Here is a 72,089-nt window from a genome sequence, read left to right as displayed (position 1 = left end):
CTCAATTTGGAGTAAAACTCAATAAATATATTTACAGTTGTCTAGACAAAGAGGAGCCTATTTCAAGAGGTTGAGTTGGTTGTAGCTTATCCAAAGAGGAAAAGTTGGTTTCAAAGCATCTTCAAATCAAGTTCTATCAGTTTGTGTTCGAGTTGTCCTTTGTGGGCAGATTTTATCACTGTCAAAGAGTCAAATCTCCTTAATAATTGGCTGCATATACATCTGAAGCAGGGTCGAGTATTCTCTAATCTCCTGGAGGTTTTCCTGAAACTGTGCATAGTTGGAAGGCTCTTGAAAGGTCATGGTAAAATGCTATGGTATATATGACCAGCACTGTACAGTTTGCTAAGTATTTGGACATGTAAGGAGGTCTATCACTGTTGTTTCAGCGTGCTAGAGACTCATTCCCATGCCTATGACCTGAGCAAGTGTTGGAGCAGCATTCTGGGTCTGAAAGTCCTTGCTAGAATTTACTCTCATTGCTTCTCTTCATTGCTAGAAAGTGGCAAGATCAGAGAATATTAATTTGTACCCCAGTCAAAGCATATGAGTATTCAAGTCCTGCCCATGACATGGTCTTATAATTATTGAAGTTTTGATAGTCATCATTTCTGATTTGAAAGTGAAGGAGTACTTGAAGGATCCAAGCAAGTTTGTAGTTGCTGTTGCCCCAGTTGTGGTATTAAAACTCATTATAGTCTCTGTCTACATATATATGCATTGATTCCTTGATTCATTTGCTGCACATTTACAAAGGATTTTTCTGTGTCTTTCTACTATGAGTGGGTGTTACTTTTACTCATTGGGTCATAGTTGTGATCAGTTTTTTTTAAAAAGGTGTAATTTTGACAATGGAAAATATGGCTCGAATTACTGAAATATTAGAGTTCTTAAAAACTCTAATACATTCCTCTAATCATGATACATTAAAAGTCAGCAAAGTTTCTCTCATAGACATTCAGGTCTGTCTACAAAATGCACAAGAGAATATTGAGTTTTTGCAGCTTGAGACAAAGCTACAGCAGGAAGAATTACAGCAGTGGAGTCATCATTCTAAACATGTTTCTGTTCAGAAGATTGAAACATACTCCCATAAACAGCGAGACAATAATGTTACAGTTCATTCATATTTAGTACCCCATAAAGCGGCAGTTGTACATACAGATGCAGAAACTCAATCTGCACTTCCCAAGCCCATCATCAGACCTTGGGAACAGCTTGTCCAGAACAAGCACAGAACTGGTCTTGGATATGACAAGGACTTGTCCTTTCATATTCCAGACTACGCCAAGCCCATTCAGTTTCAAAGCGCTGGATTCATTCATGATAGTTCACCTGCTCCTCATGACAGTTCACCTCTAGCTGTTCCAGATTCTTCCCCTCTTCCACAGCAACAACAACAACAACATATTATAAAATTCCAACACTGTGACCGAGTTGGCCATCTGAAAGATCACTGTTTTGATCTTCATCCATGTAAGCACTATCATAAAACCAGCCATTCTTCACACAGATGCTTCAGAAACAAACGTCCTGCAAGAACAAAGATTCATATTGGATGGATTGCTTCTTGGCAATGGGCATCAACAGCCAAGAAGATATTCCAAACACATGTCAGAACTTGTTCCAGAGTATTGAACAGTCTTGCAGTTGAGTTTTCTCCATCATCTCACCTTGTATCTGACAGGGGGGGAAATGATGGTCATCTACAAGCTTCAAAGCCACATCAAGCGAGCCTGAGCCACAACCTGCCACACCAGTTTCAGAGTTGTAGCCAGAGACAAAGATGCCCCTGAACATGCCTTCAGTTGGCAATCTGGGACACTTCCTCTAGCAGAAGACTTCAGCTTCTTGCCAGTTTTGGAAGAATTCCAGGAACAAAATTGAGAACACTTCCTCTAGCAGAAGACTCCAGCTTCTTTCCAGTTTTGGAAGAGTTCCAGGAATTGCATTAAGCATTCCAGAGTTGTTGGTCATCCTTAAACCATCACAGGTTGAGACTTCCCTTTTCAGGTTGAAGTTCTCCCTTTTATGCGGGGTGAGACCTCCCTTTCATGGTTGAAGGTTTCCCTCTTTAAAACAATAGGAGCACTTCCTCTAGTAGAAGACTTCAATTTCTTGCCAGTTTTGGAAGAGTTCTAGGAACTGCACTAAGCATTCCAGTGTTGGTGGTCATCCTTAAACCACCACCCTTTATACCAACATTTCAGAGAGCACATTCAGCCTAGTGCTGCCATGCATTTTTGTACATTTTGTGTTACAGCTCTCTTCTTGGACTCATACATAACCCTTCGAATTAAGGGGGGGAATGTTGGACACCTAATCCTCAATGGGTTAGTGTGGAAGCCGAATGGACAAAAGGAGTCCAAGAGACCTTGGGATGTGAACCCAACAGTCACAACAATGTACTATAAATGTATATCAATTGTTAATAAAAATTGGATTGTCATGATTTATCTTTCATATTTCTCTTGCTGTCCATGTGTGTTTAATAGATTTCTTATGTCATCTATTTAGTGTTTGAATTTTTTATTATGTCATATATTTGGTGTTTGAGTTTTTGGTGTCTATTGATTCGTCTAGTTGATTTATTTAACATGGTATGTTTGCAAGTTGGTTGGATGTTTGATGAATTAAATAATATGAATATGTGTTTATAAGGTTTCTTGCCGAAATGATCTTGTTTTAAGATGATTGTACTAACACATATGTGTTGAGACAGTTGATATGTACTTGAATGTAGTTGACAGTTGTAGCATTATGTCTAATGACTATGAATTGATTGTGGACTAGGACAAGACTATTAGTCTTGGTAAAGGTTGATTTCAAAATTAATATACATATGGTCTTGATATTTGGAGCATTTGGTTGACATGTGTGAGAAGTTATAGGAAACATGCTTCGTATTAGCATGAGAAGGTAATAATTAATGTGTTTATATAACTAACAATTGGGTGATGTGACAGTACATAGTAAGTCTCGATTGCAACAAGGTAAAAAGGGTAAAAGAAAGGAATTAGACAAAAATTCCTTTGGCTATGCTTCGAAACCCTAATTCCAAACGAATGAGTGCCTTGCATACAAGGAGTCTTCTTAACCTCGATTTTGTCTGACATTATGTGAATATGTGTTATATTCATGGACATGTATAATGGAAAAATTTAGGGGCTAATATTTGCAGGTGGGCTAATTTTCCATGATTTTTCCAAAAAAAATATTAGTCAATTTCCATTTTTTATAAAAATTATTCGCCCAAATTTTACAATATAAAATTATTTTACCTTAAAAATCGCCAACATTATATGGAGAGTATATATAAAATCATTATAAATATGAATAATTTTACAAATACATCAATAAACATTTTATAGTTTGCATATTAGGGACTAATGAGATTCGCTAACGTTTTTAAAGTTAAAGATTATTTTCCATCCTTCAAATCTTCCCTACTAATGTATTTGACAGGTATATTAGCCAGTTTCTAGTTACAGGTAGATTTGTCAAGGTAATTGAAGTCCCTTGAGACATGACGCAGATGTGTTCAACTACAAGGCAGCATGATTGGCATAACAAGATAAGGTAATTAGTGTATTGTTATGTTATACACTAATAGTTATGTGTTTATGGAAGTATGATGCAGGGGATTTCATGGAAAAAGAAACTTCCACGAAATTTTGAAGAAGGCTAGAGTTGAGCTTTCCTTGGGAACCATGGGGATTGAGTCATGGCATCTATTGCCAATCTTGTGATTTGGTCTTTTGTGATTTGTGGTTTTGTTTATGTTTGGTGCAAGGCCTTGCCACTTTGCTGTAGTGTCATATTGTTATTGACTTTCAGGGTTTTCTTATTATTTGTTTCGTGTCTTGCCTTTTATGTTTTGAGTCTTAGGAATTGTTTGGGAAAGAGGAAATTTGATGTGGCTCGGGATAGTTGTGTGGTACCTGAAAGGTAATGTAAGATTCATATGAAGCTTTGTGTATGAGTAAGCGTAGTGAAAGGTAAGACTATGACAGTCGGTTGGACTGGTTGGGTCCATTGTGGTAAACAAATGGTGGTAGTATGGACATGAGAAAGGTAACTAGAAAAGGTAAAGTAAATGGACCTAAGATGTTGAATGGCTTGACTAAGTTGGGAATGGTGGTTCTCAATGTTGTGCATGAATAAAGGAAGTTCTCTTAACCTTGACCTTGATATATAGTATTTATGTTGTGATCATGATTGCTTTATGCTAATTATTATATGCATATATGTATGTATGTATGTTGTTATCTGACAGGGTCATCATGGATCATGATTGTTTTATGATAATGTTTATGTATATGTATGTATGTGTCTATGTATCTATGTCATTGTCTGACAGGGTCATCAGGAATCATTCTAGTGGAGGAATGATTGATTACGCAAGCAAATGACATGAAGAGGCTCCTAGTCTTACGAGGAATCAATTGGGAAGAGTATTCATGACAAATATATCAGTTCAGTATCAGGTGGTTATGAGTTGATATTATGTGATTATATTATTTCTATGTTATGGATAGGCTATACCAAGGGATATAGCGAAATGAAAGTAGTGTGGTCTGCGACATGTTGGGAAAAGCATGGATAAGACACTTCAAGCAAGGTTTCTTAGTAGAGACAGTATGCTTTTGGATGTGAGATACTATTGTTGTGCATATGTTGTATATGTTGTACATGTTGCATCTGTGATGTTGTGTGCATGTTGTGTTGTATGTATATAGTGTGTGTACATGTTTTTTATGCAATATTATGTACAGGGTATTAATACAGATAGTGTTATACGAATGTTGCATACTCAGTGCTGGGTATAGATGGTGCAATGTACATGTTGGATATACAGTGTTGTGTATATATTGTATTGTGTGCATGATAGATATGCAGTGTTGTATGCATATGATGCTCTGCGCATGTTGGATATGCAGTTCTGTGTACAGATGATGCTATGTACATGTTTCATATGCATTGCTATGTACATGTGGTGTTGTGTGCGTGTTGTACATGTGGTGCTATGTACATATGGTGTGGTGTGCATGATTGTACAAGTGGTGTTGTGTGCATGTGATGTTTTGTACATGTTGTACAAGTGGAATTATGTGTAGGTGGTGCTATATACATGTCGTGCATGTGGTGTTGTGTACATTTGGTGTTGTGTACATGTCGTGCATGTGGTATTGTGTACACATTGTACAAGTGGTACGATGTACATGTGGCATTGTGTACACATTGTACAAGTGGTATGATGTACATGTGGCGTTGTATACACATTGTTCATGTGGTGTCGTGTACATGTGATGTTGAGTACACATTGTGCAGGTGGTGCTTTGTACAGGTGGTATTATGTACGTGTTATACATATCATATTGGTGTACATGTGGTATTGTGTGCCTGTCGTACATGTTGTGTTTTGTACATGTGGTACTATGTATGTGTATTGTGTAGTTGAGGTATCGTGACATGCGTTTTCGTTGTGTTCTACTTTGTGTAGTACATGTATTTTATTGTGTTGTACACCTGTTGTAGATACATGTATTGTGCGGCATTGCACATCAGGTATGGTTGTATGAGTTGTATTGTATATCATACATATGTGTATGCATTTTGTGGTGTCACGCGTTATGTGCAGATGTATGTCTTGCGATGTAAATTGTGTACATATATGCATTGTGTAGTGTCATACACTAGACGTAGGAGTATGTATTGTGTTGTGTTGAACACTGGGTGTAGGTGTATGTGTTGTATGTCAAGTGTAGATGGATGTATTGCATGGTGTGGTATGTCGTGTATGGTTGTATGTGCGGGTGCACATGGTTGAGGAGAAGGAACTGGGTGTTTGTCGAGTACGGAAACTGATCCGACGTGTGTACGAAATAAGAACAAAGGCAAAAGTAAGGATCAATTAAAGGATAAGTATCAGTATATTCTTTCAGTTTTATTATGCATGTGATTTATGATTTTGATATATGATGATTACATGTGAATTATGATTTTGGTTTATGATGGTTACATGTGATTTATGATTTTGATCTATGATGGTTATGTTTTGAGTTAGCCTGATGAGATATCTGTATACATGTTTATTTGGTCAAATATGCTACTTTGACTTGTTGTGACAAGAAGTGAATAGGATTGCAAGTGTAACTTATTGATGAGCTACCAATGAGGTATGATGTGAATTTATTTCAATTTGTTTTAAATCTAATGGAAGATATGTGCTTGGTACAGGAATGCATGAAATGCCCGGTTGGGTTATTGAAATCAACTGCAAGAATTTGCAACAACAAAAGAAATTGGGAAATGCAGCAGTATGCCAGTAAAGCATTCAAGAACAGAGCCATTGTGGGACACTGGTGTTAGTGTCGGTATCTTCATCCCTCCATCAATGATCAAAATTCTCTTGTTGCAATGCATTCTTAGGTGTCTCATCCGATCAGTTACTTTCCATTAGGGTCATGGATCATCTGATGGCAGTGGCATATTATCAATTTTCCCTCATGATCTTTACCAGCTAGCCTATTTTCACAAATTCAGGTCATTTACAGTCATTTTTTGTCTTTACAATTGCAAAAGCCATTTTTAGGGTTTTAGGTCTCATTAGGTCTAGGGTTTCTCATCAAAGTCTTGTAAAAGCTCAATAATGGTCAGCAGGCACATGAGGAGGTCTAATAAGGTCTCAGAATCAAAAAATTTCAATAATGACATGCTCAGTGATTGATTTTTCCTCAAAACCCTGTTTTGAGGAAAAATAGAGTTTTTATGTTTTATGTATGTAATTTCATGTAATTTTATTCTTCCCATATGCAATAAGTCTAGAAATGCAGCCCTGGTCACCTTGCTAAACCCCTACACTCCAACTCTTGCAAAAGAGACAAGAAATTCAAAGCATTATTCCATCAAAAGTCAAAAAGCAAGTCAAACTACCAAAACAGAGTTTTTGAAAAACAAAGTGAAGAGAAAACATTAGAAAAGTGGGTTTCTTTTAAATAAAAATTAAAGTCAATGGGTATATAAAGTGTATTTGTATTGAAGACTTCATTTTTGTGCCAAAGAGTGAGAAAACAAGAGCAAATCATGATTTGAGGAGAAGGAAGGCAATTTGCAGCAAAATTTTCAAAGTCTACCTGGAACGGTGCACCTGGGTTGAGGGGCGGCGCACCTGGGTTGAGGGGTGGTGCACCTAGTCAGCGCAGCGCACAGAGCAAAGGAAATACATTGGAACCTGAATGGGTGCGGTGCACCAGACTGGTGCAGCGCACTTGTGTCTTGGCGCGGCGCACCTGCCCTCCAAGCCCAAATTTCGTCAAATCACCTCCTCGAGCTCTAAGTTCTTGCAAGCTTCATTCCTCAAGTAAGTGGAACCTCACACTTTTCCATTACAAGATATCTGATCAGCTTTAATGGTGTTCTAATAGGTGAAAGATAAAACCCTAGTTTGTTGCACAGTCATATTGAAAAAACTGTCTAGGGTTTCAAAAGTTGTCATTCTTGTTGTTTGCCCCCCTGCATCATTTTCATTTTCCCCTCCACCATAATTTCACTCATTTCATTTCCCTTTTTCCCCTCCCTCATTTCCACTCATCCTACCCCTTACCCCTAAAACCCTAAAAACCCTAATACCTAATTCCCACTATTCCCAAACCCTAATCTGTATACCCAAACCCTATCACTTCCCAAAAACCCTACAACTAGCAACAAAATCCCTCATTCACAGTCCCACTCATCAATCCCATTCATTAAACAACAAACACCTATTTTTGATTTAAAATCTCTTCATACTCATCATTTCACACCAAACAGTGGCCAATATGGAAACAGATTCAGCCTATGAAAGGGATGAGGAAACAGTGAGTGATTCCTCCCAAGAAATTCATGCACCAAGAAAACCACACAAGGGAGGAAAACACATTTGGGAGGAGCCCACTACACTTACAGAGCTATTGGCTTGTCCTCTTGCAGTAGCATGTTTCAAACATCAGTCTTGCTACCAGTTTTGTGAGATGGTGGAAAGAGTCAAATACCACCATGAGCTTGCTAGACTATTTGTCCTTCATCTTCACAATGGTCAGGTCAATTTAGCAGGTGTTACTTTCACTTTGACACCTGAAACTATAGCTGAAGCAACAGGTATTCTGAATGTGGGTGAACAGTGGAACAAAGGACAGCTGGTGGACAAAGAGCATTATGAGCCTTATATCAAGGCTAGCTATTAGAAGCAAATCAGTAGGGTCTTTCCTTTCAGATACCTACAGGACACATATGCTTCACTCATAAAGCTCATTATCAAATACTTCAGTTGTGAAGGCAAATTTTCTCGCTTATACACTTATCATGTTAGATTATTGATGCATTTCACTAGAGTGAAGATGATGGACCTCCCTTATTTCATTTGCAGAAATATTGAGAAAATGACCACATTGGTGCAAAGAAAACCTCCTCATCAACAGTACAACAACATTTATCACTTTGCATTGATCAAGATTGTGGTTTTGCATCAGCTGAGTTTGTTGAATGTTTCATGGGATGATTTCATTTCACATGAGGTTTTCACAAGTCCTCAAGTGACCCCATCAGTTTTTCATGAGGCAAGAGGGCCTTCAAGTCAGAAAGAAGTGCATGAGACTCAAACCACCAGTGTGCCAGTATTTGTCACTTATCAAAAGGGCATAAGGAGGTTATTTGTAGCTGCCAAACGAGTACTATCTCCACCTAGGGTGGAAGGGGTCTCGTTTCCTTCATCAAATCATAGGCAAATGTTATCTTCGCCCGGGGTGAAAGGGGCTTTGCCTTCTTCTTCAGCAAATCAGGATAAAGGGAAAAAACCAGTGCATGATGAGGGGCCTTCTGAAGGTCAAGAGAGAGATTTCATTTTGATTCAGGATGAGGACACTGATTTGGGCTCCCAAAGCTCAAAACTCAAGGAGATCATCAAAGAACAAGAAGCTAACATTCATGACTTAGCTCTTAACCTTGAAAGAGCTAAGTGGATCATAAACTACCTTGAGCAAAGGAACAAGCAGTTGGAAGACCAGCAGACAATCATGGAGCTGCAAAACATAAGAGAAAATAAGCAAGTAGCGAAGAGGAGGAAAGTCAAGTTGACACTGCTAGAGCAAGAGATTGAAGCTGATCAGGAATCTTGGCTAGAGAGGGAAAATATGCACTTGGAGAAGCTGCTGGAGAAATCCAACAAGGAGAAAAATATGTTGAGGCACATGGCTTTTCATTATTTGGCAAGAAACAAGATTTGCAAAGCGAGAATAAGGAGCTTAAAGGCCAAGTTGAGGAAAACTTTGAGGAGCAAGAAAGAGAAAGATAAGCTCAAGATCTTGGCTGAAGCTTCCTTGGCCCAACATAGTACTTGATGCAGGTCACTCATCCCAAATTTCAAGAAATTTGGCACACTTTTTGACAATTTTGAAATTTTGAAGGAAAAAACAGGTTTTTCTGCCTGGTGCGTAGCGCCACTCGGCGCTCGCTTTTGCTAGGGACCTCCTCTGGAGGAAAACTCTAAATTTTTGGATTCCTCATGAAAAATTATGAATACCCAGAAATTACTAGAAATTTTTTTCAAGTTTTGGGCCTCCAAAAGGGTCAAAAACACCTCAAAAATGCCCTCTCTGCCCCTTTTTGGCCACACAGGAAGCAGTGTTGGGAGAACTGACTTTTGGAGGGGCAAATGGACACCAAATTCAGAAATTCCACCTTTTCTAGAAAGTAGACAGATATACCTTTCCAACAAGCCCACTTGGAGAAAATTTGGTGCATGGGAAGGCTTCCAAAATCAGCTGCAAAAAGGCGCTATGCACAGGGAAAGTGGCACAGTGCACAGGATGGAAAATTGCCATTTTTGCCAAAAAACTCTGTTTTTCGCCTAGTTTTTTCTCAGTTTGACTTTTTTCTCTCTCATGGTCAAAATCATGATGTAAATTGATGTAACTTGATGGAATTTTATGTAAAAATGATGAAAATTCACTCATGGAGGTAGATACATCATGTTTAGGTGGTTTTGAACTGAATGAATCAGTTTCCTAGGTTTTAGAGGCAAGTTGTTCCACTGCCTACTTTTTAGTTCTTAGTTTAGATCTTGTTGAAACAGCTCCTAAACTCATGAATTCGACCCCTAAAGCCTAGCATGAGTTGTTTTTTGCCTATATCTAGTACTTTTTCAGTCATTTGTAAAGGTTGGACTCTTGTGAATGCTTTGAGCATTATTGTACATTCATCTCTGCAGTTTGGCAAGGAAATAGACCAGGGTTTGCAGCATTTTGTGGGATTCTTGTGGCAAGGTGATTTAGTATTGTTTTTCCTTCTGTGATTCAAGTTCACATGTGTTTATGTATGCCATCATCTCTCTCTTTTCAGCGTAACTAAATGAATCAAGGATAAGGTAGAAATCATTGACGTTGCAGTGCAGTGCTCTACCTAGGGTTTGTTTAGTTATTCATGTTTTCAACTATTTGAAGAGGATTCTTGAGACTTTCATGCCCTCTCCAACTCCTCACCAGTCTTAAGACTCTCCATCTCATTCAATTTAAAGTACTAAATCATTTTCCTACCTCACCCCACAGAAACCTCTGCAAGACTGAGTCCATTCCCCAGACCCAAATCTGCCTTTCACATTTGAGCCAGCAAACTAACATAAAACTTAATCAAACCCCTCTGATCATATACCTAGCCTAAAATTAGTCTTTACATCAGTCATCTCAAGCCTCATTTTCTATATTTTCCTGAGATTGACAAGGAGAGAGCCCTCTCCCAACCTGGTAAGGCTAGCTACTAGGATAAGCGTGGTTTGATGTTACCCTAGATCTTGCCTTTCTCAACTTGAGGTAGATTTAGGCCGTAACTACTGGTACCCAATAGTGTCCATTGATTTCCATGAGCATGTTATGACTGGCATGATGGTTTTAAGGTAGGTATATGCCTTGGTTTTTGTATCTTCTAATGAGAGGAAGCCTTGCTAAGGGATGGACTGTCAGAGATGGGAGTGCCAACAGAATTTGGAAGGTGAGTGACTGCATAGAAGAGGCCACTAGATTGCCTGAGGGACTGTGTAATAGAGAAGGAAAGTTAGAGATGGATTCATTTTGGTCATTAGCATTACCAGATGGAATCAGATGCACATTGGGAGTGAGTCCTGGAATAATGAGTCGGTAACTGTTCACTAAGAGGACAAGTGGCATTGGATTGTAGCACTAGACATTAGATGTAAATTTGACTTTGCAGAGGATTATGGACTTCTTGGGAAGGAGGTGAATCTTGGTATTATTTTGAGGGTGGAGGTGCAAGCCTCAAGATTCCCTTCTTGTGGATGCAGACATCGTATCCTTTTATTTGTTAGGTGAGAAAATGTGTATATGCATATATTATTGTAAATATTGTATCAAGTTGGATTTACACAGCTCCATAGCCAGTACGGTTATTTGTTGGTTGAAGCAAATGTGTATCTGTATATGTGGTTATTGTAAATAATAATGAGCTATGTTATAAAGCTCCAATAAATAGTATGTTTGGTAATATTTTAGCAAGTGTTCATTGTAAATACTACAATGAGCTATGTTATAAAACTCCATAGGTAGTATTTTTCGTTTTTAGTTGTCTTGTTGATTATAGGTGTCATTGAACACCGAGAACGATTTTCCCCCAAGGGGGAGGGTTTTGTAACAGCCCTAGTTAAAAATTCATGTAAAAATATATAAGGCCACGGTGATGGGATACGTATTCCAAGATGAATGGTGGGGGAAACGTCCTAATGGGTGTTAATTCAGTTTATTATGGCTAAGGAAATTGGCAAAGGCAATATCTAAGGCTTTGGAAAGGCAAAATGGAATCTTGGCACAATTATTTATGAAAATAATGGAAATTAGGAGAATAAGGAGGTGAAAGGTCACAGGTTGCATGTGAGGAGGAAAATGAAGGAAAATAATGGAAAATGAATAAAATAGAGACTTCATTCATAAAAAGGCTTCTGAGGATCAGTTGGCAAGCTTGGTCAGTGAAGGAATTGATCAGTTCAATTTTGGAGCTCTCTCATTATTCCCTCTCTCTCACATACTCTTGGATACTTAGATTTTTCTTGGAGCACTCTTAGAGGTTTGGCATACTTGGATTTTTGGAGCAAGAAGGCAAAGGAAGGGCAAGAAAGCGCAAGAGGGCATCAATAGCTACATCTACAGCAGATTTTTCTTGCAGGTATCAAGTTACATGTATGTTTTCCTCACTAGTTTTGGTATGCATGGCACATGCATGTATTTTATTGGTTGTGATCTATCATTGGAATGGAGGATTGCCTGGATTGATAGTGGATTGCCTAGACTTTCCATTTCCTAGATAGCCATGGTGATTGTGGGTTTACTTTCATTGTTTTTTTTGGTTGGTTCTCATGTTTCCTTAGCTTGGGTTGAGTTATTAGTGCCTAGAAGCCCTGGTTGGACAAATGCTCTAGAAGCCCTATAATAGATTGAGTAGAGTTATGAGTCCTGGAATCCTTGGTTGGACAAACGCTCTTGAATCCCTTGGTGGTTTGAGTTACTAGTCCTAGAATCCCTAGTTAGACAAACACCCTGGAAGTCCTGTATAAGTTGTGGGTTGAGTTACTAGTCCTGGAAGCCTTAGTTGGAACAAACGCTCTGGAAGCCCTAAAAGGCTTGGATGGAGACCAATATCATAATGGTTTTGGTGATGTACGACTGGGTGGTGGAATAATTGTTTGATGGGTTGAGGTGGATGGCCTCTGGAAGCCGTGGATGTGTTTTGATTGATGTGTTCAATGAGATCCCACATTCACGCTTGGAATATGGCACGGGGGTGAATGGTTGAAGAGAGATATGGATCAGTCATTCTACGGTCGGGTGGAACGTGGAAGTCCCATTTTGGATTTGAATTTTGCATCATTAATGAAAGGTTATTTCTCATGGTATTTCTATGGGTATTATGGTGGATTATATGTGGTGTATATGGTTGTGGTTCCATTGATACTTTTGTCCATGTTATGCTAGTTATTTATATGTTTTATGGTAGCAACTATGTATGGTTCTCATCATGTTTTTACTTATATGTGAATGAAAAATGTATTTATGACCTAATGGATGGAATGAAAGTTAAAGTGATAAGGAAACAATGCTTCATGGTGAATCTCAAATAAATATGAGACCCTTATGCTCAGATCTGTTATTTACACATATACGTTGCATATTTACTGTGTGTTTGGCAAAATGCTTGTCATGGCTAGTAGGGGTCCAGTCAAGGTCTTGAACAACTATTTGCTTTATCATTGTCATTTCCATTTTATTTTACTGATTTGAAGAGATGGTTCAATTATGGGTAGTGACCTGGGCTCTGGGCCTAAAAAAGTGGCTCAAATCCCGAAGTCGATGACATAGCACTGACATATTGGGTTTGTGGTCACTGGCAGGCAAGCTTGTGAGAGAAACTATAGGGTTATAGTCACATGCATGCCTCATCATGGGAGCGACTTTGGGTTTAATTCATCTAAATGTTGGGTTAACTCATGGGTTGGGCATCTGGAGTTGTGGATTAGCTCTTGGGGGTCCTGAAGCGCCTTAGGGAGGTCTCTGTGTTTTATTTCCATCGATTCCATTTCCTTAAAGTTACCTAGGAGATTGAATCATATCATAGTACCCTCTCAACACATGTTTACCCCGGCTGGCTAGTTGCTTAGGTAGATGTGGGATGAGGGTGTTACAGAAGGCTTTTTTGAATTCTTTGGTAGTGACATAGGATTTAAGCAGGGGTTCCGTCTTTCCCCCATGATTTTCGGTTTATATATTTATAAGCTAGAAGATTGGATGAACAATGCCAGTGGAGAGGCTATTCAATTAGCAGTATATGTGGTGAATTTTCTTCTGTATGAAGACAATCTTATTCTATTTGCAAAACCTACTCATGGTTTGAGAAAGCATTTGAAGGAACTATAGGTCTTCTGTCAAGAGGTAGGGATGCTAGTAAACACTAACAAAACTAAATCCATGATCTTATCTTTGAAGCGGAAAAATCAACAAGTTAGCTTTATTTTTTAGGGAAAAGCCTTGGAGTTGGTGGAAGAGTACAAGTACCTAGGAATTGTTTTTCACAATAGGCTCACTTGGGAGACATGTAGAAATGAAAGGATTCAAGGGGGGTGGAGAGATTCTTACCCTTTTTGGATTGTTAGTTACTCTAGTTTTCCTCTATGGGTGTGAAGTTTGGGGGAGCATCATGTCAGGCAACAAATGGAGATAAGTAGAAATAATTAAAAAACACTTAATCACTGGTAACCTTAAACTCAAATCAATTGTCACATATGGTATCTTGCTAGCGGAGGCTGGTTTGTTTCGGATAGAAGCTTTAGAAATCATTTGTTTATTAACGTATTTAAAAAAGGTGGATGGCATGGATGAACACAGGTGACCCAAGTTGATTGTGGAAGAAGATCTAAAGCGTAGGAAGAAAACTTGGAGGAAGTAGAATGACAAGTGAATGGGAAAATGGGGAATCAATTGGAAATATTTTCCTAACTCTAAAGTGGAAATAAAATATTGGGTACTTGAAAAATTCAGGATTGCCATGTGGTAAAAACAGTTTGGCCGTAAAAAAATGATATATGCCAATAATTTCAACCCAACATAGTCGCATAATGAAAAGACCTATTTGAGTGTCACAATCAAGGGAAGGGTTAAGGTTTCAATACCACATCTAAGGATTGGATCCCATCATCTTAGATGTGAAACAGATAGATGGGTAGTTCTCAAGGAAGAGCGGGAAGAAATAACTTGTGTCTTTTGTGAGGGGGGAGTGGTTGAAACAGAATGGAACTTCATCATGGAGTGTCCTGCCTATAAGGGCATTCGTAGTCAGTTTGAAAGCAACCTGAAAGTGGACAGTCTATGTGAGCTATTTGTGGAAGGAAAGCTTCACAAGATGACAAACTTTTTTATCATGATTCATGCCAAGAGGGTTGTTATGGAGAGAAACTTGATTGTGTGATGTTTTATTGGTTGGATATTTGGGTCCCTTAGACCGTTTTGGTCTCATGGACACATTAAAAATACTCAATTCAATTCAAATCACAGGAAGTCAAGGAGTGTATGATGAATAGGTCAAGGTTTACGCTCGTGGATCATGAGGTCAAATTCTATTGTTCCGCATGTGTACAATATATTTGTTCATTATGTGTAAGCCCATAGAAATTACAACTACATTTTCCCTCCCCCTCGCCAAATGACATACCTAGTCAAGTCCAAAAGTGGTATCATGACTAGGGTCACAGGTAATATCATCAATGGTAAGTGTGTTAAAAGAGCAGGAGAAATCCACTAAGGAAATGTGGGAAGAACAACCAAGAATGGTGGTGGAGCCTCAAACTTTATAAACCACAGACAAACATATCTCAAGTCACACGCTACCATAGAGCTTTGGAACTAGAACCTCGATGAATTGATGGAACCAAGACCAGGTTGGAGGAGGTTTGTTAATGCACCCGCAGTTCTAGGCTCGAGAATGATCATAGTCGTTGCATGGATGTGATCATGGCCATTAGATTCTGTCGGGCAAGCAAGATGGCATTGAACCCCTCATAAGATCAGACCTGATGAATTGTTCGAGCTGAATGCCCTTCACTGTCAATCAATTCCAATTTTGAGTCATGGGGTCTACAAGTCTCGGGAACTCATGGTGGGGCCCATGAGAGGGCCCTCCTAACTATATACATACATATATATAGAGAGAGAGAGAGAAATGTTTTGGGCATATGTTTTGGTTTATTTATTTTTTATTTTTTTATTGGTTCTAGTTGCATATATTTTAATATAAATGTATTTAAAGTGTTGAAGAGTAAGTATGGGTGAATTTAATTTAAATTATCACTGTGATTATTTCTTTTATTATTATATTATTTCATATATTAAATAACTATTATTAATAATTAATTAGATTCTATTGTAATTATATTAATTGTATTATATTTGATTTATATATATATATATATATTTATATATGAAATTTTAACATATATACACTTATTTATTTTAATTTTTAATTAAACAATATTTAAACTATATTAAGCTATATATAGTTTAAAAAGGCTAATATATGAAAATGAACACTTGGGGGTTGTTGGACAAAGAGGATGGCAAGTGGGACACGTGTAAGGATGAGCTAGAAAATATGGTTTGCATACAATGAGAAGTTGGAGGAAGCCTAAGGAGAGAAGTTAATCCCAGAGAATCAAAAAAACAAGTAGAGAGAGTTGATATGTTGTAAAAGTATAGTTAGTTACCAAACAGCACAAGTTATTTGGGAGCAAGCACAATTTAAATTTTTAGGCATGAAGGAATTGGGAAAAATCGGTGAATCTTCCAAGGGCCATAGATTTCAGCTTGTAAATCAGATTTGGGCATATGACTAGTCATTGGAAAGCTAATTTTGCGCAGAAAATAACCATGCACCCAGAAATTTTGTTTGCACCCAAAAATTCCAAAAAACATTGAGGAAAAGCTACAGCAATTTTTCAAGGGACAAAACAATTAATAAAACAACAATCTTTCCAAAGGCATAATTTTCAACTCGGGTGTCAAAATAACACAAGTAGATAGTCAATAGAAATTCATTGACAAGGAGAATGACATAGAAAACACTAATTTTTAAATTCAGTAATAATTTAGGGTGAAACTTGCAGGGAAAGCTATAGGTATAATTTCTGGAAAAAATCTTAATGGTAGATAGGAGTCCAGAAGATGCCCAAGGGCCTTACAGTGACGAGGAAGCACTTAGGGATACAAATATAAGCCCGAGTAATAATGAAACTGAATCTAATGGTCATGGTATAGACCCACCAAAAGGGGAAGATTTGGAAGAAATGGTCAAAAGTCTAAAATTAATGAAAGATGAAAGATGAAAAGCTATAAAGATGAAAAAGAAAATTTAATGAAAGAGTAGCAACAAAATAATAATCAAATTTTGCAGAGCCTAAACCAAATTTAGAGAGACTTGGGCTAGCAGACCGAGTTAAAACTAGCATATGAGCACAGTTCTAGAACTAGGGAGAGTGGCACTGGGAGTGCAAGACATTCTAAGAGTGATGCTCATCAACACCACCACACATCAAGGAGGACCAGTAAAATAGCATATTATACATTTAAATCTAGTAGCAATCCTAGTGTGTCTCCAGCTAAGAAATCAAGCAGAAAAATATATAGAGAAAAATTGCAAGGGGAACTAAGAAAAAATAATTCGCCACCTTAAATGGAGAGGAAAAGAAAGGTGAGGAAGCACAAACTTGGTTTTTGGAGATGAGAAAATATCTTCATCTCTTCTCAAATTTAGAGTCTAGAGTGGCCATATATCATCTAAAAGGAAAGGTTAATCTCTGGTGAGAAAAAATCAAGGAAGTCAAACGCTTGGATGAAATTCGAATCACTTGGAAAAAATTTAAGGAATATTTCCAAAGGAAATATTTATCAAAAAGATATTATGAACGAAAATGCAGGAGTTTTTCGAGCTACAACTAGGACACATGACCATGGAAGAGTATGGTCGAAGGTTTGTGGAGTTACTGAGGTATGTCCATTTTATTAAAGATGAAAAGGTTAAAATCCAAAGATACATTAGTGGTCTGCCGTCCTTTTATGTTGATAAGATGAAATATGACGAACCCAAAACTGTGGAGGCAGCCATGAGGAAAGCAGAACAATTGTATGAGCAGAATAAAAATAGGACCATGTTGCACAAGGTTTTGGGAAATAAGAAAAGGAATTTTATGGAGCAAAGAAAGAAGGGTTACAAACCCTTTCCATTTAAGAATAACTTCCAGTTGGGCCAGCAAACAACCCAAGCCTCTAACCAGCCAAAAGGGGGAAATTCTTCAAGTAAAAGGCTTCATCCCCCACCTATTAAATGTTGGGGTTATAAAGGAGATCATCAATTCAGAGATTGTCCTCATAAGGCAGAGAAGGTGAGGACTATGCATAGCATGCAAGAAGAAACTATTGTGGATGATGTGGGCAGAGGCACACCCAAAATTTATGCAGCCTTGGATAATCAACAAGTGGAGCATCAAGCTCATATGATAGAAGTTGAAGGTAAGCTAAACAATCAACCAATTTCTATTTTAATTGATTTTGGAGCCAACCATAGTTACATTAATGTGAATTTGGTTGAAAATATTAATTTGAAGAAAATTAAATATTCCAAATCTTGGTTAGTACAGCTAGCTACAGGTATGAAGAGAAAGGTTACATAATTAATTAGAGACTGCTCAATTGAAATGAATGGGCTGGGAAAAACAACTAACTTGAATGTAATTTCGTTGGGTGCTTATGATTGCTTGATTAGCATGGATTGGTTGGAAAAGAACCATGCAATACTTGATTGCTACAATAATTATTTTAAATGTATTGATGATGAAGGACATCAAAAACAAATCCAAGGAATTCCTAGATCGATATCCATTAGAGAAATATCAGCCATGCAATTGAAAAAGAATTTTAAGAAAGGATGTTAGATCCTTGCAACTCATTTGGAGGAGACAAATATGGACCAACAAATAAATATAGGAAATTACCCAGTGCTTCAGGAATTTGTTGATGTATTTGTAGAAATACCTAGATTACCTCCAAGGAGGGAAATAGATTTCTCTATTGATCTAGTACCGGGAGAAATTTCGGTATCTAAAGAACAATCCATGATTAGTACGTCGGATCTTAAATAATTACAAATGTAGCTAGAGGAATTACTAAATAAGGGATATATACGTCCCAATGTATCACCGTGGGGTGCTCCAGTTCTCTTCATTAAAAAGAAAGATGGCACATTGTGGTTGTGTATTGACTTCCGACAACTAAATAAAGTTACTATTAAAAATAAATACCCATTGTCAAGGATTGATGATATCTTTGATCAACTATGTGGGGAAAATTATTTTACAAAATTGATTTAAGATATGGGTATCACCAGTTGTGGATTAAGGAAGAATATATTAGTAAAAAAATATTTCAACCTCGTTATGGGCATTATGAGTTTGTTGTAGTACATTTTGGTTTATCTAATGCACTAGGAGTTTTTATGTGTTTAATGAATGGAGTATTTAGGGAATACTTAGATAAATTTGTCATTGTATTCTTAGATGACATCCTAATATATTCAAAAAATGAAGAGGAACATCAACAACACTTGAGATTGGTTCTACAAGTACTCTGAGAGCATCGAATTTATGCTAAGCCGCGAAAATGTTCATTTTATCAAAGACAGATCCACTATTTGGTTCAAATTATTTCGGAAGATGGGATAGTTGTGGACCCAAAGAAAATTAAGGCTATCAGAGAATGGCCACCTCTGAAAAATGTTACCTAAAGTAGGTATTTTATGGGTCTCGTTGGGTATTACATGAGATTTATCGAAGGGTTTTCCCGAATTTCATATCCAATCACTTCTTTGAACAAAAAGGGTTTAAACTTTGATTGGACACCTGAATGTGAAACAACTTTTCAACATTTAAAATTTTTAGTAACAAGGGCCCTAGTATTAAAAATTGTTGATCCAAGCGAGAATTTTCTGGTGTACACAAATGCATGCAAAGAAGAATTGGGGGGTGTTCTCATGCAAAATGGCAGGTAATTTGATATGAGTCCATAAAGTTAAAAGATCACAAAAAAAATTATGTTTCTCATCACTTGGAGCTTTAAGTTATCATTCACGTACTAAAAATGTGGAGGAATTACCTCGTGGGAAGAAGATTTGAATTGTAGACTGATCATTATGCATTGGCATTTATTTGAACAACCAAATTTATATGTATGGAAAATCTAGTGGCTGGAATTGATGGCAGAATGTGATTTTGAGGTTAAATATATTAAGTGGAAATAAAATCGAGTGGTTGATGCACTCAGCCGAAGAGTACATGTTATGCATGTTGCATAAATTAGTGGCTACAAAATTGATTTTATGGGAAGAATTCTACAGGCTGGTAATTTATACCCACAACATAGGAATATTAAAAATAATTTATAGAAAAGTACAACACATCAGAGCTTCCAAGATTGCGAATTAGGCCCCAGAGAATATTCTCTTATATAAAAGAAGAATTTATGTGCCAGATGTTCCAGTAGTTAAAGAAATAATTCTACATGAAATGCATAGGTTACCATATGTTGGTCACCCCGAGTATCAGAAAATATTGATTGTAATTAAGAAACAATTTTGTTGGCCAGGTTTACAGAGGGGAGTGCCTAATTATATAGCCGAGTGTATGGAATTACATCGAGTGAAATCTTAGCATAAACACCTAGCTGGTTTTCTACAACCGATAGGAGACGGTATCAATTGATTTTATTACTAGCTTTCCTAGAACAACAAGGGGATATGACTTCATAATGGTTGTAGTTGATAAGCTTACAAAGTTTCCCATTTCATTCTAGTAAGGTCAACGCATAAAGCAGCAAATATTGTAGACATTTATGTGTGGGAAATTTCTAGGCTTCACGGGTTGCCTAAGGAAATAATTTCTGATAAAGATCGAAAATTCACATCCAATTTCTGGAACGGATTATTAAAGGACTGGGTACCAAATCAAACTTCAGTACGTCATATCATCTCGAGTCTGATGGACGGATTGAATGGGTAGATCAAATAATTGAAGACATGTTGCATATGTATGTGATGGATAAACCATCTAAATGGGAGGACTACCTCCATTTGGTGGAATTTGTGTATAATAATGGGTACCAGACATCATTAAAAATGAGCCCATTTTAAGCTCTATATGGCATAAAATGTAATACTCCTATCAATTGGAGTAAGATAGTGGATAGAAATATGGTGGGCCCTGAATAGCTCAAAGATATGGAAGAGAAAATGGTTAAAATCAGGCAAAAATTATGTTGACAAGAATAAGACAAGCAGGGAATTTAAAGTAGGGATCATGTATTTTTGAAAGTAAAAGAGAAAAAGAGCTCATTAAAATTAGGAAATTGTGTCAAGCTAGCAGCTAGATATTGCGGGTCGTTTGAGATCCTAGAGAGGATAGGCCATGTTGCATATAAGCTTGCATTGCCTACATCTCTGCATATTCATGATGTATTTCATGTTTCATTGCTTAAGAAATATGTTTCGGGCACTAATCATGTTGTTGATTGGAAAATGATTCAAGTGGAACCTGAGGGAGATTTCCAAGTTCAACTGATGCAGATTTTAGACACCAAATTCAAGGTGCTCCAGAATCGAGCCATAAGCATGGTAAAGGTACAATGGACCATGCTCGGTCCTGAGGATGCGACCTGGGAATAAGAAGAGGTCATGAGGGCAGAATACCCTCACCTTTTTTACTGATACATTGTATATGTTGTATATTTGTATATATGATGCACTATGGACAATGCATAAAATAAGGGGGGAAGGAATGTAATTCCCCCACCTATTTTGATGATGTAAATACATGTACCTTTTATATTAGGTTGGTGGGTTGGAAGTACTTTATTGGACTGCATGCCCATGTGGTTGCAAAAGATATTGATATGTCGACTTTTGGCCAAGTGGCTAGGGAACCACACTGTAAATATTATAAATATTGTAGATGTACATATCCTTAAATATTAATAAAATAAGGCTAGCTACAGATCCCACTCCATGAAAATATTAAGGGGGACGCAACCCAAAGGAAAAAGGAAATGGTAAGATATTTTGGTGAAAAGTTCCCTTGGGAACCATGAGGGTTCTAGAGGTTGTCACATGGAAAGTTAGGGCTATGCATATATAAGGAAGTGTAGTTTGGGATTATTGGTAGTTAATCCTACAGGGGGTAAGGGAATTAGTTAGTGAGTCCTAGGGTGGAATTTGAAACTAACTGAGGACTAGTGAGTCATAGAGTTGGACTCTAGATTGGTTGAGGCATGGTTATTAAGATAACCTTATTGAATGGATGCATTTGGTTTATGATGTGAGCCCCAATGCTAACTCTGGAAGTTTGGTGCTCTAAGGGTTTGTTGACCTTTTTTATGGATGGGCATCCATGGAGTTCTAGGGGGGCGGGGACTCAATGTTGAACCATCAGGTTTACAATTGGTCAGAATGTGGAGAGCCCACAAGTAGTTGGCTCGTTAATGCAGATAAGTATTATGTTCCCGACCACCTTTCTGTATATTTGTGTCTATATTTATGCATTATCAATTATAAACCCTAATTTGGGTATCTATTATAACATATATTGTGTGTTGGTGATATGCCCTATAAATTGTGCATTATTGGACTAATTAATCTCAGTTCAGGTTTCACATTGTTGACACCTAATCATTGGGATTGGGTGAGTATATGTAAAATAATGTAAATAGAAAATAAGGAGAATTGTAATATTAAGAGACACTAGGAGATGAAGCCTAAGAGTCTCTCCCTCCATGTATATATTTACGATCATCCTTAATGCAAAATCACAATTCATTTGAGGAGTAACCTCCTGGCCTAACATGGTATCAGAGCCAGCTCTATTTTTGGTTTCCTCTCTGCCCTTGTAAGTCCCTTCTACCTATGTTCTACCTATGTTATGCCTATTTTGCAGAACTAGCACCTATGTCATTGCTCCATTCTTTGTGTTAAGCACTAATATGTTGGTGCCTTGTTAAATCATTTATGCAGCAGTGTGATTTGAATGGCTTTGTGTGTTGTGGATTACACCACAAGATAAAGAAATTAGATGTTGATCTACACTAAAATATGTGTTGTAGGAGGTTGTTGGAGGATCGAGTTTGTGTTGCCTAGAAGTGGTGTGGTGCAGTGAGCCTCCTCCATACACGTTGAATCCTCCATGTTGCACGAATGGTGTACTGATATGTGGTATGTCATTTTTTTATCACTATGGCATCGATTATGTTATTCGATGGTGGTATTACATTGTGTTCAAACTATGGCGCTCTCCTCCATGACTGACTATGTTAATGATATGTTGGAGTGTTGAAACATTATTTTGGTTGTTGTGTTGAAACATTATGTTGAAGGTTTTGTTGAAACGTTGTATTAAATGATGTATTGAGACGTTGTGTTGAACAGAGTGTTGAACATTGTGTTCTATATGTTACATTGTATGAACCCTGCCATACCTCCAACTGTTGCATCCTGCATACCACACTCAACTCCTACCATCATTTTTGCAACCACCGTTGTTCTCATACTCTTGGTATACCACCGCTCCACTGGTTGGTTCTCAAACATCGCCATACCTCCCTCCATTGAATGGTATACAACGTTGGTATATAACCCCAACATACCTCCCTCCCTACATTGAATGGTATATACCCTGCCATACTACTTCCCTGGCATTCCAGTCTTTTAAATGATGGTTTCTCATACTCCTAATATACTACCGCTCCCAAACAATGCTCGATCAAATACCACCATACCACTGCTTGGTTAAATAATACCCCCCACTTATAAGTCCACTCCCCCCATACATTACCTCCCTTCATATACTCCCTCCCCCATATACTCCCTCCCTCATATACTCCCTCCCCCAAATAATACCTCTATTGTATATATATATATATCATAATTGTAATTTTTTACAAAATTACCACCATAAGTGAATTTTTTTCTAGCAGAAGTACATTTTTTTTACACAGTACATCGATTTTAAAATGCATTCATTGATATATATTGTTGGAGTAGTTCTCTCTAGAAAGGATAATTATCCTAAATGGTCAAGGAAGATAAAACACACTCTCATTTTCAATGAGTTGTGGAAAGGAGTTTGTGTAGGAGAATGATCCAAATGGATCCAAGAACACTCTCTAAGTCTTGAAATCTTCTTAAAATCATTTCAAAGGTAAAACCGATCGCATGAAAACAGCGCTTGGAATGGCGGAAAACACTATCGGGAAGAAAAAAGACTGAGAAAACAGTGGAAATAGGCATATCGGAAGTTTAAAGCAGAGTTGAATCAAAGCCATTAGATCTGGCCGATGAACGGTCTAGATCCGATCGGTGAATCACAATCGGCAAGGACGGACAGAGGATATTGGTGCATGACATATATGTATTGCAATGGCGATCGGTGGAGTCAAAAAGGACCCATGTTGCATCACCATGTCGCATCGGTAAATAACAGTGGAGCACTTACCAAACAGCACGAGGGTATGTGCGATATGCGATTGCGATCAATCGCATCGCAACGTCACATCAGAGAAGCCTAACAAAGTGGGGTTGATACAAGCATAACTCGTAGTAGCTGGACCCGATGGAAAAATAGGTGATAGCGTATATTTTTTTAAGTCTGATATGCGGGATTTTACAGTGTTTTAATGTATTTTCATTATTAAATGAAATACAAAGAGACAAAGCCATTGCAATAAGTGATAGCAACCAATGGGCGGACCCGATAGGAGAATAGGGCGCAGTTATGAAAGTTTGAATTCCATCAGAACAATGTTTTGGCGGATTTTCATAATTTTGAAAGGCATTTCTCTATGTTGACAGTTAGCAACTATTACAGGGATGTTAACAACCAGAGTCACTCATCCGTTAAGAAACAGGTGGCCACCTCCCCGAAAGATGTTATGCCATGCTTTCTAATGCTTAGCAGGGGGGTTTGAGCGGACAGAGAGGCCGGGAGACCAAAGGCTGAGCAGGCGAAGGTGAACAAGAAGCCTCGAATGGCTTTCAAGCCATGGGATGACAGGGATAGAGATAGAGAGGGAGTGCTAAGGTAGAACAATGATAGAAACTGAGAGTGAGAGAGTTTGTGTACTCAGGAGGCTTGAGGGGTTCAAGCTAAAGCTCTTGTTGTTCTTATTTACATGTTGAGACTCAAGTTGAGCTCACACAGTTGTAAACTCTGCGTTGGAAGACATAACAGAACGGCCACCACTGAGGCAAGACCGGGAGACGTAGCCCAAGAGTTGGGTGAGCTCCATATTAATTTCACTGAGTTATGTGTATTGTCTATTATGTTTTTTTTCCCTCACTGCTTAACTACTTATATTTACTTGCAATCTGATCGATCCATTGAATAAGTAATATAGACAAATCCATGAACATGAGTATGTAAAACTTATTAATTGTCTTAGATCTCATTATCAGATCAAGTGGTATCAGAGCTTTAGGTTTACTAAGGTTAGACAAGCTTGTGCTGGATTGGTGAATGATAACTAGGTCAAAGCTCAAATTAGGAGAAGGATAACTGGTTGAAACTAACCCAGAAATTGGTAGAGTCTATCCTAGGAGGGAAATGGAAGAAGAAAATCCCTTGGAATCTCTCAGTTCATGGACAGTTTCATGACCATGAGAGCCATGGTAGAAGAAATGTATAGAGAATTTAAGAAAGGTCGAAGTGAAGACTCTTCAACCTCCAAACAAGACAAAGGAATAGAAGAATCTCTTATATATGGCCATTCTAAAGGAAAAGGGAAAGGAAAAGAGGTTCATCTGTCCACACCTCCTGACAAACCTGAAAATAAAAGGAAGAAAACATCTCTGATTAAATTAGATGTTAAATTTGATTTGCCAATATATGATGGAGAATTAAATGCAGAGAAGCTAGATAATTGTATTAGACAGATTAATGTGTATTGCAGGGTGCAGAGCATTGATTTAGATAGGAGTAAAATTTAGCTGGCCAGACTATGCCTTGGAGGAATTGCCTTGGTATAGTGGGAAGGCAGGACACAAACTGACTTGAAGAAGCATGGTAAAATTCTTTCTGTCTAGAGTGAATTTGTTTCTGCAATTAAAAAACAATTATATCCACTAGCTTATATGCAGCAAGCTATGATGAGTTGGCAAACTCTTCGCCAATTCAAAGGGAAAAGTGTACAAAGCTACACCCAAGAATTTAGAAAAAGATCTTTGATTCTAGGCATTTCCTTAGACTCACCTGAAACTTTGCTGAAGTATATAGGTGGTCTACACAGTTATTTGAGACACACCATTATCATGTTTAACCCTACTAGTATAGATGAGGTATTTGTTTAGGCTACCCATCTAGAGGCTAGGGGCAAGAATGTGAACCCAGAGATTAGGGGATCATCAAAACCCACTGCAAGCAAGAACAAGGAGAAGAGGAAGCAGAAATGGAAAGAGAGGAAGGAAAATGTTGTACAAAAGGCCAAACCTTCATGCACTCACTGCAACAAGGATGGACATGATGATGAACATTGCTAGTCTTTGCATCCGGAGCTAAAACCCAAGAAGTTCGATGGCAAGAAGAAGAAGTCTATTGCTGCTATACATAAATATTTGGGGTTAGACTCATGTGATGAAACAACCATCGCAGCCATAGGTATAAAAGGTAAAAATTATGAAGCATCTACTAGTAATTCTACCCAAACTATTGATTATGAACAAAATGAGAGAAAAAGACATGAGCTTTTACATATTAGAGTTATTTCCAAGCATCAAAATATTGATACTTTGTTTGATAGTGGCTCACAAGTAAACTTAATTTCTGAAGCAATTGTATAGAAGCTGGGATTACTAACCACACCTGACAAGAAGCCATATCCATTAGGTTGGGTATGTGAAAAAGAAAAGCTACAAGTGACTAGACAACGTAAACTTAGGTTTTCTTTTGGGTCAACATTTGTAGATGAGGTTGAGTTAGATATCATTCCTTTGGATATATGTGGAATTTTTTTAGGAAGTCCTTACTTGTATGATAGAAAAGCCATTTTCTATAGAGCGGAAAATAAGTATCAAGTCATTAAATATGGAATCGAATATACTGTAAGAGCTCATAAACTCATGAATAATTATACTCTCATAAACTTGGGGCAGATGAAAAGAATTGTAAATTCATGCAAGCAATTTTTACTGATGCTTGTAAAGGAAAAGGAACCTGATAAAACCAATGTATTTGAAGGTTGTAATGCTAAACATCAAGCTGATTTAGAAAAATTTGTTTCAGAATATGATATCCTATTTCAAGAACCTAAAGGTCTACCACCCAAAAGGGAAATTGTACATGATATTAATTTGCAGCAAGATGCTCCATTGCCTAACATCGGAATGTACATGGTATCCACTTTAGAGAATGCAGAGATCAAGAAGCAAGTATAGGAGCTGCTCGAGAAAGTGTTCATAAAACCAAGCACAACACCATGCGGATCTCCAATCGTGTTGGTGAGGAAGAAAGATGATTCGTGGAGGATGTGCATTGATTACAAAGCACTGAATAAAATAACAATCAAGAATCATTATCCCCTTCCTCGCATTGATGATCTATTGGATCAGCTGAAAGAAGATGTTTACTTCTCCAAGTTGGACTTGCGTAGTGGTTACCACCAGGTCAGAGTAGCAGAGCAAGATGTATGGAAGACTGCTTTCAAAACAAAGCAAGGGTTGTATGAATGGCTAATTATGCCTTTTGGCTTAACTAATGCTCCTGCCACTTTCATGAGAGTTATGAATGATGGACTCAGGCCTTTTATTGATGATTTTGTAATTGTATATTTTAATGACATTCTTATTTTCAGTAAAACATGGGAAGAACATTTGAAGCATGTAAAGCAAACTATAGATGTTTTGAAGAAAAACAAATCTCTATGTTAAATTATCAAAATGTGAATTTGGTAAAACATCTTTGAATTATTTGGGTCATATTGTAGGGGGTGGTGAATTGAAGATAGATCCCTCTAAGGTTGCAATCATTGTAAACTGGCCTAAACCCAAATCTGCTACAGAAGTTAGAAGCTTCCTAGGAGCACCACAGTATTGGAGAAAGTTTATTGCTAACTTTTCCTTAATTGTAGCTTCCTTTCATGCTTTAACAAGATTGAACAAGGTGTTTCAGTGGGGAGGCAAACAGTAGAAAGCCTTCGACACCTTGAAAGAAAAAATTAGTACAGCACCAGTACTAGCATTGCCAAATCTTCAACAACCATTTGAGATAGAAACCGATGCCAGTAACTATGCCATGGGAGCAGTGTTGATGCAACATGGTAAACCCATATGCTACCATTCTGAGACTTTTAATTATGTAGTAGTTAATTATCCTACATATGATAAAGATTTGTATGCATTAGTCCAGAGTGTGAAAAAGTGGAAACATTACTTAATGGGAAAAGAAACAATTATACATATTGATCATCAACCACTTCAGTATTTGCACTCACAAAATAAATTGCATCAATCAAGACACTATAGGTGGATGGGTTTCCTACAGCAGTTTCATTTAGTCATCAGATATAAAAAGGGCATACACAACAAAGTTGCAGATATGTTGTCCAGACCAATCATAAATGCATCTACTATACTTAAGCATAACTCAATCATGCATGGAATCTACATCGAACAATATGCTCAAGATATAGACTTTAAAGATGTATATGCAGCTTTAAGTAATGGTAAAAAGGTAGAAGGATTGGATTACTATGTTAAAGACCAACTCTTATATCATTTGGGAAAGCTATGCATTCCACAAACTGAAAGAGTCAACATAATTAGGGAAGCACATACTTCTCTGATATCAAGACATTACGGTGTAAGTAAAATAGTTGCACAGCTGCAAAGACACTGCTATTGGCCAAGAATGCATGAAACAGTTTCTAGATATGTAAAATGGTGTACCATGTGTGCTAAAAGTAAGCCCAGCAATAGAAAACTAGGCTTGTACACTCCACTACCAGTTCCTTCCCATCCTTGGGAAAGTGTTTCCATGGAATTTGTTGGGGGATTTCCAAAATATAGAAAGGGACATGACTATTTATATGTTATTGTGGACAGGTTCAGCAAAATGTGTATTTTAATACCTTGTAATAAGCAGATTACAGCTGAACAAACAGCGAAATTGTTTTTTCAACGTGTCTGGGTGCATTTTGGGTTACCCACTTCCATAGTATCTGATCGAGACTCCCAATTTGTTGGAAAGTTTTGGTCAAGTCTATGGGAATTGATGGACACTAGACTAAAGAAGAGCACAGCCTTTCACCCACAAACCAATGGCCAAAAAGAGGTAGTCAATAAGACAGTGATCCAGTTGCTCAGGGGTTTTGCAACAAGCATCTCAAGCTTTGGGATGAACATTTATGTTATGTGCAACATGATTACAACCGTGCTAAACATTCTTCTACACAGAGATCTCCTTTTGAGACCTATTTTGGTTTTATACCAAGGTCTCCCTTGGATTTTGTCTTTGAAAAAGACATAGCAGTTGCTGGACACAGTGATGTGGACAAAGTAACTAGATTCATTGAACAGATCCAAGAAATTCACCAGGCAGTGCAGGAACAGTTGGAAAAGAGCCAAGCCAAATACAAGGCAAGGCATGATAAACATCGAGTGGAGCACAGCTTCCAAGTTGGTGATCAAGTCTAGCTGTATATCAGCAAGGACAGAATGCAAGGTGAAGGAAAGAAGTTGAAGCCAATAAGGTATGGGCCTTTTAAGGTACTTGAGAAAATTGGTGAGAACGCTTTCCGCCTTGATCTTCCAGCATACATGCACATCTATTTAGTCGTAAATGCAAAAAATTTAAGACTTTTTGAACCTTCATTAATTGAAGATCCTAAGGAACAAAGCAATTGCCTTCCATTGATGATCTGTTGCCTGAATATCTCAATGAGTTGCAGGAAGATACAGTTCTAGACAAGAAGGTGAGAACCACGCATAGAGGGGATGTTGAGTACCTAAGAATTGGGCTCAAAGGTTCAAAACCCAGCAGTGCAAAATGGATAGAGATTGGGCAAGTGAGGAAGCTATACCCTCACTTGAGCGATGCTTGAAAACCCAACTTTTGGTGGTCCAAAAGCCTTTTCAGTGGGAAAGCGTGATCCAGATGGATCTAAGAACACTCTCTAAGTCTTGAAATATTCTTAAAATTATTTCAAAGCTCAAACCTATCGCATGAAAATAGCCCTTGGAATGGCAGAAAACACTATCGGGAAGCAAAAAGACTGAGAAAATAGTGGAAACAGGCATATCGGTAGTTTAAAGCAGCGTTGAATTAGAGCCGTCGGATCTGGCTAATCAATGGTCCAGATCCGATCGGCGAATCGCAATCGGCAAGGACGGACAGAGGATATCGGCGCATGACATATATGTATTGCGATGGCGATCGGCGGAGTCAACAAGGACCATCGATCAAGCGCGCAGATCGACGGCCCACGTTGCATCGCCATGTCGCATCGGTAAACAACAGTGGAGCGCTTACCAAACGGCCCGGGGGTATGTGCGATGTGTGATTGCGATCAATCACATCGCAACATTGCATCGGAGCAGCCTAATGAAGCAGGGCCGATACAAGCATAACTCGCGATAGCCAGACCCGATGGAAAAATAGGTGATAGCATATATTTTTTTAAGTCCGATATGTGGGATTTTACAGTGTTTTAATGTATTTTCATTATTAAATGAAATACAAAGAGATAGAGCCATTGCGATAAGCGACAACGACCAATGGGCAGACCCGATAGGAGAATAGGGCGTAGTTATGAAAGTTTGAAGTCCAGCGGAACAATGTTTTGGCGGATTTTCATAATTTTGAAAGGCATTTCTCTGTGTTGACAGTCAGCGGCTATTACAGGGATGTCAACAACCCGAGGCACTCATCCGTTAAGAAACAGGTGGCCACCTCCCCAAAAGGCGTTATGCCATGCTTGCTAACGCTTAGCAGGGGGATTCGAGCAGACAGAGAGACCGAGAGACCAAACGCTGAGAAGGCGAAGGCGAATAGGCAACCCCAAATGGCTTTAAAGCTACGAGATGATAGGGACAGAGATAGAGAGGAAGTGCTGAGGTAGAAAAATGATAGAAACTAAGAGTGAGAGAGTCTGTGTACTCAGGAGGCTTGAGGAGTTCAAGCTGAAGCTCTTGTTGTTCTTATTTGCGTGTTGACACTCAGTTTGAGCTCACATAGTTGTAAACTTTGTGCTAGAATACATAATAGAATGGCCACCACTGAGGCAGGATCGGGAGACGTAGCCCAAGAGTTGGATGAACTTCATATTAATTTCATTGTGTTATGCGTATTGTCTGTTATGTTTTTTTTCCCTCATTTCTTAACTGCTTATATTTACTTGCAATCTGATCGATCCATTGCATAAGTAACATAGACAAATCCATGCACATGAGTCTATAAAACCTTATTAATTGTCTTAGATCTCATTATCAAATCAGAGAAGGAGATAATGAACCTGCAAATCCCACCTCATATAAGCACATTTCCATTTGGGAAAATAACAACAGAAAGGCCCATGCCTTGATTGCACCATTTGTAAGTGAAGAAGTGAGTCACCATATTTCACTATTTTCAAATTATTTTGAAGCCTTACAGAAGGTGAAATAATTGTATGACTCACACTCTGAACTTGAATTTGTCCAATTGATGATTAAATTGTTCATTATTGAATTGAAAAATAATGACCCTCTTGCTTTAGCATTAGAAGTAAGATCCATTATGCATGATATAAAAACCACGGGTGTTCAAATAGGCATTCCTCTCATAGCTTATTTCAAGGCACTATATCCCACTTATTCAAATTATATTAAGTCATTGCAAGCAAGTGGAAAGCTCAAGGAGATTACCTTTGACTCCCTTAAGAAGAAGTTTGCTGAGAGAGAGAAGGCTTTTGGGAAGAAGACGGCTCCTCGGTCTTCTGAAGAAGTTGTGTCTTGCACATAAAGAGAAGAATCCTTCACAAGATTCTTCTAGATGAATAGGTGGCTGAAGAAGAAGAGGAAGAAGAAAATTTAGAGGTAGGGGGGGCAGACAATTCCAAGGAGAAAAGTCTGATCTTCATTGCATATGATGCAATAGAGATGGACATTATGCATCCACATGTAAGTTGCCTTGGGACAAAATTAATCAGGAAAGAAATGAAGCCAAAGGTAAAACCAATGACAAAGGGAAAGTTAAAGCACCTGAATCTTCTCATTATGTTATGGTACATTGAAATATTGGAGTAACTGAAGACTTATTTAATGCTTCACTTGCTTCTTGGAAAAATGATTGGTTGTTTGATTCAGGGGAAACTTTCCACATGACTTTTAGAAGAGATTATTTTGAATAATTTACTGACATTATTGATGGAGCAATATATTTTGCAGACAAGTCAAAACTCAAGCCATCAGATCTTGCAACAATCGGGCTCAAACTGCCTGGTCTTCCAAACTTTTTTCTACATGGTGTTCTATATCTCTTGGAGCTAAGGAGAAACTTGTTGTCTTTGGTCCACATCCGCCAACAAGGGCACTCCATTCTTATGTTTGATGGAAAGGTTGATGTTAGAAAAGAAACATATCACTCACTTTTCATGACAAGGATAGAAGAAGAAAGAATTTTGAAGATGCAAGGTACCTTTGCTCGTGCACAAAAATTCTCATACAGTTCTCATTATGATGAGGGTACATTTCCATCAAGTCTTTTATGGCATGCTAGATTTGGACACTTGAATTATGACAGCCTTCATATGTTCAAGAAAAGTGGTGTTACTGGTTTGCCTACAATTCCTACAAAACTTAAGCAATGTGATGCTTGTATCTTAGGAAAGCACAGAAAACAGTCTTTTCATGATTCACATTCCAAAGCACATAGAAAACTAGAACTTATTCATTCAGACTTATGTGGCACAATGCCTGTTCATTTTGCAAATGGAAATAAATATATGATGACATTTATTGATGACTACACCAAAATGTGTTCGGTTTATTTATTGAAGAAAAAATATAATTATTTTCAAACATTCAAATACTTTCATGCATGAATTGAAAATGATGCACAATCTCATATTGTCTCTATTCACACTAACAATGGAAAAGAATACACTTCAAATGAGTTTGAAAACTATCTTCGCCAGCATGGAATCAAACATCAAACAATTGTGCCTTATAATCCATAATAGAATGGAGTAGCTGAAAGAATGAACAGGACAATCTTAAATATGGTATGTTCAATGATGTTTTTCAAGAATCTTAAATTGAGGTTTTGGGTCGATGCAGTTCTATGTGCTTTGTATGTAAAGAATAGGTTTCCATCTAATGCTATTAGAAACAAGACTCCTTATGAAATGTGGTATGGCCACATTCCTTCAGTAAATCATCTCAGGGTCTTTGGTTCCACATGTTATGCCTTGATACCTAAGGAACAAAGAAACAAACTTGGTGCAAGGAGTTGTAAGTGTATCTTCTTGGGCCATCCAAATACCTCCAAAGTATATTATCTCTATGATGAAGTTAATAAGAATTGTGTAGTATCACGAGACGTGATATTTCTCGAATCTTCCAAGGCTAACAATGTTGTTGAGTGGAAGCTTGATCACTTGGATAGATTCAGACATGCCAAGTCTTTTTGAGAATTTGATAATGAGATTCCACATCTTGAAGGGGGGATTCCTATACTAGATCTATCTGTGGAATCTTCTTTTGAAGCACTCTCTCCCCCACATGAAGCTCCATCCATTGATGACACTTTGAGTGATGTGATTGACAGAATTGGGAGACTCAATCTTGATTCAACCTCAACTATGTCAACTAAGCAGCCTGGGCCATCTTAGAAAGGTCCTCCAAAATGGCTGACAAAGACACTTGAAAATGTTCATCATGATGAGGTTAAAAAGACGGGAACAAGAAATTCAACCAGGAAAAAAGGAGGTGATGTAGATTATTCTGGTTCACCTGTTTATATGCATGTTTCATATGATTGTGAAATGAATTTGTCTTAAAATTTTGAACCAAATTCCTTCAAAGATTTGCTTCTCATGATGAAAGGAAAGAAGCGATGCAAAAAGAGTATAATTCCTTGATAAATAATGGAACTTGGAAGCTGGTTGATCCTCCATTGGGAACAAAACCAATAGGATGCAAGTGGGTCTACAAGAATAAGTATAAATTTGGTGTATCACTTGACAAGCACAAATCTAGGCTCGTGGCAAAAGGTTTTGTGCAAAAGGAAGGTGTTGACTATGAGGAGACTTTTTCCCCCACAGCAAAATGGGCTACCATCTAGACGCTCTTTGCCTTGGCAGCTCAGAACGGTTGGAAATTCCATCAAATGGATGTAAAAATTTCTTTCTTGAATGGAGATCTAAAAGAGAATGTTTTTATGTCCCAGCCAGAAGGATTTGTTGTGAAGGGTTTATGCAAGCTTGTAAAATCATTGTATGGCCTCAAGCAAGCACCACGAGCCAAGTACAGGAAGTTAACTAAGCATCTTCTGAAACTCAACTTCAAACATTATGATCTTGATGATGTAAATTTGTTTGTTAAGAAAGTTGGTAAAACAATTGTATATCTTGTGGTGTATGTAGATGATGTTTTGATGATAAGGAATAATGAGAGCTATATTTCACCCATAAATAAGGAATTGAGGAAAGGTTTTGAAATGACAGACTTTGGGTATGTTCACTACTATCTTGGTATTGAAGTAACTCAACATCCGAAGTGTATATTCCTCTCTCAGAAGAAGTACATTGGAGATATTTTAAACAAGTTTGGCATGGTTGAGTGTAATCCTTTATCTACTCCAATGGAACAGAATTTAAAGCTCACATGCACTGAAGGAAAAGAATTTGAGGATGCAACAAAGTATAGACAACTTGTAGGAGGTCTCAACTACCTGACTACTACTAGACCATATATTTCATTTTTTGTTGGAATCCTCTCTAGGTTTATGCAAAATCCTTGTGAGGGACATTGGTCTGCTATGAAAAGAGTTCTAAAGTACTTGAAGGGAACTCAATACTTTGGGCTTAAGTTTACACAGGTGGGTGACTTCAACTTGATTGGATACTCTGATTCAAACTTCGATGAAGATAAAGAAACTGGAGTATCTACTTCAGTTTATGTTATGAGTCTTGGATCAAGAGTTGTATCCTGGAGGTCCCAAAAACAATCAGTTCTAGTAGATTCCATAATAGAGGCAAAATATCTGGCAGCAGCTGAAGCAATAAAGGAAATTGTGTGGCTCAGGAAAATTCTAGAAGATTTGCAGGTGAAATAAGTGCATTCAACTCCACTCATTATTTATAATTCTTATACAATAAATTTGGCCAAGAACCCAAATTTCCGTGATCGAACGAAGAACATCAATACAAATTACCATCTGATTTGACATCATGTTGAGGCCAAGACAATCCATCTACGCCATTGTTCCATAACTAAGAATATTGTAGACATCTGCACTAAAGTTCTTGGAAGAGAAAATTTCAAAAGATTCAGAATGATGCATGGACTCACCAACATCCCTTCAGATTAGGGGGTGAATGTTGACACCTAATCATCGAAATTGGGTGAATATATGTAAATTATTGTAAATAGAAAATAAGGAGAATTGGAATATGAAGAGACACCGAGAGATGAAGCCCAAGAGTCTCTCCCTCCATGTATATATTTATGATCAACCTTAATGCAAAATCACAATTCATTTGAGGAGTTACCTCCTAGCCTAACACACATAATTTCATGGATTCTTCCTTTGTGGTGCTTAATTGTTGTTATTAGCGATGTAGAAAATATATGGCAGATTGTATTGCATTGCATAATTAATTATAATTGTTTGGTACAAGCTAATTTATGGTAAATAATTCCAAGCTAATATGTGGTATATGTTTTCTTCGTTTTAATTTTATTTATCATTGCACAGTATTGTTGGGAAGTGTCCCAGGTCGAGGACATGAACATTACACCTATTGGTTCTTATAAAGTTTATTTTTGTTTTACATATTTTTTTTAGGCCCATTTTAGACCTCAAAATTTCTCTAATGTTTGTAACCAAGGGGAAATTTCACATCACAGAATATGTCTCTGGAAGGTTTCGTTGAAAGGCCCCTTTTCACATCGTTTAAGAGGGTTGAAATGGCCTATAGAAGCCAACAAGTTAACAGAGAAGGGACCTAGGTCAGGAGGTTGGTCACATTACGTGGAATGGTAGAAAAACTTAAGCGTTGGGAGATTTAGAACAAACTCACACTTGTGGGTTAGCACATGAAGCATTGGTGTTGGCGGCCATTAAAAAAGACTTGAGCCTGGGTGTTTTCATAAAAGGTAAGTTGTCCTCTTTTTGCTTATATATGTATTAGGGCTTCAGTGGATATATTAAAATATCTCATCTGCAATGGTTTTGGTTTAATTGTTGGGGCTTGTAATATGTTTTTATATAAGTTAATGCCTGCACCAATTATCTTCATTGAGAATGATGTTGATCAAAGGAAAACACCTTTGTTAAGAGAGCTATTTGTCCATAATTGACAAGTGCATCCCCCATCTCTAACATTAACTCTTTTTTTTCTTTTCCTTCCTCTCTCTTTTTTTCCTTCGCATACTTTAGAGTATCTTTGAAGATTTATATTTGGATGCCAAGACCTATGGGAGATGAGCTTGCTCCCTTCAAAATCACATTCCTTTTATTTTTTAGCCACATATATGTCTCTCTAAACAACCTTTTTCATTGATCTGGTATATTTCTTATTTCCTTACCTATCCATTCTTAAATGAGGTATGAGAGCGCACTTTCATCCATATCCATGTCCTTCGACTCATCAACATTCCTTGTACCTTATATGTCTTGCATATCAATTTCCTCTATTGGTGTGTTTTTTGTGTATTCCTATGGCACTTTTCTCTTATGAGCATCCACCTTTATTTTCCTATTTCCCTTCTCTTGATGTGTATCTCCCTAATCTAGTGTTTCCTACTCTTCTCTGGTCAATGCCTCATAACAGTCTTTTGACTAAAGGGGGATCCTTTGGTGTTGTTGTATTTTATGCTCAAGGGTTTTTTTGATGAGGTTGGAATTTATAAAACCCTCATAATATAATTTCTATTGATTTTCTTTTATTTCCTCTATGTGATTCAGGGGACAATCCCTAAACATATGGTCATATTCATGGCACCTGCAGCATCTAAAAGGTACATGCTCATAACCCAAAGGCTATTTCCAAACTTCGTCATGGTAGGAGATTTTGATTGATTCCTACAGCGGTCGAGAGATATTCATATACACACATATCCATGCATATGAGGTGTAGTTTCCTTGCTTGGTCACTTTAGGCATTTTCACAAAATATCCCATTTTGTTTCCAATACCTTCTAAAATATCCTCTTCCCAAAATTCTTTTAGGAGAAAAATAGGCAAACCTAAACTCGAGCCGCCAATATTTTTTCCTTTTCTGGGTTGTACCTTTATTGTTAGAATTTCATGAATAACCCTACATTATTAAAAAAATATGAGTTGTTCTCGAAAACTTTGTTTCTATCTTCCAAATTTGCAAAAATGATTGTAAACAAGCCCTTTTCTCCCTACTCAAGATTAATGTGTCCCTTCAGTTGTCGTTTTTGTTGGATCCATTGAACCAATACTCTCTTCATTGGCCAAATGTCAATGAAATTTCATATTAAGGCATCATTCTGATGGTCTCAAGAGTTCATTAAATAAGAAATAAATGTAAAGAAACTAAATGGGAAATTGAAATACACACACAAGTAAACACAAATAGTTTTACGTGGTAAAACCTTGACAATGTGTCAAGGAAACCTCCATGGGGCAAGGGATGGGAAATATTTATTTATAAAGAATGATTCTCCATGATACAACCTCTCAAGCATTCACCAATTTCAAATGGGTCTCCCCTTCGTTACATAACTTCTATTCTTTATGATTTGCAGTAAAAAATAAGATTTTACCCATAATTACATCATTTGTTGTCGCATTTCAACAAACTCCACCTTGACAATAATTTTCCTAATCCCTTGCCCATGCCTAATAATTATCTCTTCTGCAAGACAAGAAAATCCAAACACCATCATAGCTTCTCTACTGGAACTGGCTTCGTGAATATGTCTACACAATTCTCCCGCGTATGGACCTTCTTGAGAGCTACTTTTCCACCATCGATCACATGTCTGAGAAAATGATACCTTACATCAATGTGCTTGGTCTTGTTCTGATAATATGGATTTGTATCCAAATGAATAGTATTTTCACTGTCACAGAATATATTCACTTTCTCCTACATCCTTCCAATTTCATCAAGTAGACCCTTTAACCAGATTGCTTCTTTACTAGCATCTGAAGCAGCTATATACTCTGCTTTGGTAGTGGACAATGCAATTGTTTCTTGAAGTTTTAACATCCAGCTAATTGCTCCACCTGCAAGAGTAAAGACATAACATGTAGTAGATCTCCTTTTGTCCAAATCACCTACATAAGAAGCAACCACATATCCATAGATTGATCGTTCACTACCATTAAAGATGATGCAGTGGTCACTTGTGCCTCTTAAATACTGAAGCACCCATTTGTAGATTTTAACCCCATATATAAATTACCTGCATACGAATTCTGAAACACAGAAAATAAACAATGCGAGAGCATAACACATAAAACACATATACACAAAGATTTTCCCCTGGATCCCAAAACCAGGACTACCAGCTTGATTTTTCATTATGTTCCTTTCAATGTTACAATACATATTTATACATGTCGAAGCATCCAATACCATGGACCAAAAAACCATCACATCCAATACCATGGACCAAAAAACCATCGCATCCAAAACCATGGACTAAAAACGATCGCATCCAAAACCATCTGCGAAAAACATGCACAAAAACATAGGTGGGTCCAAAACCAAAATTTTCCAGGGCACTGCCCCAGACCCCATGGAATGGGGTTACCTGCACCCCTCAAACCCCTTGTGACTCCCCCCGCTACGCAATTGGCGCAAATAAGGGGGGGCTCCGCCCCCTTCTAACCCCTCGGTTAACTACGTGGGCTAGTCGTGGAAAGAATATAACACAACCCAACACCATTTCACTGCTTGCCAATGTTCTTAACCTAGATTTTTCATGAACCTGTTGGCAACTCAACTGCATGTGAAAAATCAGGTCTTGTAGATACCATCACATACATTAAGTTTCCTATAGAATTTGCATATGGTACATGATATATATACTTATTTTCTTCATTAGTTCTAGGACTCAAAACTGAAGAAAGCTTAAAATGAGAAGCTAATGTAACATTAACAGGTTTCACATTGTTCCTATATAACTTTTCAAGTACTCTTTCCATATACTTTTGTTTTGATAACCAAAGCTTACTATTTTTCCTATCTCTGTGTATCTCCATGCCCAAGATATGTTTTGTTTCTCCAAGATCCTTCATATCAAATGTCCTAGAGAGTTGAGCCTTTAACCTGTTGATCTCTTCCATGCTTTTGCTTTCAATAAGCATATCATCAACATACAAAACTAAGATAATGAATATGCCACTGAAACTCTTGAAGTATACACAATGATCATACTCACTTCTAATAAAGTTCTGGCTCACCATGAAGAAGCCAAACTTCTTGTACCATTGCCTGGGAGACTACCTTAGGCCATACAATGATTTCCTGAGCTTGCAAACTAATCTTCTGTTGCAACCTTGTACAAAACATTCTAGTTGTTCCATATATATCTCTTCATCCAAATCACCATGTAGAAAAGTTGTTTTAACATCTAACTGTTCTAACTCAAGGTCAAGTAATTCAGTTAGTGCCAACATAATACGAATAGAAACAAGTTGTACAACTGGTGAAAAAATCTCATGAAAGTCAATACCTTCAACTTGAGAATACCCTTTTGCTACTAGCCTCGCCTTATACATTCCGATACATCAATAAAATTTTCATTTCAATTTGAAGACCCATTTGCATCCAACAACACTTCTCCCTTCAAGAAGTTCTACAAGATTACAGTTATTGTTCTTGGTTAAGGAATCCATTTCTTCTTCCATAGCCTTTTTTCCATTTTTTGCTATCCACATCATTCACTTTTTCCTAATAACAAGAAGGTTCCCCATCTTCAGTAATCAATGCAAAAGATCAAGCAGAATATTCATACCTTTTGGGTGTTTTCGTTCCCTTGTAGACCTTCTTAGAGTGACTAGTTGTTGAACTAGTTCTGAAACTTCAACAGTTTCCTTTGCATTTTCTTCACCTTTTCCTTCAGAAGTCTCTCCTTCCTTTCAACTTTTAGAAAAATATCTAGTCTCCAATTGAATTTGTTGACTTGGCGATACCTATTCATGTTCAATTTTTCCAACATCTGATTTTAAAAGAGAATATTCATCAAATGTTACATCTCTACTAATGACTATCTTCGGTGAAGTAGGATCCCACAACCTACATCCTTTCACCTCATAGTCATGCCCAACAAATACATAACATTTCGATTTTGGATCTCATTTTGAACGTTGATTTTTAGGAATAAGAGCATAGGCATCACAACCAAAAATACTTAAATGAGAATAATCACAAGACTAACCTGACAAAAATTCTTCAGGAATTTTACAATTAATTGCAACTAAAGGTGATCTGTTAACTAAAAAATAAGCAGTGGATACTTCTTCTACCCACAACTCCTTTAGCAGGTTAGCATTGTTGATCATGCTTCTGAATCTTTCCATAAGAATATGATTCATATGTTAAGCAACGCCATTTTGCTGAGGAGTATAAACAACAGTTTTATGTCTAAAAATTCATTCATCCTTATAGTATTGTTCAAATTCTAGAGAAGTAAATTCACCACCATTGTCAGTTCTCAAACATTTATTTGATTTTCCTGATCTCTTTTCCACCATTGCTTTAAATTGTTTAAGAACATTAAATACATCAGCATTATTTGTTAGCATAAAGACCCAAAATTTCGGGGAGAAATCATCAATAAACTGTTGGCATTATGTTTCAGGAATGGCTATATATGTTACAGATGTTGTACTTGATGGCAACTCCCATGGCAAGGCTCTCTTTTTATTGAAAATAAAGAAGGACGCAGGAAATCAGTTCAAAAGATGCGTACCCGCAGGTACACCATGCAGAAGCCGCGTCCAGAGACGCAGGCCAGCCGTTTAGGAGGTGCGTCCACCCAGTGCAAACTTTTTAAGGCAGATAAAAGCACACGTGGGGGTTTCTTGTGTTTTACTCTTGGTATCTAGCCGACGGTATTGTGTTACTATGGTGTCGGCTCGTGGTATTGTTCCATGATTTGAGGAGGAGCTTGCCTATATAAAGCAAAGGAGATCATTTGGTTTGAGTATGTCTTTGGTTGAATATCTTATGAGGTTAGATCTGGTCTAGATCTAAAAAGGCGAATCTTCTGAAAGACTGAGATCTCTTTGGCGCATGATCAGATCTGTAGATCTGACCGTTTGGGTTACTCTTAAAGTCTTAAAATCATTCATACCTAAAGGTACGCAGGTTCAGTGAAAGGCAAGTGCGCCGGGACGCAGTGCAGTAAGAAGAGACCTGCGTGTGGACGCAGGGCAGAGCAAGATTCAGGTGCGTCTGGGACGCAGTACAGTAACAGGCGCACTGCGTGGGGACGCGGAGCATAATAAGGATCAGGTGCGTCTCTGAGTAAAAAGACGCGGTGCGATAGTATTTCTGAGTGCATCCCTGCAGCAAAAGAACGCGGCGTGACAGTGTTTTGGGTGCGTCCCTGCAGCAACAGGACGCAGTGCAGTTGAAGGAACAGTGCGTGGGCACGCAGCACAGCAGAAGGATCTCTGCGTACGGACACAGGGGAGCAGAACGTTAACTGCGTCTGGTCGCAGGACACAGAAGGGAAAACTGCGTCTCTGTCTTAAGATGTTCTGTTGATTGAATTTCTCTGTTGATAAGGTGTTCTGGGTTAGTTTTGTTATTACTGATCTGATAACTGTAGTGGACTGTAACTGTTATGTACTTGATGATCATTTGATGCTTTATGAAAAGAAGTAGGGGGTTGTAGCTCCCTTCTAGGAGAAGACTGGAAAACGAGAGAGAGTTGCAGCTCTCCGCAGGTTGCAGCCTGCGTACTGGTAAAGGACTGCACCAGTACAAAATCATTGTAAAAGGAGTTTTTAATTTGAAAGAAGATAGAGACATATTGCAGCAGGTGGTTTTCACCCACATTGGGTTTCCACCTTACATCTTGTGTTCTTTGGTGTGACTATCTGTTTTCTTTGTTCATGCTCATTATTTTATGGTACTGACATGCAAAAATAATTCAAAGATCAAATAAGGAAGATTTATTAAATTGCTAGATAATACTGATTCACCCCCCTCTCAGTATTATTTCCAACAATTGGTATCAGAGCAGGTCCTTCAGAGAAGCTTGATCGCTTGAAGGTAGATCGTTCATCATGAGCAACTACGAGAGAGAAGCATCAATCAGGCCACCGGTTTTTGATGGGACAAACTTCAATTATTGGAAGGTAAGAGTTACTGCATATCTTCAATCTCTTGGTACATAAGTTTGGGACATTGTAGAAACAGGCTATGCTTTTCCTTCAGCTACTCCTACAGATCCAGCTGAGAAAAAGAAGTATGAAACAAATGCAAAAGCAGTCAGTACTCTGTTAGGATGTATATCCCAAACAGAATTCATGAAGGTAATGCACTACAAATCCGCAAAAGAAATATGGGACAAAATTGTCACAAGCTATGAAGGAGATGAACAGGTAAAGCGTGCTAAACTTCAAACTCTCAGAATTCAGTATGAGACTCTCAAGATGTATAATGATGAAAGTGTGGCTAACTATTTTCTTCGGGTAGATGAGATTGTTAATTGTATGAAAAATTTGGGTGAAGAAATAAGAGAGGCTATAGTGGTTGAAAAGGTTCTAAGATCTTTGTCTCCCAAGTTTGAATCTAAAGTATCTGCTATAGAAGAAAAGGAAAATCTACGAATTCTTACTATGTCTCAGCTACATGGAATTCTAACTGCTTATGAAATGAGAAAGGGAGGTCCTTCAGACATAAGAGAAGCTGCTTTCAAGGCATCAGGCAAAGGAGATTATTATGAAGCAAGCCACGTACCAGAAGAAGAGGAAGAAGAATCAAATTTTGTCAGAAATCTTCAAAGGGGTTCTAGAAGGTTCAGAGGTAAGTTACCTTTTAAATGCTTTGCTTGTGGAAGATTAGGTCATTATGCTGCAAAATGCCCTTATAAGGATAAAGGAAAGGAACCTGCTAGATGGAACAAGAAACAGAACGCAAATAAGAAAAGCTACTACACTCATGAAGATAGTGATGGTCTATCAAACAGTGATGAAGATGAACAAGGTAATGAATATAAGTTGTTAATGGCATTTGAAGATGATGATTATATGGATGTTGTAGATGTGGATAACCTTTATGATGAAATTAATAGACTCAAGAGATGTATAGAAGAAAAGAACATGATCATTGATACTCTACAATTTCAAATTGATGAAAAGGAAAAACATCTTGAAAAATTAGAAGGTGAAATTGTTGGTCTTAGAAAAGAGATTGAGAAAACAAAAGCTATTAATCTCAAGTTTGTCAAAGGATCTGAAACTTTGGATGAGATTATCAATGTGCAACGATCTCCTCTAAACAAGACAGGTCTGGGCTATAATGGAGAAACTTCTCAAGCATCCACCTCAAAAAGTTATCTTGATGCAGCAAGAAGAAATGAGCAAAAGCAAAATGAAGATCATCAGGTAAAGCAGGGACGAATTACAAACAGAAACTATCAGGGGCAATCCATCTTAAGGGTGAACAAAAGCTACAACCAGCCACAGGTAAAATCTTCTCAATTTGGTTCAAGAATGGATGACAATAGAAATTACAATCATTTGGCCGGTAGATTTGATAACCGCAGAAGTTTCTTCAATGGACAATGTTTTTCTTGCCATAACTTTGGTCACAAAGCAGCTCAATGTGTTGCATATAAAACAATCATGACTAGGGAAGCTCAAAAACAAAGAAGTATGACAGGGATTACAAAAAGGACCTATAACAACTTTTCGGTTCTTGAAAATGAAGTTGAATGTTCTATTTGCAATAACTTTGGTCATGAAGACTCTGAATGCAGGAGCAGGTTCCAGCAGAAAAAGGAACAAGCCTCAAGCACCAAAACATGGAGAATAAAGGAACCTCAAACAGAAAGATGTGGGATAGCATTTTATGCAGAGGGACAGGAAAATCTATGGTACATTGACAGTGGATGTTCGAAGCATATGACAGGTGATAAAGAAAAACTTGAATCTTACTCTGCTCTAGAAAAGGGAAAGAAAGTCTCTTTTGGAAATGATACTCCTGCGACTATAAAAGGAAAAGGCATTGCTCAGTTAAAAGAAAAGGTCAAGGCTGGAAATGTTTTGTATGTTGATGGATTGAAGCATAATCTTCTAAGTGTCAGTCAGATGTGTGATCAAAGAACCGAGGTTATATTCAGATCGAATGGATGTCTTGTTCGTGATCTTGATATAGGAAAAACAGTGCTCAAAGGCAAAAGAACTCCAAATAATCTGTACATATTTGAAGAAGGACAACAACAATGCTATCTAAGCAAGGATGAAGAACACTGGTTATGGCATCGAAGGTTGGGACATCTAAGCTTCTCACAAATAAGGAAAGCATGCAAATATCAGGCAGTTCGCGATCTTCCAGATATTAAAATTCCTGACAACACCATATGCAAATCATGTCAGTTTGGAAAACAAATCAGAACTAACTTTCCAGAGAAAGAAGGATCAGCTAGCATGCCTCTTGAGCTAGTACATACAGATACATGCGGTCCCTTCAGAAAAAGGACACCTCGAGGAGAAGAATACTTGATATTATTCATTGACGATTTCTCCAGGTTTGTCTGGTTAGGACTTATGAAGCACAAAGATGAAGCATTCGAAAAATTCAAATCCTTCAAAGCCTTGGTTGAAAATGAATCAGGTCACAAAATTAAGTGCCTCAGATCCGACAGAGGTGGGGAATTTACTTCAAATGAATTTTTCGATTTCTGTGATGAACATGGAATAAGGAGAGAATTCTCTACAGCTAGAACTCCTCAGCAAAATGGAGTTGTGGAAAGAATGAACAGAACAATCCAACAAATGGCTCGTGCTATGCTTGATGAATCAGGAACTCCCGCAACTTTCTGGGGTGAAGCTGCACATGCTGCGGTTGTTATTCTCAACAAAACAAATGTCCGGGTGAACAGCACTCAAACTCCTCATGAGCTTTGGAGTGGTAGGACTCCTTCGGTAAAGCACTTCAAAATCTTTGGGAGCAAATGCTATATCAAGAATACTGATGAGCAGCTTGGCAAACATGAACCTAGGGCAGATGAAGGCATTCTTCTTGGTTACTCTCCATATAGCAAAGCATACAAGTGCTACAATAAAAGACTTGGCAGAATTGTTGACAGTATTGATGTAGTGGTTGATGAGAAGGGATACATTCCTAGGCAAGTACATCATGAAGACATAGAAGAAGATGAAGGCTACCCTCAAAGATAGAATGATGAAGAAGAAGAACCTCAAGCAGAACCTCAAGAAGAACCAGAGGAGTAGACAAGAATAGAAGAGAAAACCCCATCCAGATATGTTCAGAAGAATCATCCAGAATCTCAGATTGTAGGGCAGAAAGAAGCAGGTGTACAAACAAGAAGAACAGTTGCAGAAGCCTCAAGCTATTTGGCATTACTCTCCTCTACTGAACCACAAAATGTGAAAGAAGCATGCAAAGATGAATGTTGGGTGAAAGCAATGGATGAAGAACTTGAGCAAATCGAAAAGAACAACACTTGGGAGCTGGTTCCTAGACCAAAGGATAAGAATGTTATCGGAACAAAATGGGTCTTCAAAAATAAATTGAATGAAAATGGAGAAGTAATTAGAAACAAAGCCAGACTTGTTTGTAAAGGGTATGCGCAGCAAGAAGGAATAGACTTTGAAGAAACCTTTGCTCCTGTTGCAAGACTTGAGGCCATCCGAATGTTCCTTGCTCTCTCAAGTTTTCAAAACTTCAAAGTATTTCAAATGGACGTGAAATCAGCCTTTCTGAATGGAGACTTGGAAGAAGAAGTGTACATTGAACAACCAGATGGGTTCATTCTTGGAAATGATCCAAATCTTGTATGCAGATTGAAAAAGGCTCTCTATGGTCTCAAACAAGCTCCAAGGGCTTGGTACTACCGTTTGGACAAATATCTTCATCAACAAGGTTTTTCAAAAGGATCAGCAGATAGCAATCTTTATATAAAAGTTGAAAATGACAAATTGCTAATACTTGTTGTGTATGTAGATGACATTATTTTTGGGACCAATGAAGAAGCTATGAGTCAAAGCTTTGCCTCGGTCATGCAGAAAGAATTTGAAATGTCTTTACTAGGAGAACTGACATATTTTCTTGGTTTGCAAATCCAACAAAAAGAAGGAGGAATCTTTTTATCTCAAACCAAGTATCTCAAACAGATTTTGAAGAAATATGGTATGGAAGATGCAAAACCAGTATGTACACCCATGGTCACAGGATGTAGCCTCAGTGTAAATGATGAATCTGCAGCAGTACATCAACCAACCTACAGATCTATGATTGGAAGTTTACTTTATTTGACAGGTACCCGACCGGATATCATGCATGCAGTTGGAATAGTTGGAAGATTTCAGGCAAATCCGAAGGAGACTCATCTACAGGCAGTGAAGAGAATTTTCAAATATCTTCAAGGGACTCAAAATTATGGCTTATGGTATCCTAGAGATACAGATCTTACACTTCATGCTTATACAGATGCAGATTGGGCCGGAAGCGTGGATGACAGGAAAAGCACAAGTGGTGGTGCATTCTTTATGGGTTCCAGACTGGTATCTTGGTTCAGCAAGAAACAAAGTTCGATTGCCTTGTCTACAGCTGAAGCGGAATATGTTGCTGCTGCATCTTGTTGCACCCAACTCCTTTGGATGATGCAAACTTTGCAGGATTTTCAAATCACTTGTACACCACCTATCCCCATCTTATGTGATAACACAAGTGCAATCAGCATCTCAAAGAATCCGGTTATGCATTCAAAAACCAAGCACATACCAATCAAGTATCATTTTCTCTGGGAACAAGTGCTTGAACAGAAGGTCAAGTTGGAGTATGTTCCTTCTAAGGAACAAGTTGCTGATATTCTCACCAAACCATTGCCCAGGGACACTTTTGAATACCTCAGGCAAAAGCTGGGGGTTGTTGATGCATCATCTTATTGTTGAACCTTTTCTGATTGATGGTACAGGTTCAGGGGGAGCACATAATGCATTGTTGGCATTATGGAGGATGGTCAGAAGGAGATCTTGGAAATAGTTGCAATATGTCTCTATCTCTTTCATTGAGGATTATGGTTCTTTGTTGCAGATCTGGTTCAGGGGGAACATGATCTTAGGGGGAGCATACCCTTTTCCCTTGATGTCAAAGGGGGAGAATGAAGCAAAGTTTGTGAGGTTGCCATCAAGTCCAAAGTGGGAGATTGTTGGCATTATGTTTCAGGAATGGCTATATATGTTACAGATGTTGTACTTGATGGCAACTCCCATGGCAAGGCTCTCTTTTTATTGAAAATAAAGAAGGACGCAGGAAATCAGTTCAAAAGATGCGTACCCGCAGGTACACCATGTAGAAGCCGCGTCCAGAGACGCAGGCCAGCCGTTCAGGAGGTGCGTCCACCCAGTGCACACTTTTTAAGGCAGATAAAAGCACACGTGGGGGTTTCTTGTGTTTTACTCTTGGTATCTAGCCGACGGTATTGTGTTACTATGGTGTCGGCTCATGGTATTGTTCCATGATTTGAGGAGGAGCTTGCCTATATAAAGCAAAGGAGATCATTTGGTTTGAGTATGTCTTTGGTTGAATATCTTATGAGGCTAGATCTGGTCTAGATCTAAAAAGGCGAATCTTCTGAAAGACTGAGATCTCTTTGGCGCATGATCAGATCTGTAGATCTGACCGTTTGGGTTACTCTTAAAGTCTTAAAATCATTCATACCCGAAGGTACGCAGGTTCAGTGAAAGGCAAGTGCGCCGGGACGCAGTGCAGTAAGAAGAGACCTGCGTGTGGACGCAGGGCAGAGCAAGATTCAGGTGCGTCTGGGACGCAGTACAGTAACAGGCGCACTGCGTGGGGACGCGGAGCATAATAAGGATCAGGTGCGTCTCTGAGCAAAAAGACGCGGCGCGATAGTATTTCTGAGTGCGTCCCTGCAGCAAAAGAACGCGGCGTGACAGTGTTTTTGGGTGCGTCCCTGCAGCAACAGGACGCAGTGCAGTTGAAGGAACAGTGCGTGGGCACGCAGCGCAGCAGAAGGATCTCTGCGTACGGACGCAGGGGAGCAGAAGGTTAACTGCGTCTGGTCGCAGGACACAGAAGGGAAAACTGCATCTCTGTCTTAAGATGTTCTGTTGATTGAATTTCTCTGTTGATAAGGTGTTCTGGGTTAGTTCTATTATTACTGATCTGATAACTGTAGTGGAATGTAACTGTTATGTACTTGATGATCATTTGATGCTTTATGAAAAGAAGTAGGGGGTTGTAGCTCCCTTCCAGGAGAAGACTGGAAAACGAGAGAGAGTTGCAGCTCTCTGCAGGTTGCAGCCTGCGTACTGGTAAAGGACTGCACCAGTACAAAATCATTGTAAAAGGAGTTTTTAATTTGAAAGAAGATAGAGACATATTGCAGCAGGTGGTTTTCACCCACATTGGGTTTCCACCTTACATCTTGTGTTCTTTGGTGTGACTATCTGTTTTCTTTGTTCATGCTCATTATTTTATGGTACTGACATGCAAAAATAATTCAAAGATCAAATAAGGAAGATTTATTAAATTGCTAGATAATACTGATTCACCCCCCCTCTCAGTATTATTTCCAACATAAACATTAAGAAATATAAAGCACCTCCATACGATACAATAGGAGATGGTCCCCACAAATCAAAATGGATATAGTCCAAAATTTCTTTACTATTATGATTTCGAGTTTTAAAACCTCTATTTACATTTTTTTCCATACACAAAATGTTTACAGAAATCCAACTTCAAGGATTTCAAATCAGGAAGCAATTTGTGGTTCATCAGTACCTGAAGACCTTTCTTGCTCATGTAACCCATTCGTTGATGCCATAGGCTAGTACCTTCTTCTTCTTTCTCTGACATAATTACCTAAGTACTTCCTTTGATTCTGTAAAGATTTGATGCAGCCTAAGCCTCACATACCCATAGCATGCATATAAAATGCATCTCATATACATGTCCCGGGAATTTTAATATTCCTATTTAGTAAAACCTTCCATAACCCAAGGTTTCACTCTCTTTAATTAAATGCTTAAGCAGAATCTAATAAATCACATCTTAATCAGATTATACCCGCAGATTTTCTTACCATCTGATTCACAACAAACCTGACCAATCACCATCAACCGTGTGTCACATAGTTGATGTATTTATTTCAACATTGGACTTTTGTACGCCCCAAATTTCCACCGCTAATTTGTCTCGTCCGATCCAATGGCTATTGCGCAATAACTCGCACCAACTAGCCCAGCCGATCTCCACCGTTTACTTCTCCTACTTCAATCCAACAGTGATCGCGTAATCTCGCATAAAATCTTGCACGACCAATATCAGGTCGAGAGTGCGCGAGAAAAGTTGTTTTCCCGTGCGACATTTCAACCCCTCAGGTTAATCGCGTGAAATCATAAAATACAATTTACAGCTTTTAGGGCACACGAGATACCGCTTACCCCTTGCGAAGACCGCTCCATCCTTCTGCTAACGCATGGTTTTAATCTGATCCATTCACTCTTGACTTCATTTTGCGCGACTTAATCCTAGCCATCTATCTCCCTCACTCTCCTTCGTTGACCTGACTAATCCAACGACTGTGCTTCGCTGCTACATTCTTTTGCATCTCATCGTGTAATAGTCTTCTCACTTCTCTGTCTGTGTATTTATTCTCGCCTTACGATCTTCAATTGTTCTAATCCTGATCTTCAACTCCGTTACTTCACTCCTTCGCACCTTTACATTTCCTTCGTAAATCCTTAGTTTTTTAGGAAACCTTGCAGTTATACCTTCATTGTAAAATTAAAGGTTTTCTACAATATTGTCCGTGTGCAAGCCCATAACACTCCTCTCTATATTTCGTCTATGGTTCTGCACACCTGCAAACCTATGTTACGCAGATTTATTCTAATCCACACAAAATTTATAATTCAATTACTCAATCCACACTTGCACAATTGAGAATTAAAATCTTTGTGTATATATAAACAAATAATTACATCATCTCTCTCTGTGGCCTGATTTTCTAATCAATGGCCTTCTCCTTTCCTACCTATAGGCTTGCAGTCAAACCCTATCTAATATCTAAACTCTAATTCCCTGACTCGTTAACTCTCTAACTAACTAACTAAATCTCTCTATGCCTTTTAGGCTTACATTTATGCAAAAGGATTCTATAACCAATTCCTAGTTTAGATCCATAACCTTCTCAATCAAAATACTAAAATCTCTTCTTTATCTGTAAGGATCCTCTCTAATCCACAAAATCATCAACTAATTCCTAATCTAAGCTTTATCAATCCCTATGAACTCTCAATTGTCCTAATTCTCTCATGTTCTACAACATTAGAGAAAATTTACAAAATCCTCCCAATATATAATTAATTCCTATTCCAAATCACTCGAGACATTAATAATTACATTAATTTGATACATAGGAATCCAACTTCCTTGAAAACACAAGACCCCTTAAGTTAACTAGAATACAATGAAATTGCTGAGCTGGATGCTCCTACATCAGACTCCCAAGGTTAAAATAATCATGATCTCCAGATCATGTCCTTTCGTCCTTTGTCCTCCTAGATCCCATAATTTGTTCTGTAATTTGTATTTGGTTGCTACTGTTGTTTATTGTTGTTCTCCAGGTCTCCACACTTTATGTTGCTCTGCCCCACTAGTTATGCTTTCACAGGTTGTTGTTGTCTTCCTCTTGCTGTTGCTTGGCCTTCTTACTGCTACTTTCTTCTAAGGCACCTTCATCATCAATCTTATTATTCTTTCAATCTCTATGTCCAATTTATCTTTTGACTGATAATTACTTTAACATTTGTTGTTGTACTCTGTCCACTCATCTTCAAACTGTTGTTTACTGTCTTCTCTTTGAAGCTGTCGGATTCTTACTACCGTCCTTTCATCCTTACCCTCTTGTGACTTTCCAAACAACCTCTGTTCAATATCTGTATATCTCAAGAAATAAATTATCCTCCAATTCCCTTTGTACTTGATTCCTCCCAAATACATCACTATGTTGTTCATCAATTCTAGCATATTTTCCTTTCTCTTCCTTGACAACCCTCAGTAATTGTCCTTCACTTCCTTGACTAATCATGACAGTCAATTTAACTTTTTCAAGCATGGTATCTTCATGCTTTTCATATTCCTCATTAGTATGTCTGTCCTGGCAACTTCCAGCCTTCTTCAGTTCTAAAACTGATTCTTCAACTTGAAACATGTATGTCTCATCTTCATCAAATCCTGTAATCATAAAACAATTATCAGAATTCAAAATATAAGGCCTCGTTACCTTTTCCTTCTTTGGCCACATCTCAGTATGCTACTTTGAGTTTTCCTTCAATTCCTTTGTCAACACGTCGGTATGTTGATTTAAACTCTCCTCCACATCATCTATTTCAATGATATCTTTCTACTTTGGTTCACAATAATGAACTCCTCCTTCTGTAATGTCAATTTGTTGAACTTTTATTATCATTCTCTTTTCCTTATGATTGTCATTCATGACAAGTTTTTTGTGTTCCTTTTTGAGCAATTTATCCTGAGTATATATCCTCTGCTTTTCCAACTTTCTTCTTTGAAAGTCTAACTTTCTATATAACTCAATAATTTCAATTGGAATAGAATTTGGAAATTTTACACAATTTTCCATACCTTCCTTTGTTATTGACCAATCATCAGATGTCCTTTCTCCCTTTGCTAAATATTTTGCATAGACTTCTTCTTTCTTCAATTTTGTGATTGTCTTTTCTTTTTCTTGAGACAAATCTGCCTCCCCTTCTTCTTCAATACACTTTGCCTTGTTGTCTCTCTGTAACCCTTCTTCAATAGCTATCCTTGCTCGATCATCTGCATTAATATTCTCCTGCATTTTTTCTTCATAAATAACATTAATCAAATTCATTAGATTACTTCTCTGAGACAATATTCCTTCGTTCTTCATCAAAATAAGATCTTGATCTTCCATCTCTATGACAGCTTTAAATGACTATCTTCTCTCATTAAGTATCTCATCCATAGACTCTTTCTGTTGTAACCAGTCAATTCTTCCTCTTCTGAGAAATTTTCTTTGTCACCTTTTACTTCAAGACCTTCATCCATCCTGAAGACATATTCAAAAGGTTTATTTTTTCCTGTAATACTTGCAATCATACACAAATTATCACTTTTAAAAACATAAGACCTTGTGGTATCACTTGATGCTTTAGTCATCATATCTCCTTGTTGTTCTAAATCCTTCATATGATTCATCCCCTCTGTAGATTCCTTCTTTGTCTCTTCATTACTTTCAGAAAGTAATGGACCATATCCGGGTTCACATACATACTCATTTAATCTGAGTAACTCTTCCTTCAATTGAGCATTCACTCTTTTCTCCCATTTTACTTGAAATCTATGCCATTTGACTCTCCTTTTCATAATCCATCTATTAGTGTAAGTATCTACATACTTCCATCAGGGATCAAATTTTCTCTTTGCATTTTCATTTTAGGGGACTCATACTGAAAATTCTTACATCATTTCATTAGGTCATGTCAAATTGATCCACTGATGGTTGTCTTCTCTTTAGAAAATCTAATTTCTCCCTCATAGAGTATACTTGTTGACCCTTCTTCAGGTTGTCTTCATTTATGGTTTCATGGTCAATTTTCAATCATGCTTTCATTAGGTCATAGGGCATGTTTCATTAGGTCATAGGGTTTAATTTCCAAGGTCAAGAGCATGATTTAAAAGTGTAAATAAAGGGTGGAAAGGGTATGACGATGATAAACAAGTCAAGTATGATGGCTAGTAAGTCATAGCCACTATATAATTATCTTTTAAACTAATGTAATTTTCATCTCAAAAAACATGTTTTTGAGGTGAAAACAGAGTATTTTGAGTTAATTCGTATTTATTATGTAATTTTTAGTCACTTTATGTAATAAATGATCCCAGCTGCACCAAAGCATCTCTCCTTGCTGCAAGACAAAGAAACACTGCAAAAATCAATTCAAGTTGAGCATTATCCACCTGAAAAGAAACAAAGAAGGAAAGGCATTAAAAACAAAGTTTTGAAAAAGGTCAAGAAACATTAGAAAGTCAGTTTTTCAAGTGAAAAATCAAAAATCTACTCCTATATAAGGTCTCACATTTCATTTTCAAGTTCACCATTTTCATTTGGCAAAGGAGTCAAAAAGTGAGGAAAAGAGGAAAGGTTAAGTGAGTTTTGGGCAAAGGAGAAGTGGTGTTGTGCTTCTGGAGGTTGGCGCTGTGCATTTGGAGCAGTGGTGAAGTGGCGCTACGCTTCTGCAGTCTGGCGTTGTGCATTTTAGGCAAGAGAGTTGGCGCTACACATTGAGAGGTTGGTGCTGTGCATCTGGAGGTTTCCGCAGTGCAAATTTACACTGCGCTGCAAGTTGAGAGGTGGCGTTGTGCATCTGTGGTTGGCGCTGTGCGTTGAGCAGCAAAGACCAAAAAGGCCTCAAACTTCATAAAAACTTCCCAAGGCACCTTCTTATCTCTCAAACAAGTAAGTGCACTCCCTATGCCTCATCATTAAAGTTACAATTGCAGGGTTTGAAGGAATTTACCATGCCAAATATGAAACCCTAGTTTCTCCCTCCATGACATCCTAGAAACCCTAATCCCATCTATTTTTCCCACCACTTATCACTAAACCCTAAACCCCTTCCATACATCACTCCATAACATCTATATCCCCTCATCCTTTATCCCACAAGTTGTATTTCAAAAAGCACCCAAACCCCTCTCCCTCACTTTCATAATTCATATCCTTCCCTTCATTTTCTAGTCTACTAAAATACCTCATAAGGTCATCTCCCATCCCCTCACTCCTAAATCACTCTTACTCATTCCCTTTATCCCTTTTATTGAAGTGTACAGCCTCAAACCTTGCAAACATGGACAGAGAAAACTGAGACTATGAGGAAGAAGAAAAAACAGGCAGTGATAGTTCGACAGATAGACCTCAGCATCAAAGAAAACCACACAAGGGAGGTAGGATTATTAGGGAAGAGCCATCAAACCTTAGAGAATTGCAGGCCTCTCAGTTAGTCATCACTTGTTTCAGAAATCTAGTGTGCTATGAGATCTGTGAGTAGGTAGAGATAATTCAACACCACCCTGAGCTCACCAGACTTTTTGTAGCCCATCTTCAGGACAACAAGGTGACTCTTGCTGGGGTGACATTTACAGTTTCACCTTCCATTATTGAGGATGCAACCAGGATTCTGATTGTAGGGGATAAGTGGTACAAGGCATAGGACCTGGATGAACATTATTATGAGCCTTATATCAAACCCAAGTACAGAAATGAGGTAAAAGACTTTTTCCTTTTAGATTCCTTAAGGACAAGTATGCCCCCATGATGAAAATCATCATGAAATATTTCACTTGTGAGGGCAGATTTTCCAGGCTATACACCTATCACATCAGGCTTCTCATGAATTTTACCAGGGTGAGGATGTTAAACCTCCCTTATTTCTTGTTTAGGAATATTGAGAAGATGGCCCATTTTGTGCAGAAAAATCCATACCCTCAGCAGATGAGCAGTCTCTATCATTATTCCCTGATCAAGATGATTGTGCTTCATCATCTTAGCCTCCTCAACATCTCTTGGGAGACATTTATTGCTCATGACATCTTTAGGGGTCCTCAAATTCCTCCACCAGTGTCTCAAGAATCAGGGGGACCTTCTAGCAGTGCTCAGGTGAAAACAGATGAGGAGGCCAAAGAGACTAGAGCTACTGAGGTGCCTGGGACTTACATGACATATCAGAGGGGCACAAGGAGATTGTTTGCAGCTGATAGGAAAGTGTTTGCTCCACAAGATGTGGAAGGGACCTTGCCTTCTTCATCAACCCATAGGCAAATGCTTGCTCCATAGGATGTGGAAGGGGCTTTGCCTTCTTCATCAACACAGCAAGTACAAGTGCAGCAGTTGCACAAAGGGAAGGAAAAGATGTCGAAGGAAAGTTTTGATGATGAGCAGAAAGAGAGAGACTTTGATTTGACAAAGCATGATGAGCCGGATCAACATTATACTCATCATGGCATGGAAATAATTGACTTAGAGGCTTAGGATGAAGGAATAATAAAGGACATCATCATACAGGAAAAGGAGGCTCAAGTACAAGCATTGATGGATGATTTGGAGAGGACCAAGTATGTCATCACATATTTGGAACAAGAGAACAAGCAGTTTAGTGAGAAGCAGGTCCTCATGGAGTTGGAACTTCTCAAGGTAAAACGACAAGGTGACAAGGAGGCACTAGTCATTTTGTCTCCTATTGAGAAGGAAATTGAAGATGATAGAGAGACTTGGCTTGAGAGGGTCAATTTGCACCTAGAGAAGCTATTGCAGAAGGCCAATAGGGATAATCAGATGATCAGGCACATGGCCTACCATTACAGGACCCGAAACAAAATTTGCAACATGAGGGTCAAAAAGATGAAAGCTAGGCTAAGGCGGGCTCTAAAAGGAAAAAAAGAAGAGGATAGGCTTAGGTTGCTTGCTGAAGCTTCCTTGGCTCATCAATATGCTTGATGGTGGTGCTTCTCACCAATTTTGGTCAAGTTTGGAGAAGATTTTGTTTTTTGCAAATTTTGGAAATTGCACACATAGAAAATCTGGCTCAATGCGCAGTGCCACTGGCGCTGCACTTTTCCTAGGGGAACCTAATGCATAAATGGCTTACATTTTTGGATTTAGAGCAATGATTACATGCACCGTATGGATTTTCTAAGTTTTTGGGGCAGAATTGGTCCACCAAAAGGTTAAAAAACACCCTAACAATGACCTTTCTGCCACTTTTTGGACACACAAAAGCAGTCTTGGGATAATCAACTTTTGAGGTGTCAAATGAGCTTCAAATGAATAAATTCTAGGTGTTTGAGAAATTATACTTGAATACCTTTCAAATGAGCTATCCTAAGCTCAATTTGGATGCTGGGAAGGCCTCCAAAAGGGACCTAAAAGTGGCGTTGCGCATTAGGCCAGTGACGCTGCGTGTAGGGCAAATTTTGCACAGGGTGGCTATTTTTCTATGTTTTGACTGTGTTCATGGATTTTCTCTCATAGAGGTTGTTTAACTATGGTAAATGATGACTTGGCTTGTAAATATGATGGATAATTAGTAGTAGAGGGTAGATTCATTAGATTAAAAGTCAATTTGAGCTCAAATGAATCAGTTTTTCACTTTTAGAGGCAAGTTGTTAAGATGCCTATATTCCTGTTTCTTGTTCAGTGTTGGTTATATTAGCTCCTCATCTTAGGGATTCGACCCTGAGGATGGGAGGAGGTTGAAACAATTCCTATATCTTCTTCTTCCTTCTCATTGTAAATGGTTGCACTCAGCGGCATGCTTATGCCTTGATTGTACATCATTTTGTAGCAGTTTAGCAGGAGATTAATAAAAATTGCAACTATTTCTTTGGGATTCATGTGGTATGGAGTTTATTTCAGTTTCTTCTCTTGTGATCATATGTTAATATGTTTTGTGTACTTCATTAATCATTTCATAGCTTCTAAGTGAATGTTTTCAAGTTGATAGGCAGAATCCATAACATCACTGCTCTGCTTTGGGGAAATATTCACCATTATTATGTTTTCTACAGTTTAGGAAGGATCCATGGTAATCACATGCTCTTCCTAGCTTCTCACCAGTCTTAAAACACCTCACCCATCAAGCCCTAGAGTGCTAAACCTCATGCCTACCTTGCCCCATTGAACACCCTACAATTTTGACCTAATTCCCTAGCCCTAACTGTCCAGCTCCTCCTGATCCAGAAAAACCACTTCGAAATCCAATCAAACCTTATGCTGCTATACCTAGCCTAATATCCTTTTTCTGATCCAGTCATCTTGGCTAAGATCCTTACAGAGAGAGCCCTCTCCTGGCCTAGTAGGGCTAGCTACTTGGCTAAGCGTGGTTTGTGGTTACCCTAGCATTGCCTTCCTTCAACCTCAGGTTCAATCCAGGTGATAACACCATCCATGCCTCTAGTCTTCCTTATTCATCTGCAACATCTCCATCAACAACTCAAGATGGAAATTTATCTCAGCTTTCTCTCTTTTGTAATGATCTTCAGTAGTCATCCTTTCTTGTTCTATGAAATTTATTTGTTCACTTATGAATTACACCTAAACTTCCCTTTTTAGCAAGTCTCTACACCTGCCCTTCATCAAGATTTTCCCCTTAACTTGATCTATGGTTCTATACCTCTAGAACCATCTCCTTGTCAAGCTCCTCTTGATTCATCTGTTTCCTGCGGATCGCTTTAGCACCCTTTTCCTTCATCTTTTTGCCTTCTTTTGAACCTTCCATATGACTTTTCATAGTCACCTTCTCTTCTGTGTGAGCTTCTACACCTAAAACCAATCAACTTCCTTCTGAGTTGATCTTCTCACCAAGCTTCTCTTTTGTTTGGTTTCGAAGTCCTCTTTTCCTTAGAAATTGCACTGAGCACTCTTGATTTCTCTTTGGTTACTACGCTCACTTCTCTTAAGGACTCCTCTGGCCCTATCTCTTCCAAGCCTCAGCTAGAATAAGGTTTTGCTACAATCTCTAAGAACTTCCAAAAGTTCTTCCTATAGTTTTACTGTTGTAGTCTTGTGCCAAACTTTGCCATTCATTCAACTGCTGCAAACTTTCATACATTTGTAATCAATTTATGTCTCAGCTAGTTGTCTCCTACAAACATGCAACTTTTTCACCCCCTTGATCTGTTTCAATCTGTAAAATGTCATTAATTAATCAAAACTTATGGATTCCCTCTTCTTAACATCACCTGTCTTTAGGATCTCCTTATCTCTTGGTCTTTACCATTCCTGTGAATCTAATTTTTTAGTTCTGCCTCTGATCTCCATGCTTCCATTGTGCATTCTTTCAACATACAGTTGCTTCCACAACAATCAATCCTGTACAAGACTTCCATTCACATCAATTTGGATCTCATTCCTAGAATGATCAAAATGTGTCCTTGCCTTTGAATAATGCTTTGAATCTGAACCTCAACAAATTAGTATTTACACATAACTTTATTTTCTTTCTAAGCATCTATTTTACCAGCAATATCCAATCAGAACACAGTTCATAATTATGCGTTAATGGTTTGAATTTTAACAATACAATACCCTGCAAACATAACAAGTCATCTCTTCCTCATGCCATCTGCGTAAATACAGTATAAAAGTCACTTCAAACTTCCTCAAAAGTTCCCTTCCTAGTAAAAAACAATATTCCTTTGTTATCACAGCCTACCACTTGTGATCAATCTTCATCATGTTTGTTCTTCCTTCTACTGGATGAAACCTATTTTACTATGATCATCCTTTCTGCAACTCACTTGATTCATTGTTGGAACTATTGATCTCTATCTAAATGAGGAAAACAATTTATGTGTTTGTTACTCAATTTTCAAAGAATGCTCTGCACTGATACCAAATGATGCAACCTAAGCCACACATACCCACAGCGTGCATATAAAATGCATTTCATATACATGTCCCAGAAATTTTAATATTCTTATTTAGTAAAACCTTCCATAAGCTAAGGTTTAACTCTCGTTAACTAAATGCTTAAGCGGAATCTAATAAATCACATCTTAATCAGATTATACCCACAGATTTTTCTTACCGTCCAATTCACAACAAACCTAACCAATCATCGTCAACTGTGTGTCTCATAACTGACGTATTTATTTCAACATTGGACTTTTGTGTGCCCCAAATCTCCACCATCGATCTGTCTCATCTGATCCAACGACTATTGTGCAATAACTCACACCAACTAGCATAGCCAATCTCCACCATTTACTTCTCCTACCTCAATCCAACAGTGATCACGTAATCATGCGTGAAATCTTGCACGAACAATATCAGGTCGAGAGCGCGCGAGAAAAGTGGTTTTCCTATGCTACATGTCAACCCCTCAGGTTAATCGTGTGAAATCGTAGAATACCATTTACAGCTTTTAGGGCGTACAAGATACCGCCTACCCCTTGCGAAGACCACTCCATCCTTCTGCTAACACGTGGTTTTAATATGATCCATTCACTCTTCACTTCATTTTGCGTGACTTAATCCTAGTCATCTATCTCCCTCATTCTCGTTCATTGACCTAACTGATCCAACGACTGTGCTTCGCTGCTACATTCTTCTGCATCTCACTGTGTAATAGTCTTCTTGCTTCTATGTCTATGTATTTATTCTTGAATTACGATCTTCAATTGTTCTGATCCCGATCTTCAGCTCCGTTATGACGTAGTCAGAAATAGTGGTTCAATATAAAACCACAAATGGATCAAAAATGACCCAACAGTCACCCCGCTGAACACCCCTTTTCCTTTGGAAACTATGCCTTTTCCTTTCAGACCCCAAAAGCCTTTGAAAAAGCTTTAAAACAGTGCTTTTCCCTTTCAAGACCAAAATTCTTTCCAAAATGTCAAAACAAAGCTTTTCCACCTTTTTAAAGCGATTCTATATATTATGTTGCAAATCCAGATCTAGTCGATCGGATGGCTCAGATTGGATCACTATATTGGCGATCGACAGTCGTAAGGGCCATATATCGGCGCTATCCCTTAGCGAGGTCCGATGTGATTATCGCTAATCGCTATCGACGATTGCAACGGACTGCTTACACTTTACTACTCCCACTCCAAAGTTCTGATGCAACATATATTCTGAACCCGATAAGGCTGAAAACTCCCCTGCATAAACCTTCAAGTCCACTTCCTCAAATCCACTAAGTGTTTAGCGTGATTTCTTTGTGTAAAAAGCATTCGGCGATTCAATAGGTCAATACACTGGATTGATGCATTTTGGGGTTCTACGGACCCAATAGCACTCAAAACTCCTGCGTATGAATTTTCAAGTCCACCATATGGTTCTACTTAGTGTTTTTCATGGAAACTTAGTGTAACTGGATTTTCCGCTTGCAGAATTAAACAACACTAGTTTTTCCTTCGAAGTTGGTTTTCAATGATAAAACAAATGGGAATGCATCTAATGATTCACTGAAACAGGTGTTCTTAGCTCCTCCATTGAAATACAAACAACCAAATGCGAAAGCATGCACAGTATGATTACTGTGGGTCTGGTAACGGATTTATATGGACATCATAAATAATTCATCAAACAAACAGTGTTACAGAGTCTTACCTTAATGGCCTGATTTGTATACATTTCCCTCTCACTCTACTCACACTCTTTCACTCCTAATTCATTCCCTTCTCTGTATATACGCACAGAAACACATAATTACAAGTTTGAGGCTCTCTGCCCTCTCTGGCTGAATTATTCTAGTTAGCGGCCTTCTTCTCCTACGCTGCCCATAGGCTTACAATGCTCTCGAATCCTCTCTCCCCGTCTCCCTCTTCTTTGGAAAAGACGGGAAAACACATATATTTCTAAGCTAACCATCTCCTCCACAATTGAAGGAATAAACTATACATTTAGAAATCAAATCCTATCCTAATCTAAACAAACTAGACTACTTGGCTTGATCTCCACGCAGGGAGGATCATTTGCTATTTATTCCCAATTCTATTCAGAATTAGGCAACAAATTAACCACTTCCATAATTTAAATTAATACAATTTAAACAACCAAGTCTTCCTCCAAACTTGCATTAGCCACAACATGCGACCACTCCATCACATTGTTGGCTAGGCCTAGATGTTCCTACATCAAACTCCCAAAGTTTAAATTAATCATGATCTCCTGATCATGCACTTATGATCTGTGTCCTCCTAGATACCATACTTTGTTTGGTAGTCTGTCCTTGGTTACTGCTGTTTTTTGTTGTTCCCCTGATTTCCATTCTTTATGCTGCATTGCTCCATTAGCTATGCTCTCATTGTCTGTTGCTGTCCTTTTCATATATCTTACTGTTGTCTGCTCGTCATTATAGTTTATGACAGGCTCCCACATCTTAATTTGCAGTTTTCCATTTCCTTCACCTATACCATTTTTTCCAGCCAATCTTCCTTTCTTCTTTTGTCCTTTATTTGTTTTGTTGGAATGTTGATGTATGAGTCTCCACAACTCATCCAGTTCTCTGTCCACTTCACTTCTCATAGGTTGAATACTATTCTCCTGCAACTGATTGTGTTCTTGAATAAGAACATCATAATCCCTGTGCCAATATTTTCCCATATACATTTCTGAAATATATAAATGCTTTCTCTATTGATCCTCTGCAATAATTCCAGTTCCTTCTTCTGGTTTCTCATTCATGACTTCACTATTTCTTACTTCAAGTTCCAGTATACCTACAATTCTACAAATTTCTTGAAAACTCAGAATTTTTCCTGCTTGGTTAAGTACTTGGAATATTTCCTCTTTTAGTAACTTCATTTCCGCACTCTTAAGGATTATGGCATTATATTTAACTGCATCTAAAATTTCATCTTCAGCCTCTCCTTTATCAATAAATCCCTGTAGTATAATAGTAATTCTGTTACTATCATCTCTTGAATTCATTCTTAGTTCAACACTCCCATACTGTAGATTCAGCATCATTCCATCTTTCTAAGACATTCTGATCTCACCCTTCATTAATTTGATCTGATCTTCAGAATTAACTCCTTGGTTCAGATTGACTTCACATTGCCTTGTTCCTGCATATAAATCTTCATCAGAATTAATCAATTCAATAAACACAAATGCTTTACCCTGCTTCCTCATTATGCCAACACTTCTGACAACTTCTTCTCCATATTTGTCATTCATGACAACTCCTTCATTCTTATTCAGTTCTGGTTGTACAGTCTGATCCCTTATTCCTTGGTTTTCTTCAAGGTCAATGATCTTCAATAACTGTTTATCATCTACAAGGTTTTCTATATCAACTTTCAGTAGTTTTTCCCCTCTGGTTTCAGTCTTCAGTAGTTGTCTAATATCTGCATAATTCACTATAGTTGTGTTCAACGGCTGCTCTTTCCTCTGCATCACAAGATTATGTGAATTTCCTTCCTCTAACTTCTGAAAAATCATATCTTTTGTTTTCATTTCCCTTATGACAACATTAAACAGTTGCCTTACTTCAGTGTATCTTGCATTTACACACAAAATATTAGTTTCAAAACTATGAGACACCAAGATATCTTCAAATAATTACGTCATCAACTCTTCCAATTGACTTCCACTTCTTGAATACATCCTAAGGTTCCCCATTTGCTTTGTATTAGCTTCATCAGTTTTCTTGATAAAACCCTTTGTTCCATATTCATATGAATGGATTTCTTCCCTTCCAAACATTCCTTTAATCTCAATAATTCTTTTGCCATCCTCCTTTTGACTTGTCCTTTGGATGTCATATGACTGGACATCTTCCTTCACTTGACTGTAACTTTTCTCCTTATTCTTCATATGACTATGGGTAGTCATCTCTTCATCTGTTAATATAACAGTTTTCAATAACTGCTTGCCTTTCCTCAAGTCTACATGACCTGCAAACATACAACAATCATTAATTTTAAAAACATAATACTTTGCATCCTGTTTTAATGCTTCAAGCACCAATCCTCCATCATAGATCTTTTGGATTTCAGCAGATCCTTCTTGTTGTGACTCTATTTCTCTGAGTCTCTCCTTCTCTAACATATCAATATGAATTTGTTCAAGTTCCCAGAACTCGTTCATCAGCTTGCCATTCCACCTCTGTTGCAATAGCTTCCACTTGACCCTTTTCTTCGTTCTCCATCTGTATCTTCGGTCTTCACTTGTCTTTCTTTGTACTACCAGACTAATCTCTTGTTCTTCATTCTGCTGCCAGTTGCTATACTTCTGCAATCTAATGCCTTCCTCAAATTCATTCTCATGTAGTTGATCATCTCTTTCAAATTGTTGGTTCCTTCCATCTTCATCTTGCTGGATTAATACTTCTGTCTCCTTCATGTCTCTAAGGACATAACTTTGTTGTTGTTCCTGATCTCTCATCTCATCTTCAAATAATCTTTGTTCAATTTCTTTGATTTCAGCATCATACTTATTAATGTTGTCTTTCACACCTATAGTCACATCATTAACTGAAGAGTCTAAACATTTACTTAGCTCTATAAATGTTAGAGATGGTTCATCCTTATCATGCATAGTAACCATATCCTTTTCTTCATCAGGTTCTGAAAGCTTCATTCCTCCTTCAGGTTTCTTGAGCAATCTTTCCAAGAATTCTAATTCCATTTGAAATCTCTCCAGCAGTTCATCACAACTCCCATCCTCAGCTTCATCCTTTTCCTAGCAATCCTCCTGAGTTATCCTGTTTTCTTCACTATCATATTGCAAGCTTATTTCATCAATTTCATTAAACAAATTCATTTGTTTACCTTCTTGGAATACCACTATGGCATTTTCATTAGACTTCTAGTCCATATCAACTTCATCTGACTGTCTTACACCAAACAGAATTTCATCTATGAACTCTTTCTGCTGCAATAAATCAACACCTTCTTCCTCTAAAAATCATTCTCCATCATACTTCATCTCAAGAGCTTCATTCCTGCTTGTGACAATTTCACCAAACTGTCCATCATCCTCTACATATCATGCAATCATACACAAATTATGAGAATAAAAATCACAAGGCTTCATCACCTCATCTGCTTCCATTGTCATCATATCTTCGAATTGTTCTGAACTATGCCAATAGTCCATGAGATCTTCAGCTAATCTCTCATTATCCTCTTCACCCAACATTTCACCTTGTTCTGGTCTACAAATGGAAACTTCCATTTCTACTTCTGCTTCTCTGAGTTCCTCTGGTTCCTCTTGAGCACTCAATATTTGCTCAATTTTTGTCAACTCTTCTGCTATCTCTAAATTCACTTGATGATTTCTCTTCTCTTGTAGCCTCTACCACTTTACTCTCTTTCTCATGGTCCACCCATGCTTCTGGTCTTCATCACTTCTCTACAGCATCTCCATCAATATTCCAATCTAGAATCTCAGCTCTCTCTCTGTCAAACTCTTCTTGACTGATCCTCATGCCATTTACTTTGGCATCTTTCCTTCTACTATGGCTTTTTTATGAACCTCTGTTATGACTATCAGTAGTCACCTTCTTCTCCTCTCTCTTCATGAGCTCCTCACTCCTCTGCAATAGCAAGTCCTCCTTACTGCAATCTTACCTCACTCTTTCTTGAGAACACTTCAATTGTCCTCTCTGTCCAATCTCTTGTTGGATTCTTCAAGTTCACTGCCACTTCAGAGTGCTTTCCTTGCTCTAATTTTAAGAACACATCTGGTTCTTCTCTCACAGCTTCTCTTGTTCTATATTGTTGCAGTCTTCACACTTTCTTATGCTATCACCTGTGTTTTGAATGGATTTCCTCTATCTCTTGCATCTGCAAGTTATGCTACACATCACCTCTATGTGCCTTCCTTCTGCCAGATTAGGATCTGATCCTTCCTCTTGTCTGCATAAATGCTTTAGCACATAACTCTATTTTAAATTCCTTCATACAACATTTCTCTCTTTTGTTTAACCCCAATTATTCAATTACAATTCTGCTCCGATACCAAAATGACACAGTCAGAAATAGTGGTTCAATATAAAACCACAAATGGATCAAAAAAGACCCAAAAGTCACCCCGCTGAACACCCCTTTTCCTTTGGAAACTATGCCTTTTCCTTTCGTACCCCAAATTCCTTTGAAAAAGCTTTAAAACAGTGATTTTCCCTTTCAGGACCAAAATGCTTTCCAAAATGTCAAAACAAAGCTTTTCCACTTTTTTAAAGTGATCTATATATTATGTCACAAATCCAGATCTGGCCAATCGGACGGCTCAGATTGGATCGCTATATCAGCGATCAGCAGTCACAAGGGCCATATATCGGCGTTATCCCTTAGCGGGGTCCGATGCGATTATCGCTAATCACTATCGGTGATTGCAATGGACCACTTACACTTTACTACTCCCACTCTGAAGTGCCGATGTGACATATGTTCTGGACCCGATAAGGCCCAAAACTCCCCTGCATAAACCTTCAAGTCTGCTTCCTCAAATCTGCTAAGTGTTTAGCGTGATTTCTTTGTGTAAAAGGCATTCGGCGATTCGACAGGTCAATACACTGGATTGATGCGTTTTGGGGTTCTACAGACCCGATAGCACTCAAAAATCCTGCGTATGAATTTTCAAGTCCGCCATATGGTTCCGCTTAGTGTTTTTCATGAAAACTTAGTGTAACTGGATTTTCCGCTTGCGGAATTAAACAACACTAGTTTTGCCTTCAACACTAGTTTTCAATGATAAAACAAATGGGAATGCATCTAATGATTCATGGAAATAGGTGTTCTTAGCTCCTCCATCGAAATACAAACAACCAGATGCGAAAGCATGCACAGTATGATTACCGTAGGTCTGATAAAGGATTTACACAGACATCATAAATAATTCATCAAACAAACAGTGTTACAAAGTCTCGCCTTAATGGCCTGATTTGTATACATTTCCCTCTCGCTCTACTCACACTCTTTCACTCTTGATTCATTCCCTTCTCTGTATATACACACAAAAACACATAATTACAAGTTTGAGGCTCTCTGCCCTCTCTGGCCTGATTATTCTAGTTAGCGACCTTCTCCTACGCTGCCTGTAAGCTTACAATGCTCTCGAATCCTCTCTCGTTGTCTCCCTCTTCTTCAGAAAAGACAGGAAAACACATATATGTCTAAGCTAACCATCTCCTCCACAATTGAAGGAATAAACTATACATTTAGAAATCAAATCCTATCCTAACATAAACAAACTAGACTACTTGGCTTGATCTCCAAGCAGGGAGGATCATTTGCCATTTATTCCCAATTCTGTTCACAATTAGGCAACAAATTAACCACTTCCATAATTTAAATTAATACAATTTAAACAACCAAATCTTCCTCCAAACTTGCATTAGCCACAACATGCGACCACTCCATCACATTGTTGGCTAGGCCTAGATGCTCCTGCATCACGTTACTTCACTCCTTCACACCTTTACGCTTCCTTCGTAAATCCTTAGGTTTTTAGGAAACCTTGCAGTTATATCCTCATTGTAACATTAAAGGTTTTCTACAATATTGTCTATGTGCAAGCTGATAATACTCCTCTCTGTATTTTGTTTCTGGTTCTACACCCCTGAAAACCTATGTTACGCAGATTTATTCTAATCCACACACAATTTATAATTCAATTACTCAATCCACACTTCCACAATTTAGAATTAAAATCTTTGTGTATATATAAACAAATAATTACATAAGGAGTCTCTCTCTCTCTCTCTCTGGCCTGATTTTCTAATCAGTGGCCTTCTCCTTTCTTGCCCGTAGGCTTATTGTCAAACCCTATCTAATCTCTAAACTCTAATTCCCTAACTCATTGACTCTCTAACTAACTAACTAACTCTCTCTATGCCTTTTAGGCTTACATTTATGCAAAAGGATTCTATAACCAATTCCTGGTTTAGATCCATAACCTTCTCAATCAAAATCCTAAAATATCTTCTTTATCCCTAATGATCCTCTCTAATCCACAAAATCATCAACTAAATCCTAATCTAAGCTTTATCAATCCCTATGAACTCTCAACTATCCTAATTCTCTCATGTTCTTGATGCAGGAGAATTCTTCAAAGTCTATAAGACCCATGAGCCTTATTTCACGTTTACTAAAGGGAGTTGATTCCCTTAATCATTTTATTTATTTTCCTAAGTTTAGTTGAGTTGAGGTGATTTTAATTGTAAATTTATTTATGGATAATATGTCGTGAATGTAGAAATCTTTGAGAAAGTTGAGTAATCCTAGGAAGAGTGAGGATTTGAGGGATTTAAATGATTAATTTGGGATTCTGTTTAAGAAAAGAGTGGAGCTGGAAAGATACTTTGGGAGAGAGGGAGAGATTGTTGGACCTGAACTAAATTGGTTCATGAATCTGTTTTTGTATAAATTGTGATCTTTTGAATAATTCAATAGGTTAGCTAGAGGTTAGCCAGAGGTTAGCTAGAGGCTAGCTAGGGGTTAGAAAGCAAGAAGATAGTAAGAGAAAGAGTGAGGAGTTAGGAAGAGCAGTAGATGGATTTTATGGAAAAGAACTGAAATAGTCAAATGTGATTGTTTTTCTTGTAAATATTTTATAAAAATACCAAAACAGTGTGGATTTGTATATATCATGTGTGGGAATTTATGCCTTTATGTGTCTTAATAGCCTTATGGTGCATTGACTATGAATCTGAGAAATACTGTGGAATTTTGTGTTGAATAGCATGAATGACTGACGGAATTTCCTTTACGGGATTAATATTTAATTTTCTAATAAAACCTGTGTATAGGCATGTAGAGATCGGGATTTCCCTTTTAAATGGATGGAGGGATTAGCCAGAAGCGAGTGTAATTGGTTTTCACAGTAGACAGAGGAAGATTGAGAACTATCTTATATGGTGGAGGACGCATGCTTTTTCTCAAATTCCTAAAGGATTGTAAAGGGACAGTGAAAGGAAAAAAAACGGTGGGGATTAAGTCATGTCGTTGAAACAGAAGATCGACGACGTGGAAATAATTAAAACAGCAAAGAACGAGAACCATCGAATCAGCCAGATCGATGGCTATTAACAATGGAAGAGGAATGGCAGAGGAAACATCATAGTCGTCCGATGGAAGAAGATCCACGGTGATCACATGGAAACTTGCAAGAAAGTTACCTCGGCTAGCGGACCCGAGAAAATCATCAAAAAGAGTTTAAGGTTTAGGATGATTGGACCATCTGTTAATGGGTGATCAGACGCATAACGTGTGCCAAAAAGTGCGGCTGTTAATTCAAAAAACGGACGTGATAAGGTTTTATACAACGGGCTTAAAACCTCGTTGAGTTCCGGCCATCAATACTGTTCGTTGGTTGATTAATCGGATGGTAATCGCGCTCGAATGTGTGCGTGGGTTAGCATTTCTAGTGGACCCGAGATGTTATGAACTGGGGGTTTATTTCCTTTTGGGTTTTGGCCATATGCGTTCAAAGAAGGACCGATGGCAATTGGTCGGGTTTTGTTGTGTTTTCGCCAATTAGAACACTTCCGATATATATGTGGGCCCATAACCCACAGGTCCATGTACGAATTATGTAAAGAGGCAACTTTGTTGTATCAAAACAACTTTGCTATCATCATTTTGGTATTAGAGCTAGACTAATGCTATGTGGAGATTGGTTGAGAGGTTGAATTTTATTCTCAACATATATATAATTTTCATTGTAATGGATCCGATACAGAGGGAGAATAGGACACAATAATTTATGCATAGAGAAAACCTGAGATGTTGTAGACAATGAGGACTTCAGCATTGCATCAAAGATAGGATCAGGTAAAGGTTTTATAGATTTTAAAAAGATTTAATGATAGGTGAATGCAAGTAGCAGGTAATGAAGTTCCAGCAAGTAGCTGTGACAAAGGAGCAAGTGAAGGCATTGTAGCAGAGATACTGTAAGGAAATAAAGCGAATATGGATGTACTCAGCAAGAACAGAAATTCAGTTGAAAGAAGAACTGAAGTGCAAACAGTGAAAAGTAAAGCAGCATGTGTATTGCCAAGCCAGTGAAAGGTTAAAGAGATAGATCATCAGGTATGAGTTGTATTTTTATGTGGTTCATTTGAATTGTTTTTATAGGGAAAGAGAATGATAGCAGCAACACATAGTAGCAGATTGTGTAAAGAAAGAGAGGAGTTGTGTTAGTGGAAATGAACCTAAATATTCTAGATGAAAGTTGGACACGGAGGACAATTAAATTTTTCTCAAGAGAAGGTGAGCTGAGGATATAAGCCTAAAGAGTGCAAAAGAGAGTGCTCAAGAGGTTCCAAAGATAGAGAACCAGTGCTTGCCAAAAGACTAAGTCCAGAGAGGGGATTGGTGAGGTAAGTGACAGTGGGGAGGACTTGGTGTTGCAGAGGCTTAGTGCAACTCATAGTGAGTGAGGAACTCATAGAGATAATTGGGAAATGACTACTGATAGTCATAGCAGGGGTTCAAAGAGAAGCCACAACAGAATAAAGGAAGATGCCAAGGAAAATGGCAAAGGAGAGGAGATGAGTCAAGAGATATTTGACAGAGAAATTGGAGAACTGAAAGAAAGTATGGATTCCATAATAATGCTGCTAGAAAAATGTAAAAAGGACCAAAGGTATGGTTGGACTACGAAAAGAAAGAAGATAAAGTGGAACCTATTGCAAAAACAAATAAAGAGGAGAATGTATATCAAATTAAGAGAAGAACTCAGAGCAGCTGAGTTAGAGATGGAAGATATCTATTGTAGACCTGAGAAAGAGGTTTACCTTGCTGAGGAAGGAATCATTGATGATTTCTTGAACTGTTGGACAAGTTCGAATCAACAGAGAGATGTGATGATTGAAACATCAAAGAAAGAGGAGCCTAGTATTTTTGAAGTTGATGATTTGTGTATGTATGTAGGTGATGAACAAACTTTAGAAGATACGTTTATGCAGGTTGCTGAATAAATGAAACTGTTAGAAGAGATGGATGTAATAGAATAGTTCTTGATTGAAAACATATTCAAAGACACTAAAGATGGACAAATGTTGAAAACTACTAAGGAGGCTGAGGATGATGAATCTAGTAAGACTTGGCAAAAAGATAGCAGACAGTCTGAAGACAAAAGGAAAGTGCAGATTACAAAAGGAGAAGTAGAAGAGAGGTATGAAGATAACCTTATGACAGGAGCAAGCAAGAGTGTATGTGTAGTACAAACACTTGAGGTAATGGAATTATCTCTTCAATTTTTATTCAAAAATTATGAACCTGTATTGATAGTTAATGGACAAGAAATTGTCTTGGAAGGACATAGTGGAACATTAATGGAAAGGACTCTTACTAAAGAATGTACTATGGAAGATAGTAGAACAGAGATTTATAAAGAGAATTCAGCCCAAGGAGGTACAGTTAGTCCAGAAAAGGATATGAAGAGGAGAGGAAAAGAGGACAATCAGGAACTTAAAGAGAGGTTGGTAGAGGCTGATGCACAGCAGAAAATTGAAGACAGTGTTATTTGTACAAATTGCAAAAAGAGTAAGGGTGAATGTAATCAGCAACTTAGAAAGAGATAAGGAATCTCAGAGGATGAAGGCAACCATGCTTTCGTGAACTATGCATATGTAGTGAGCAACAAAGGGGTTCAATGGAATGTGATATTCATGGTGTTGACAGTAATTTTTACTATTGTAAAAGGGACTCTACAGTGGAATGAAAAATCTATTGTATGTGGTGATTTTGTTTCCTATATAGGAACAAAGAGAACTTTAGGTTCTAAAATCAGAGATTGGCATATTTTGATTGAAAAGAAAGAGGAATGGAAAAGGCAACGTAGTGGCTTACAGATTTGTAGGGAAGAAACAGGAAGAATGAAAAGAAGTGTGAAAGGAAGGAAGGCCAAAGAGAAGAGCAGAGAACAAAATTCAGAAATTAGACAGCATCCAGAGCAAAGTGAAGACCAAGAAGACTTTTTCAAGACAAGACAACATGACAAGTTTGGCATGTCATATGCATATCAAGAGGATGACAAATCAGAGAAAACTTGGAGCAGAGTTAATGAGGAAAGAGATGGAAAATGTAATGTATTTTCTGATTTTGAATTATTAATTGTTGAATGTGGTTTTCAGGATGAAGGAAAAACTGCTCTTGGAGATATGTTTGCACAAGTAAACATGAAGGAGTATGTAAATTCTGGAATTGTAGAAAGACATGTTTCCTTATGGACACAAGAAGATGAGAGTAAGAAACTAGTTGACTCAGAAGTTCGGGAAGAAGGAAGGAGAGCTGGCATAGCTCTTAAACAAGGCATTGCAAAAGATAAAGAAAATTGCAGAGGATGTGGAAGTACAGTCCACAAACAGGTTTTGTTCTTGATTCAAATAAGATTGGAATATCGAGAGTTTATTTTGAATTTGCAATTGAAAATTGGGATGAACAGTTCAGTTAAATTTAATATGAATATGGAGACAATTTAACAAGGTTCAATAACTAAAAATTTTGCAACTAATGGACAGTATGTGGTTAAAAGGTTATATGTTCTTGTATCAAATAAGAAACAATTTTCTTTTGAGTTTGGGAGGATACTACTCAAGATATTGGATAGGTGGATGGTGAAAACTACAAAGGTGATGAGCATGAGGAATTTTGAAAGTCAGCAAGTCAAGGAAATATGGAAGGATATTCAGGATAGCATAAAGGAAATGGTTTATAGACAGAAGAAGATGTTGGTGATTGAGTCAAAAATCAGAATATAGAGTCAGGTACAAGATAGTGGACAATACATAAAGTTGGAGCTTAATTCTATTGAGATGATGACAAGACAGCAGCAGACAGAGGAGCATAAATTTATGCTGTTTGAGGAGTTGTTTATGCAGGATATCGGAAACAAAACATTATGCAAAGGAGAAGCTTATGAAATCAAAGCAAAAGGACATCCACAACACAGAGTTTGGCATCGAGGAGAAAGAGAGAAGGCAGTAAATGCACCTGCAATTGAAAAACGTCAGACAGCCGGTTGGAAGATGAAATATGATGAAGTTCACAATAGAGGAAGTGGGAAGACTCATCAACAGGAGTCCATGAATTATTTCAACCTGGGGAGTCTGATGCAGGAGCATTCTTCAAAGCTCATAAGACCCATGAGTCTTATTTCACATTTACTAAAGGGAGTGGGTTCCCTTAGTCATTTTATTTATTTTCCTAAGTTTAGTCGAGTTAAGGGGATTTTAATTGTACATTTATTTATGGATAATATGTCATGAATGTAGAGATCGTAGAGACAATTCAGTAATCCTAGGAAGAGTGAGGATTTGAGGGATTTAAATTATTAATTTGGGATTCTGTTTGAGAAAAGAGTGGAGCTAGAGAGATACTTTGGGAAAGAGAGAGAGATTATTGGATCTGAACTAAATTGGTTCATGAATCTGTTTTTGTATAAATTTTGATCTTTTGAAAAATTCGAGAGGTTAGCTAGAGGTTAGCCAGAGGTTAGCTAGAAGCTAGCTAGGAGTTAGAAAGCAAGAAGATAGTAAGAGCAAGAGTGAGGAGTTAGGAAGAGAG

Source organism: Pinus tabuliformis, chromosome 6 (genome assembly GCF_031772625.1).
Source record: "Pinus tabuliformis cultivar Carrire ecotype Pingquan chromosome 6, CPIR1, whole genome shotgun sequence".
Lineage (NCBI taxonomy): Eukaryota > Viridiplantae > Streptophyta > Pinopsida > Pinales > Pinaceae > Pinus > Pinus tabuliformis.
This window is presented reverse-complemented; position numbering follows the sequence as displayed.